Here is a 62,921-nt window from a genome sequence, read left to right as displayed (position 1 = left end):
CAAGGGCAAGACTGGTGATATTTTTTAAAGGTTTATTTATTTGAAAGAGTGACAGAGTGATATAAAGATACACACCACACACTCTTCCATTTGCCGGTTCACTCCCCAAATGTCCATAACGCAGGGCTTGGCAAGCACAAAGTCAGGAACCAGGGCATACACCAGGGCAGGAGCCCCAATATTTGTGCCATCACCTATTGTTTTCCCAGGCTCACAATCAGGAAGTAGAAGAGCCAGGACTTGAACTGATACCTCAATATGAATGCAGGTATCCCAAAGCAGTGGCTTAACCCTCTGTGCCATCCCTCCTGCTCCTTGCCTGGTGAATTTAAGGAAGACATAATGGCATTCACCTGTCCTGCCACATTCTACCCATCCCCTCCACAGCTCTCTGTAGACCAGCTGTTCCTCCATCCCACAGCCACTCATGATGATAACTGGATACAACCAGCTGGCATCTTCATGGAGGGTCCTCCTCTCGCTTTTCAAATCAGAACCTGAACCAGCACTCTAGTGTGTAATGCCAGTGTTGCAAGTGGTGGCTTCATCCACTGTACCACATAGCTAGTCCTCCACCAGGGACTTCTTGTTCCTTGGGTCAAAGGGTGTCCTCCAGGGCCTGCTGTGGGAGGGAGCTGCTTGGCAGATTGCGCAGCTCATTGCAGTATCCATCCCAGTTGCCCACTGCCCTGTCTTCCACAGCAATGTTAGTTTTTCTACTTCACTTACTGTGGCTGCTGCCGTCTTCCACCTTTCCAAGAACCTAGGTATTATCAGCATAGTAGCACCATCTGGGGTCAGCATCAGAATGCTCCCTGGGGCCCTGGCATGATGGCTACTCCTCCCCCTTAAAGAGCCAGGATCCCATATGGGCACCAGTTTGTGTCTTGGCTGCTTCACTTCCCACCCAACTCCTTGCTTGTGACCTAGAAGAGCAGCAGAGGATGGCCCAAGTCCTTGAGACCCTGTACACCCACATGGGAGACCCGACTGAGGCTCCTGGCTTCGGATTGGCTCAGCTTTCACCATTCCAGCCATTTGGAGAGTGAACCAGCGGATGGAAGATCTTTCTGTCTCTCCTCTCTTGTAAATATCCCTTCCACCCCCACCCCCCAAAAGTGGAATGCTTCCAGTTCAGTGAACTTTTCTTCATCCCCCTCACATAGTTAGTTGGTCCTGTACTGCAAGCTGGCTAGGTCCTCTGGCTTCTTTAGGACACTGAATCTGAACTGATAAGGGTACAATCAGAAGGAGAAAAAGCCACGGTGTAGTTTGAACAGGGCAAGCTTGGTGGACAGAGCAACTCAGTCTAATAGGGAAGTCGCATAAAGGACAAGGTAGGGCAAAGTATGGGATGATCACGAGGAGTGTTGTGGGGCAGGCAGCTAGTTCAAGGTCCTAAGTTTGGAAGACACTCCCTCCCACTCCTTACATGGTCCTTCTATCCACCTGTTATGCTCACCTATCATCACTTGGAACCTGAGAGGCAGCGATACTGCATTGTTGCATAACCACTCCCCTCGCAAGCAAGCCCAAGGACAGAGAGGAGCTTGTTTCCATTGCTCTGGCCTCCCCAGTGCCTGCTTGCTCTCTGACTTCCCACAGACTCCATAACAGGGAGCCCCTGAGCATGGTCACTGCCTGTATTCCTCACCCTCTGTTCACTGCTTGGGCATGACAGTAAAGATGTTAACGCTAAGATGCTTTGTATTTCTAATTCCTGTACCTTCAAGTGTTCCAGGACAGGTGAGGTCTAACAGTAATGAAATGTGGGCAGAGAAGCCAGGATGAGGTGAATGTCTGCAGCTTTGTAAGCGTGCCCATGTTGTTCACTGTATGTTTCTTAGGATAGCTTAAATTGTTGGGGAAGCTGGAACATAAGTCTTCAGTTTAATGGATGGACTTCAGGGTAATGAGCATTTGTTTCTCATGAGTTTTCGATTCAGACTGGATTGCCATATGGACTTGTCATTTGCTAATTTCTAGTGGACCGTTTTACCACCAAGCTTGGTTAATAAAGACTTCTTAATACACCTTAGACCTGTCTGGTGTCATCTCGCTCGCATCCTGCAACAGTTCAACCGTGGGAAATGTCAGCAGTCCACATTTTATTCTTTTTTCTTTATTTGAAAGGTAGTTACTGAGTGAGAGGGGAAGAGAAAGATGTTTCATCTACTGGCTCATTTCCACAACGGCTACAACAGCCAGGCCTAGGCCATTCTGAGACCAGGAGCCTAGAATTCCGTTCAGGTCTCCCACATTAGGTGGCTGCTTCCAAGCATTTGGGCTATCCTCTGCTGCTTTTCCAAGCGCATTAGCAGGAAGCTAGATCGGAAGTGGAACATCCAGGACATGGACCAGCATCCATATGGGATAACAGTATTGTTCAAGGGAATTCAACACAAACCATGGTAGCAGCTTTGTTTCTTGTCTCACTTGAAAGAATTTTCATGCAAACAGTTCTAGCTTGCAAGGCACAGTTTATTTAGGAAAGGGAGAAGAGGGTTCCTTCCATAGTGACAGAAGGGGGCTCCAAGGGAGGAAAGACCCAAAGAAGTGGTGGAAATGGTGTCTTTTATGCATCATCTCAGGGGAATCACTCAAAGGTCAAAAAAGAGAAAAACTCATTCACAAGGAGCAGCAATGTAGCACCTTGTCCAGAACCAAAGACATCGGAAGGGCGGGACTAGTGGCTTCCTCCTCCTATTCTGATTATACTGAGAGGGGAATTGATATGTTGATTCTGTCCTTTGGCTCCCTTTCCAGGGGAGAAAATGCCCTTGGAAGGTTAAGAAAGAGAGAAATCCATGATTTTATATTTTACAAGTTAACTTCACTAGGGACCAGAGAACCTAACTGGCTATTTTCCTGACTCCCCACAGTGTCACAGGTGGCAGATGAACTCACCATGCCACTGCACTGGCCTCAGGACAATTTTAAATCCAGTCAAGCCGAGTCCACTAGGGTTCATGACCTAGGATTATACCTCCCCAGCTCTTGACTCACTCCAGAAGGCCTCCTGTCATCCTTCCTTTGCACAAGACAGGGTACATTTTCAGTTATATTTTTCTCAACCTGCATCCTACAAAATGTGGGGGATGCCACAACTTCCACTCTGCAACTCTGTCCTCCATCCAAGTTCACCACATTTCTTCTGGTATAATTTTCTCCTGGACCTTGCGGGCGATCCATGGATTCTGCAGGGACTTGCCCTATTAAACAAATGGCTCTTCTAGGAGCCAGTTGTGGCACAGTGTATTAAGCTACCAGTTGTCACACTGGTATCTCCTATGGGAATTGGTTTGAGGCCTAGCTGTTCCACTTCCCATCCAGCTCCCAGCTATGGCTAATGGGGAAGCAGCAGAGGACAGGCTAACTGCTTGGGTCCCTGTCACCCATTTGGGAGACCCAAATGAAGAAAGAGGCTTCGGGATTCAGCCTGACCCATTCCTGACTGTTGCTGCAGCCACTGGGGGAGTGAACCAGCAGGGGGAAGATCTCTCTCTTCCTCATATAAATAAATAGGCAATCCACTTGGGGCCCTGGGTGGGGGAGAGGCAGGAAGACCAAGCCCATGGAAAATTTTGAAAAGCTACATTCTCTTGGACTCCCAGGGGATCATCCGCTGCCCCGTAACACTTCCCCCTGCCTGGCTCTGACCCTTAGGTCACAGTTGAAGGCAGTGGTTAACAAACTTCCCAGTGCCACCCAGAGGAGAGCAAAGGTTCGGCTCAGCCAGTTGAGAAGCAGCCACGTTTCTCTTTGTTGATTTCCCTCTATAGGATACACAGGGAGGGACCAAGTGTGGCACAACAGGGGAGCTCTTTAGGGTGTCCCTGTCGTCCCCATCCCCCAGCACAGGCATCGGCCTGTGTGTGAGGGGAGGTGAAGAATGAGGATGGCAACTTTGCTGTGGTTGAATGTGGAGAAGAAGAAAACACACAGGTGGGCCTTGGAAGCAGACCGGCATTTGTATATTCAAAGTCTCGCCCCATAACCTGGTTAGGTGGGTCCCAGCCCTCTGCCCGGGGACAGTGGAGGGAAGTTGACCCGCCCTTTGCTGGGGGGGGTCAGTGCAACAATACAGTGCAGGCACAGTCCCTGGAGGAATGACATGAATTCCATGCCTGGAAAGCACCCCCTTCCGCCCAGCAATATCCCAGAGGAAGAGGGAGGGGAGAAGCAGTGGGCCATCCCCGTATCCATAGAAACTGCTGTGAACCCAGCAGGCTCTAGGCATTCCGCTCAGGTGCCTGCTTGACTCACCAGGGGTAGTGTCTTCAGTCCACTTGGTCAGCATGCCAACTGCCTCTGTCTACCTCGGGTCTGAAAGCATCATCTTGCGCAAGGAAAAGAATCTCTGGCCAGCTAACTCCCCCACTGTCCCCTTAGATGCAGGAACCTGGGGGTGGGGTGGGAGACCCAGCCTGTGAGGAACAGGTGTGAAGACCAAGGGGAAAGGAACCCTGACATGGTTGTGTTGTTGGTAACATCTGCAATGGGGGCCCAATGCAATAACCTAGTGCCTTGCATGTACTAGGATGCCATATGGATGCCAGTTTGTGTCCCAGCTGCTTCATTTCCCATCCAGCTCCCTGCTTGTGGCCTGGGAATGTGGTGGAGGATGGTCCAAAGCCTTGGGACCCTGCACCTGTGTGGGAGATCCAGAAGAAGCCTGAAGCTCCTGGCTCCTGGCTTTGGGTTGGCTCAGCTCCAGCCATTGCGGCCACCTGGGGAGTGAAGCAGCAGATGGAAGAACTCTCTTTCTCTCTGCAAAGCTCACTTTCCAATAAAAAATATTAATGAACAAATTTAATATAACAACAAAAAAAAATCTGCGATGGGCCTGTGGAAACCCTCCTTCCTTCGGTTCACAGCTACTCAATCTGGATTGGAATTAGAGGGAGCAGGAACCTAAAAACAAATGAGCAGAAAAATAAAATCTCTTGCACAAGAATAGCTTAGCAACAGCTAAATCTGGGACTGTGCCAAGCTGCTGTGCCACCAAGTTCCCTCCCCCATGTTTCCTTCTGGTGGTCTCACCTCGGTTCCTGCATATGTACGGAGTAGGTGGCTCAGTGGAAGGGCCTGTGATGTCCTCGTGGCTGGTGCCACCATCACTGACGCTTTGAGGCCCTTGTCACCGGGGGGTCTGGCCTGGGCAGCTTTGCCTGGCAGCCAGGTCCCAGAGGAAAGGCAAAAGCTGCGAGGTGTTTGAGGCACAGACACCAGAACTTGCTTATTTTGTTCTGGGTCACATTCTATTGGCCAAGGAAGTCACAGAGTAGCCCATCAAGGAAGTAGAGAATGGCTGGGCCATGACTGACTGGGAACTTGGTGGGAGTCAGGGTGGGGTCACACTACAAAAGGGTGCGGACACAGGAGGTATGACTCATCATGACTCGGGATTATAAGCATTTTCCATGGAAACCTCATAAAGGGAGGTTGTGCTTAACTTGTAGGGAAACAGTTCCAGTTACTACCAAGCTACTCACAGTGGCTTATAGGCCTGGGTCAGACATTGGAATGTTAAGGATTGGAGCAACAGCTCCCCTGCTTAGGAGAGGTTTTCAAACATCCATTAAGGACATACTGGTGAGTCTTAAGTGTAGTGGCACATAGCATTTCCAAAAAGCAAAACAGCAAAGTGCACCACATTCAGGTACTTTTTCTTGAATGTATACATTTATATAAGTAAGCTCATATATGCAAATGGGACAGCAGAGTCCTGGGTGGCACAGTTTCAACGCCACTGGCCGAGCTCACACTGGGAGGCGTGGGGCATCTACTTTGTACTCATCAACAGTGTGTGCTAACTGTGCTAGCGAACGACCATGGTACTTCCGTGAGCAGGGCAGTTTTGTTCATTCTCAGAAGGTCCAAGCAAGGGGAAAGCTGAACAGCGAGCCTGCCTTCCTATAGGGACCTGAGAAGGAGCAACACAAGCTGGGTCTGGGGGCGGGCAAGATGCGGGACAGACACAGGTGCATTCTCCAGTGGCCACGGTCATGGCCGGGAGAGCGGGTATCAGGTCCTCAGGTATAGCACCAGCCACCATCTCAGGACCTGTTTCCAGTTGTCTATGGGGTTCCTCCCACAGGAAAGCACACACTGTGAGGGCAGAGACGCGGCCATACAGTTTCCAGATGGCTGTGGGGCTGGATAGGGCAGTGCGGGACCCCCTACCTGCATCCTGCAGGTGCGGGTCAACAGTCCTGAACACAGCTATCCCATGGAGGTGGGGGGCGCTGAGCCAGGTGACAACAGATACCAATGCCTGGGGCTGGTCCATGGGATGCGACACAGCCACCTCACTAAGCCAGGGGATCCCAAAATCTTGTCAGAGCAGGATGAAGGAGAAATGAAGGAAAGACAACACACAAGGAATATGGCTACTTTTTTTCCTTTTTCCTTTGAACAACAGCATTAGGGTGGTTACGGTACACATCCAAAGGCCCAGCATCTTGGCGGGGAGGGGAGACAAAAACCCAAAACAACCATGAAGTGGCACACCCTGTACCAGAGTCTCACATGAATAAAATATACAATGCTACATTGAGTGGTCAAAAATACACAAAAGAGTAGTTTTAACAATCTATAACTTTTTTATACTTAAAATCATGATTGAGTTGAAAGAAAAAAAAAGTGCATTTCAATTGCTAAAAAAATAATCTTGGTAGAGTTAACCTGGGGCAGGGGGTCAGTACATGGAGGGCTCTGACAGGGCTGGAACCAGATGATAGATGGCCAGGCAGGGTGGGCTCCGATCAGGAGGCCCCGGGGAGAGGCGTGCTCCCGGGGCCAGAGCCTTTCCTCCCTTCCTTGCTGTCCTATCCACCTGTCAGCAACTCCCCTTCCCCAACACTCCTCCACACTTCCTTACAGCCCTACACCGAATCCAACTTGACCTTCAATTGCGTCTCCGCAGAGAGGTAGGAGAGCAACACTGCCCCATTCTGAACTTGACATAAGTAGCCCTGCCACACGGCCTTCCTCCTTATGACCTAGCAGGCAGAACAGGGGCCAAGCAGCTTCTATTTGTCAAACTCCTTTGGACAAAACACTCAACATTCAACGGCAAGCTTCGTAAACCTAACGTAGAAGATTCCTGGCAAGCCGATGGGATATTTTTTAGAAAGGAGAGAAAAGTGCAAGTGATTTCAGTTCTATTAGGAAAACAAAAACAAACAAACAAACATATCGCACTGGGCCACACCTGTTCCCTATACCACTGGCTGTGACACTGCTGTGCTTGTGGGCATCGGAGTTCCAAGCGAATCCTGTGGTCCATGTCTGGCATTGCCTGGAGTCAGACTGGCTGGGTGCACGGACCAGGCACAGGTGGGCACCTCCTGGCTCAGAGGTTTCCCTTTACTGACTCCTGAGGTCAGAGTGAGAGCTGATGGAGGGGGCAGCTGGAAGCCAAGTACTCAAGAGGAGGGCCCAGGGTTGTAGCCTGGAGGAGAGCACCTGAGTGTAATTGATGATGTTACTGATACCAAAATGAAGTGGGGTGCAGGTGGGTGGCGAGCGGTCATTCACACTCCAGATTCCCCTGCTGGTGGTGGCCTCCTGCTATAGTTAGTGCACAATGGTTCCCCAAGAGCTAGGCAGTGCAACGGACTCAGTAAGATGCTGGACATTAATCTTTACTTGCATCACGAGGCTGAGAAACTGCTGGACTGAGTGATGAGGGAAAATGTCTTACACTGTAGTCAAGCACTGAGCCAAGATCGGACATTCAGGCATGGAAAAGTCCATCTTTCTTTAGAAGGCTTAGCAAGAAGTATTTTACTGCCCCCTTGTGGACAAAGCCAACACTGCAGATGGGGCAAAAGAAATGAATACAATGCATATTCAAACTATGGCAGGTGGAAAACTCATTCAATTTTCTGAAACTGCACACATACCTGTGGGGCTAAACTTGAGAAGGAAACGCCACAGTTACACCTATGCCACACCCTTTCTATTTAATGTAAGCAGCGGAATAATCAGGCATGAAAAGATATTTCTACACTTGATCTTCGCCAAAAGACCAAGAAGCGATGGTGAAAAGATATTTCTAGGAGAGTTTGGAGTCCTGGGAGAATAGAGTATTTCTCTTCAACTTCCAAATGCGACACACAGTCTGGAAGCTTATGCAAGATGTGAGTACGTGAGTTAGAATCTCTGTGCTCCTGACCACCTGGCCCCTTTCCACCTGTAAGGCAGGTAGCAAAGAAGCTGTGTTTATGCAGAAACAACTCCATTCTTCGGCCCACCCAAAGCGTCCCACGCAAGCAGCAGATTCCCTTCTGAGGCCAAGCAGAACTCTGCTTCGTCCCTTCCTGTCCTCCTATATCCCACACGTCCCACAGACACCTCGTCACATTCTTGACCTCGCCAGAGAAGCTGAGGCAGTGTCCAAGTGACCTAAGAGCTCCAGAGCTGTGGCATCCCTGCGATCCTGGTGCCCACTGCCTGCAGAAGGCACGCAACCAGCCAGCAGTCTGTGCCAGCACTGACCAGTTTCTGCAGAGAAAAGCGACAGACCAGGAGGAAGCAGTTCCTGGGAGTGAAAGTGGGAAGAAGCCTTGTTCCTGGCTTCTGTCATTGGAAGCCTACCTGTTGCTTTCTGTGCCTGGTGTCTCTCCTTTCAGAACAGCCAGGGACGCCTTTGCTATGGAACCTGGCCAGCTCTCGTGCCTCTGCACGCCCCCACAGGAGAGGACCATTGCTGATGATTAGCTGCGAGTCCGTAAGTACTCAACCCCCTACCTCCTGTGGGAACTAGTTAGCTCTGAAAAACCTGAGTTCTAGGAGGAAAGCTGCAAAAGAGAGAGGCTTGACTGAGGCCCAAACACTCCACTCCACAGCCTTCATTCATCTACAGAAACAATCCACTCCTTCACTGTCCAAAGTTAGCTTGTTTTAGTGGGGGGAGACAGAGAAGGGAATGAGGCTCCTGGGGACAAGCGCTGAATGGTAGTCCAGGCTGCAGAAGAGGAACGAAGCACCGCGGGACCCCTTGGTGAGTGGCTCCTGGCGCTGCGCAGACCCACGGCAACCTCACAGCAGCGTCCTTTTCCCAACATCCTTTGTGTGTTACACAACGCGTTTCAAGTGAATTACAGTTCAACGGGAAAGGACAGGGAATGGAGTGGCCTGAGCCCAGTGTGCCTTGAAACTCCCCTAAGACGAAACGGTGGGTAGACTCCTGTCATGGGCTTCTGCAGCCAGGCGCACGTGGGCACAGGGCCCAGCAAGAGCAGCAGTGGAAACCCTTTAGACAGAGGACAGGCATTTGGGGTGACCTTGGGTGACAGGCACAAGGGGCATACAATATACACCTGGTGACCTTTCATCTGAAAGGATCTCCAGTGCTTGCTGAAAGAAAAAAAAATCAAGTGAGGGGTTAAGGATGAAATTTTTCAATATGAGATTTGTAATATGTGAAGAAAATAAGGTGTAAAAGTGGGAATAGCATCCTAAAAGTGACACAACCAGCCAAAGCAGACACATCCAAAATCCCTGCCATGGGTGGCACCACCAGTTCGCCAGCCAAACCCACTGGAGGGCAAATGCTGCTGCTCTTGGGGAACGAAGTATCAGAGGTAGGACTGAGAGCAGGAAAAGAATGTTCCAGGATGCTGGCTTTTCGAAGGCACTCAAGGACAGAGAGAGAGAGAGAGAGACTGGAGTTTCAGGAAGACAACATAGGGTGAGAAAAGAGAGAGACTCATACAGCTACCACAGGCAAAGGCAGTAACCCCAGGAGCAGGGTGACCACACCTCTGCTACTGAGTAAGGGAGACAGATGCAGAGACCCACTCAACGGGCACTTTGCCACCACAACATGGCTTCTGCTGCGGGAACAAGACAGCCTGTGCAGCCCTGCTATCTCAGTGTGGCAAACGGTGTAGTCATCTGGGACTTGAACCAAAATGACTGAGCAAAGCCAAAGCTTTTAGGTTGGGATGACAACAGTCTCATTTTCCCTTGAGTTTTGCAAAAACCTATCCTCTAAGACTAAAAAGATCTGGTCATAAAGCCTATAAAAAAGTTGAGAGAGTATAAAAGTACGGGACTCAGAGTGGACACACTGATGGCAAGGGCTATGGCTTCCATAGAAAAGTGTGGAGAGGACCCCTGGTTGGTCGTGTCGAGGTAGTGTCCAGGGCGGGAAGGTCCTTGTTACTTATAAAAGCTACAGACGCAAGCAGGTGAGTTAGGGTGCCGTTATTGCATAACCATGCCACTCTCCTCAATGGCTTGTGACTTTTTTCACTCCTGGGGGGGGGTGGGAAACAGATCTTTCAGAAAACTGTTAATCTTATTATAAGTTGGTTTTGGGTAAAGGAAATTTGAACCCAATGTTTTTTTGCTCCATTTTATAGTCTGAAAATTTTGAGTTTTTATAATTTAAATAATATCTGATAAATTTCATAAATGTAAATTTTATCCCCTTTTTCATTAATCAGACTTCCCAGTCTAGAATAGCACTAAAGCATTTATCACATGGATCTGCAATGCAATCAAACATGTCCTGTATGTACAGTAGCCTGAACAGAAGGGTTTCTAGTTTTTCTTCTTTTACATTAAAATCCACCTCCCACGATGTGTTTTACTAATGTAAATTTGTAATGCATTTCTGTCTGCTTCACCTCCTCCAAATTTAAATAAAAATGAAACTAAACATATACATCCACTCAACAAACAACAACAAAAACAAGAAAACAAATTCCAAGCAGTAAAACATCCCAAGTTAGCAAGCACCGTTTAAGAGCTCATTTTGCTTCTCCTGGTTTGTATACTAAGAACAATCAAATGATAGAGACAGTGCTGTCAGTGAAAGGGATGTCCAAAAAACAGTCTGTAAAACAGGATGGGACACCCATGCGAACGCGCTCGCTCACTCATGAATGCAAGTGGCAGGGGACAAAACTCTATCTGCAAGGGTTTATTGGAACCCATTCATTAAGAATGAAATCACAAATGCATATGGGAATGAAGTCACAAAGACCCCCACTGTTGGTCTTCATCACTCAGATTTAAAACTCTAACTCGGCAGAGTCTCCCTGACTCCGTTTCCGAAAAGCAGCAGCCCTTTATTAAGCCTAAGGAAGAGCTGGTGTTTGAGTTGAGAAGTGCGTGGGAGAAGAACAGGAAAACGAAGGGGTCAGAAAATGAAAGGCTGACTCAAGACAATCCTTGGGAATTTCTCCCAAGTCAATCTTAACCCTAGCAATGACACAAGCCCTTCAAGACAGTACAATGAAGTAATGACAGATATCCTCAGTTTGCTATCTAGAAATGCTAAAATATGACCCCTGTTTGAAAGACTTAATCTACAGATAGGGGCAGAGAGCTCAAATTCCTCCTTGCTTCCTTTTTTCATCCACAGGTAACAAGTAGGTAGTAAGTTGGGAAGAATTTACATGCGACAGAGCATGCCCCAGAACACCACTTCCCTCTGAGTGGAAGACCCCAACCTCATTCTTCAGCCCTGAGTTTGGGTCTTACATGCATGTGAAATCTGATGCACACATACGTTTAAGGCTTCAATCTACAGACCTTAATTTTCAGAAGCATTGCTGTGAATGTTCTCGATGCATTTTGCTATCCACTCTCCAGGCATCAGATGGCACTGATCAACAGTCCTTAAAAATTCTAAGTACAAATCCCGAGTCAAGGAAGGTGTAATCGTTGGGGAAAGCTCTGGATTGTTCCACAATACACTTTACTAAGAACTGGACTATGTGACAATGCTAAATTTTGTAAATTCCCTTCCTCCTTCCGCCTGTTATGGATGGTGGTGATTTTGCTTAATATCAGCTTTTCTCTGTAGTGGTACTTATGGCTATAGTTACTTGAATGGAAAAAACAAAACAAAGGTAACTACCTGAATTTTCCAGTGTATAGTTGTAGTACACCTCAGAAAATGGTTGATTCAACAACGGTCTTGAGTCTAGAATTCAGGATTGTTGACCAATACTGTAAATTTACATAGAACATAATAAGGTACAACCAATTAACTATGCTATATTTTTAAACATTTAAAAATATTTTTGCATTATAGTCTTGACCATAAAATAGTGATTCATCTACACAGCAGGGTAGACTGACAAAACCGTCCTGGAATGCAGAGTGGAGTGTGCTGGGCGGGGAGGGGATAGTCACTGGGGACGGAATGGTCCTCAAAAGAATCGGCTTCCCTCGTGGGTTTAGGTAACTGGTTTCTCTAAGGACACACAGAAATACTAAAGTTACCACTCTTTAAAATGCACATTCCCAAACAGCAAGAAAAGTCTGCTTTGAGATACTTTTCTGTCTCACTGCACACTTTTCGTGCTGTTCAGAGAAAAAGGCAAGACCAGAAGGAGACAATTCAAAAAACATCAGGTGAAAAAGTGACTGGAGAATGTTACCTTTAACAGGGACTTAGCCTCAACTCCGAGGGGTCCACCCCCACCCCATCACAGAGCTAAGCAGCCAGAAAAGTGCTTAAAGTATTATCTGCACAATTAGTACTAAAAATAGAAAACAAATAAAAAAACAGGGTTCTAATTCAGGCAACGATTTCAGAGTCTGAGGAGAGAAAAATGAAGAAATTTCAAGAGTGTGAAGTGGAGGAGGGGGCGGCGAGACGAGTGACCTGGCCTGGAAACTCAGCCCTCCGGGAGGAGGAGTTGGATCAGTTACACGTAGCCGACAGGGCAACCCTTCTGTTCAGCCTTTCTCATAGCGAGCTCCTGGATGACAGTGCGCTGCTCAAGTTCCCCAAATCTGAAAATGTCACCTGTCTGCAGGTGTGAGAGGGGCTGTTCTTTGCACCTCAAGAGCACTGGGCAGCCACACTTGGCCTTTTCCCTGCCTACACTTCAAACTGCCAGAACCAGCACAAAGTTGCAGGCACTGCCATGGTTTACCAGCGAGAGATGTAAAAACTCACAATCAATTTGCTTTATCTAGAATGTGGAATCACTGATCTTGCACTTGTGTTTTTATTTACTTGGTAGCTTCTCAAAAAAAAAAAAAAAAAGCAATCTTACAACAAAGAGACTGCCTCTGTCATCCCCTGGAAGTCCAACTTTAACACAGTTTTTAAGAGAAGCCACTAGGCCACAGGACTGGCTGGAGATGGCTCCTGCCACAGAGGAAGGGCAGCCAGGCTCAGGGCCTTCCACAGCTGCACCCGGGAGGGGCGGGGAGGGGCGGGGCAGACGCAGCAGCAGTGTCTGTGTTAAGCACTAAGATTTATCAACTACCCAGCACAGCAGGCAACACCTGGCGTGTGCAGGAACCTGACCTGCGGACCCTCTCTTGCACAGGACTAGTCTCCGAAGCACCTTTGAGTTGTACGGACGTAAGAATAGCTTTGAATTATAGAAGTTATATGCATCTTTTAAGAATCACATTTTGATGATTATAAAATTTTTTTTTCTATTTTACAACATAGGTTCAGCTACACTGAAAAAATTACACCGCTTATTGAAATACATTTCATTTTAGAAACAGGCTACTAAAGAAGTCTATACAAAAACTCTAAAATAATTTTTGTAGTAAAATAAAGGGTGCGTTAGGAGAGCTACACAAAGAAGACAATTTCTGTCTTGCTCTATAATGCTTGATATACGGTGAGGGGCGGCTGAGCTCTGGAGCCAGCACCACCAGCTGAGAATTCATTACCATACACAGTGATACAATTAATGCTCTGGATTAATCTCACAGCCTTCCCGATTAGTATGAAGGAAAACCAGGCCTAGCCCCTCTTTGAGGGGAAGTCCAGGATATAAAAGCAAGCATACCTCATCAGCTGATATGAAATTATAAAATTCCATAAGTCTGCATATCTGAAACCTATAAACGTCATCAGAAAATGCAAGCGAATTGGGCTTCAGTTCGGTGGTTCCCCTGGGACAGCAGAAGGCAGCCTTCTCAATCACTCCCTCGGGCAGAGAGACGCCGGGGAGGCCTGAGAACCGCGCGGGCAGCGGGGCAGCGGAGCACCGGGCTGAAGGAGGCCGACGCTAATGTTGCTGCTGCGGCGGTGGCGGCGGCGGTGGCGGCTGCGGCTGCTGCGCCGCACTGGTCTTCTCCGCCAGGTGCCGCAGAAAGCTGTCCTCGCTCTGGCCTCTGTGATTTAAAGGCTCGCTCTTAAAGAGGGCTGGAGGCGGCGGGAGGTGAGGCACCGGAGGGATGGGAAGGTGGTGTGGGTGGTGTGGGTGTGGGTGGATGTGCAGGTGCGAGAAGGGGTGAGGGATGGGCCGGGGGGGAAGCGCGCTGCCAGGGTTCATGTTGATGGGAGCGGCGGGAGTCGCCGGGGTGTTCACCACCGAGGGCATGGGAGTGGCGGGGGCTGCTGTAAGTGGGGTCTGGACAGCAGGCGGCACGTTCACAGGGCTGGTCACCCGGAAACATTTCTCCTTGTGAGCCTTGAGCATGTTGGAGAAGCGGAAGCGCTGGCCACACACGTCACATGGGTAGGGCTTCTCCCCGGTGTGCGTTCTGCGGTGCCTCTTCATGTTGGGGCGGCTGGTGAAGCTTTTGCCACAGATTTCACAGATAAAAGGTTTCTCTCCTGAGGTGAACACAGAACACTGATTAACACACCGGGCCGTGTACTCCCGCTGTGCCTCTGGGGTTAGGAGGGGTCACCATCTCACTCCCTGACACTGATCACCTTCTCCAAAAGTCAAAGAGCACCCCAAAACAGGGGCTTCAATCTTCAAGGATGATGCCAGTAAACTTATGGCAGCCTAAAAGGGGGGCTCCTTCCAGAAAGAGGGGTGAGGGAGGAGACCCCCCACAGTGGGCACGCTGGGAGCAACGCCCCTCATCCAGGCCTCAGGCTGTTACCCTAGAGTGCTCCCACCCAAAGGAAGATGCAGAAACTGGCTCCTGAGCTGACGGCGGTGCACCAAAGCTGGAGCAAGGAGCCTGCTGCTGGTACCAGACTCGCCCTGTAGCTCAAGCTTCATCTGCCCCTGCCGTGCAGCTATGGGAGCACTCCCACACACATACACAATTCTGCCCCATGGGGGTCTCCCGCACACAGGAGAGCCTTCAGCACCCCTGGGACCTGCCTCTCACATGTCCCTTGGTGGTTCTGAACATCACAATTGTCCTTACACTGTTGTGGTTTTTACCCTCCTTTCTTTCTTCTCGAGTCCCTGACCATGTCTTCCTGCTTCTCCATCCAGGCTTTGAATAGCACACAACTGTGTCTACTCACCCCTTCACAGGAGTGTGAGGTGAGGGGCAGCCCCGTGCACAGGCCTCTGGTAGCCGCATTTACCAGTTTCTGCCTCAGCTCGCAGGGTCTGCAGGAACACCTGCTCCCAGGGCTGCTGTTCCCTGCCCTTCCAGGAGGCGAGCTAGCATCCCTGTGTGGAATTTTACACACACTACACATTGCTACAATCCCTTCACATTCACTAATCTCATGATTTTCATGGCCACAACATGCTATCATCCTTCTTTTGCTGGTAGAGTATTAGGCAACCCACCCAAGGCCATTGGCTGCAGTCCAGCTCTTGAACCTGTGCTTCTGACACCTGAAGCACAGCCCTTCCTTTCCAATTAAAACTGCGTTAGGTTGCAGCTTCTTGCAGTCCTCCTCCACTGTGAAGGGATGCAACTTCTTACTGTCTTCCTTCATTGTGGGACTTCTATCTTAGCTAGCAAACACCTCTTCCTCCACATCAGAACACTATTTCTTCCCTTCTCATTCTAGAAGAAAACTGACACCTCTTCACAGAAGCCAAAACTTGCCTTTACCTCCCTAAGAGATGGGCTACAGGGGTTAGCAAGGATCCGTTTTCTCTGTAACCATCACTACTAGTTCAGAGTACCACACTGCTCTCTCTCTTTACCCTTCACTATTCAAATCCTGCCATTGCTGGGTTCTTCACTGGGACTTGGGCTCGGCTGCCTGCAGGGTTTGGGCTGAATCTGCCACTCTTTTTCTCAATCTGTTTTCTCCAATCACCTTAAAAACTTCAAATTCTATATTAACAGAACTTCATTAAATCAGTTCTGGTGCATCCATGACTGGCAGAGAATGCTCTGACAAGAACTCTGTAAGGTAGTATCTATAACCCATTAAGTAAAATAAGAAAGTTACAAAAATGAATATGTGTGATTATTATCTATTTTTAATGGAGTTACCCAAAGAAATATATAGAAAGAAATATAGCCCATATGATCAGTGATTCTCTCCACGTAACAGGGTCCTGAGTGATGGCTTACTTTGTATGCTAATCTGTATTTCCTGATTTTCTAAAATCCACATGGCTTACTTGTACATGTTGCCATAGCATACCTAACACCCTGCAGACTCCCAACAGCTAGAGGAAACAGAACCACAGAACCCCAACATTTGAAACATTAGCACGTATAAGCAAATATATCCCATCCTGGGATCCTGGTGCATGCGAGGCAAGGACTCTAGCCACTAGGCATTAACATCATTAACTTTTCCTCCTTTGTTCTAATTCCTGTTCCTGATAATCTTCTGACTATAATTCACCTTGCAGTATTTTTCCTTAAATGAATATGCTGACCAAAGAGTGCCACTCAGCCATTTCACTGCAAATTAATAAGTAAGCCATTTTATTTACATATTAATAGGACCATGTGTCACCTACCAGTCTCTCTGACCCTGATCTGCTTGCATATACTGACAAACACTGGAATCTGGAAGTCAGATTCTAGAATGCCAAATTATTACTTTTTAAATTTTATTTGAAAGACAGAGAGAGAGAGAGACACTATCAGACAGGTCTTTCATCGTTAGTTCACTCCCAAAATGTCCCCAGGGCTGGGCTGTTAAGCCAAGAGCTAGAACTCAATCTGGGTCTCCTACGAGGGTGTCAGGGATCTAAACACTTGAGCCATAATGTACTGTTACTCAGGATGCGTGTTAGTAAGAAGGCAGAATCAGAAGAGGAGTCAGGACGTGAATCCTAGCCCTCTGATGTGGGCCTGAGGCATTCTAAGTGGTATCTTGGCCTCATGCAAAGCACCCAGCCTAGAAAAGTGCTTTCTGTCCTTTCCCTTTAGAAATACGTGTGTGTTTTAAATATTTATTTATTTATTATTGCAAAGTCACATATACAGAGAGGAGGAGAGACAGAGAGGAAAATCTTCCATCTGATGATTCACTCTTTAAGCAGCCACAACAGCCGGAGCTGAGCCAATCCAAAGCCAGAAACCTGGAGCATCTTCCGGGTCTCCCACACAAGTGCAGGGTCCCATGGCTTTGGGCTGTCCTCCACTGCTTTCCCAGGCCACAAGCAGGGAGCTGGATAGGAAGTGGGGCTGCCGGGATTAGAAACAGTTCTGATATGGGATCCTGGCACATGCAAGGCAAGGACTTTAGCCGCTAAGCCCAGAAATGTGTGTTTAAGTCAGCTGAGTACAGAAGTGTTTTGTAGGGGCTGGTGTTGTGGCATGGTAGGCTAGGTTCTCCGCCTTTGGTGCCAGCATCCCATGTGGACACTGGTTCATGTCCTGAATGTTTCACTTCTGATCCAGCTGCGTGCCTTGGCCTTGGAGGTCAGCAGAAGATGGCTCAAACCCTTGGGCCCATGTGCAGAACCTGGAGGAGAATCCTGGCTTTGGATCAGCTCAGCTCCAGCCATTGAAACTGTTTTGGGAATCAGCGGGTGACAGAGGATCTCTCTCTGCCTTACCCTCTCTCTGTAAGTCTGCTTTCCAGACAAAAATAAATAAAACTTTCTTTTAAAGTGTTTTGTAGTTAATTCTCAAGACAAATACCCACAGCCCCGCAGCCTTAATGGTACTTCTGGTAACCCACCCATTTTTCCTCATAAGCAGCTAACATCTCAGAATAGATCCTCCAACAGAACTATGTTACTAATAGATTATTTAAGGTGAAAATCTGGAGGAAGCTAACAAGCATGGTTTTTTCTCAGTGAGGTTAATGAAACTTCCTACAATGACAGTAGACTTTCAGCAGACACCACAACAAAGCACCATCACTTGCTGAAAGCTACAAAACAGAAGATGTTTTCAACAGTATTTTATTTTCTATTAGAAAAGTCTTGGGCCCAGCGGCATGGCCTAGTGGCTAAAGTCCTCGCCTTGAATGCACCGGGATCCCATATGGGCGCCAGTTCTAATCCCAGCTGCTCTACTTCTCATCCAGCTCTCTGCTTGTGGCCTGGGAAAGCAGTCAAGGATGGCTCAAAGCTTTGGGACCCTGCACCCATGTGGGAGACCTGGAAGAAGTTACTGGTTCCCGGCTTCGAATCGGCATGGCATCGGCCATTGCGCTCACTTGGGGAGTAAATCATCAGACGGAAGATCTTCCTCTCTGTCTCTCCTCCTCTCTGTGTATCTGACTTTGTAATAAAATAAATCAATCTTTAAAAAAGAAGTCTTTAAATTACATTAAATACGTATCTTTCTCCTAACTAAAGGAAATTTAGTTTTTCCTATGCTGCCTATCAAACAGCAGGATCGCCAACAGTGCAGTATGATGACTGCTACCCTGGACCTCAGCCTGGAACCAAATGCATACACTGCCACACTTCACTGAATGGAGGGACATTTTTTATATTTGTGATGTCCTTCATATCCCGCCATTTTATTACTTGCTATATTAAATTTATATCAGCATCATTTAAGTGTGTGTTTCTTTATCAATATCATCATCTTTATCATACATCAAACTGTAAGCTCTTAGAGGTCAGAAACTTGATCGAACTCATCTGTACGTCCCTGGGCATACTGCACCTGCCTAACACAAGAGAATCAGCCAGAGTTCTACTCTGCATTCACCTGGTATCCCCACATCATCCTAGGAAACCCGGCCTGATGGCTGGTCAGCTTCCCTAGATTAAGACCTGCCTCTTCAAACACAAAGAAATATCCCAATGGGCATCAGTTCCTACAGCAGCCTTTTCTTCTCTGACACCACCTCTTCCTCTTCCTCCTCGGGCACCACGGACTTCTCTAGCATCCGAGAAGCAAACCCCGCCAAGGCTGCGTTGTTCTGCTCGGGAAGGTGAGCTAGGCATCTCCAGCTCTGTCATCCAGCTGCTCTTTCAATCTGAGTATTACACATGATACTAAAAGGTAGCGGACAAACCAGGGGATTACCAATGTCAACCAAGATCCAGTGCATTTAATACACAAAGAGCTGTTATAAACAATAAAGAAAGTCAAACACTTGCAATGGGAAGATGAGCAGAGAAACGGCATAAGCAACTCAGAAAATATACTGATGTCTACTAAGACAATGAAAAAACGTTCAGCTTTGCTTGATCATTGAACACCTGTAAATTATACGGTAAGAAGCTATTTCTGGGACAGCACTGTAGTGCAGTGGGTTTAAGCTGTAGCCTGTGATGCTAGCATCCCATATGGTTGTCAAAGTATCAGCTGCTTTAAAGATTTATCTGATTTATTTGAAAGGTATATAAACAAATAAATAAATGCACTGTTTACCCCCCAAATAAGTAGCATATTGTGCATTACAATGCCTATTATTTACAGTAAAATTACAAAAAGGAAATTTCAATTATACTTTATACCAGTTATACTTCTGATAATTATACTTCTGATAATGATATAGTAAAACACAAATAGGTTATAACACAGAAGACAGACCCAATTTTTATTTTGTTATAATATATGTGAGTAAAGAAACACACATATTCTCTGTCTAGATGTGTTAAGAAACTGAAGGGGGGTAGGGGGGCTAGTTTTGTGGCATGGCTGGTAAAGCTACCACCTCCGAGGTCGGCATCCCAAATGGGCATCAGTTAAAGTTCAGCTGTTCCACTTCTGATCTAGTTCCTTGCTAATGTAATTGAGAAAACAAAGGAAAACAGCCTAAAGGCTTGGACTCCTGGCACCTGTGTATAAGATGTGCATGAAGCTCCAGGGATCTGGCCTTGGTTTGACCCAGAACTGGCAGCTGCAGCCATTTGGAGAGTAAGCCAGCAGACAGACGATCTCTCTCCCTCTCTCTTAACTCAGTCTTTCAAATAAAATAAATCTTAATGAAAGAAACCCAAACAGCAGCTAAGCAGGAACACCTCCTTCAGGGGTTTTCTCCAGCAGACTAATAGAAACCAGGATCTCATGATCAGACTTTATTTGGAAACCTGAATGATGTTTCATGCTGCCTCATTTTGTGCAAGGCAGGCTAACCCCAGAATGTCAAATTCAGGTTGAGATGTTTATGAGGGGAACTGTGGCTTTAACTAGTTTCCTGGAAGTTGGACAATCCCAGGGATGCAGGATTCAAGTTGCTGTCCCTAGAAACACAACAAGGTTACAATATTACTTAACCTCCCTTAATGGATATGGTCCTGCAAAGCAGTGAATTTTGGCAAAGAACACTAATGGAACTTGTAGCCAACTCAAAGAGTCCCCTACTTAGAGCAGGCAGTGCCCTCCACAAGGCTTTCCTTAGAAACAGAAAGACACACACACCATCACCAAGGTTCTCACTATTTCAGAACTAGAAGCTTCCAAGCCACAAGCAGTTAAGCCACTGTCTTATAGGAACCAGAGTCAAGGCACTCATAAATAACGGTTTCTTAAATAGTTACAAAAGTCAAACTTTTAGTATTGTAAATCCCTATCTTTACACACCACACTTCTTGAAAATGGATTTCTATTCGGAAGGCAAATTTAGAGTTGTTTTAAAAAACAAACCCACAGATGGTTACAAGTAGTTGCAACTCAGTGTACCTTTCCCAGGAAATCCTTACCAGTGTGTGTTTTCATGTGTTCGTCAAAGTACTGCTTCATGTTGAAGTCCTTGCCACACCACTGGCACATGAACTGCTTGTGCCCAATGTGGATGCTCATGTGGGAGCGCAGCTGGTACTTGTACTGGAATCGTTCGTCACAGTTCTGCACAGGACACACAGGGAAATTCTTAAATGCCAAGCACAGGAGCTTTACCTGAGCCCACCCTGACACGTCTGCAACATCAAGTTCATTTTTTCACACTCAGAACAGAACATGGTGGGTAAGCTGTTTGGATTTGCTGTATTTCTGGAGCTGAGTTACCAACAAAAGAGAAATGTTCTTGTACAGTGATTGCTAAAAGACTCTCAACGTCTTTGAACCACTGTGAAAGCTAAGTTAGTCTACGCCATTCCTAGGCTAAACTAAGGGAGCTAACAGGCTTAAAACTGATGCTGGTTGATGCGGCCTTGGTGATGCAGCAGTGCCTAGATCCCATACAGTTAGTTCATGTCCCAACTGCTCCACTTCCCATCCAGCTCCCTGCTTGTGGTCTGGGACCCTGCATCCACTTAAAAGACTCAAAAGAAGCTCCTGGCTCCCAGCTTCATATCAGCTTAGTTTTAGCTGTTGTGGCTGTTTGGGGATTGAAGCAGCAGATGAAAGATTCTCTCTGTAAAAAAATGTTTCGAAGGTGGTATGTTGGCTCGACTGGCTGATCCTCCCAATACGGGTGCTGGGTTAGTGTCCTATTTGCTCCACCTCCCAACCAGTTCCCTGCTTCTGTTCTGGGAAAGCAGCATAGGATATCCCAAAGCCTTGGGACCATGAACCCACATGGGAGACCTGGAAAAAATTCCTGGCTCCTGGCTTCAGACTGGCTTAGCTCTGGCCATTGTGGTCACTTGGGGAATGAACCAGTGGATGGAAGGTCTTTGTTTTGTCTCTGTAAATCTGACTTCCCAATGACAATAAATCAAGCTTAAAAAAAAAAATCTGCCTTTCAAATAAATAAAATAAATCTTTAAAAAAGAAAAAGAAAATGTATACAAGGGCTTATACCAGGGTCCTGACACTGCTCCCCTAGCAGACAGATGGCATACAGCGGCTGAGTTGTGGATCTGTGGGACATGTAGAAATATGTAGGTGTGGCAGGCAGCCTGTGCCTGTGCCCCAGCATTGCTCCCACTGCCCCATCATCAGCTTGCTGTGGGCAGCATGCTCTCCTTACCTCACATCGGAACGGCTTCTCTCCAGAATGCTGCAAGGAGTGCACCTTGAGTGACATACTGCGCTTGAATGATTTTCCACAGGTTTCACATGTGAATGGCATGTCTTTCGTGTGTGCTGCAACACAGAATGTACTTGTCCTCAAAATAATTCCACCCAAAGGTTCAAACTAGGAAAGACAGATGTTCTAGTGGTGGGAGGCAATTGGGCAACAGGATTTCTACACTGAGGAGAAAGACAATATGGAAAACAAGCCCAGTGTGGTACACTGTGTCACCCAGTGTGACAACACTTACTGAAGATACACCGTGCTTAGCTTGAACACATTAACACCAGCTTCTAGGAGGGCAGCTCCTACTATGCTGGCCAACTCAGAGTACCCAGCCAGAGCATGACAGAAATTACAGGGATGAGAGGAAAGCAGCAGCAAACTCACCAACCATGTGTTTCCGCACATGAGCCATGGTATAAAATTTCTTCTCACAAATTTCACAGGAAAACTTCTTCTCTGCGTATCCGTGGACAATCTTGATATGCTCATGAAGGGACCACAGCTTCTTGAAGGATTTGTTACAGGACACACACTAGGCAGGACAAACAGAAAATGCTCTTTCAAGTCTGGGCTTGCTGCCAGCCAAGCCACCCCTTCCCCACCTCACTCTCCCTAGCGCGAGGCCGGGATCCAGCCCAGTGCTAGTTCTGCAACAGGGCCGGATTCCAGCACCAACATCTCTGTGTTCTATTCTCCAAGCAGAACCTCTTCGAGATCCTTGGGGAGTGTGGAAACAATGGCAACAACTACAACAAGAGGCAGAAAGTTGCATGCCTACCAGAGACTTGACTATGGTCAAGTTAGCACTGCCTCTCTGAAGCTTCTGGTTTGTTTAACACACAGATTACCAAGTGCAGCTTCCCCCTATCCCACCACACACACACACACACACACACACACACACACACACACACACACACGTAGGAGATGGTTACCACTGACTACAAACTAACTTTAAATCAGCATAAACAAAGACAGGATAAAACTGTATATATATACATATATACACACAAATATATATGTATATATATACACACACAATGATTGCATATATATAAAACAATATATATACACAAATGTTTATATGTAGATCTGTATGAATATAAAAATGTTTTAGAGCTTAGAAAATGCATTTGAGGCTTCATTAACATAGATCACTGTGATTTTATTCAACTTTCCCAAATCTAATGTACTCTATTTAAACATCTGACCCTGGTAGAACTTAACACAACAGAGTTCTGGCAGAACTCAGTCAGCACCATCCACCCATCTCCCTGTACCCCAGCTCCAGGTGTCTTTCATACCCATCTACAGGAAACGCTTGCCAGCTGCCCAGTCCCTTCTGTCATGAATCATCAACAGCCTGAACTATGGACATAAATCACACCAAAATAAGGTATCTCTGGTTAAGCGAAACAAAGCCAGCAAGTTCCAGGTGATCGTCAGACTTTGCGATACTTAAGGGGAAAAGTGAGTATTCACGGCAGAAAGGAGCACCGTGTCACCTCCAGGGGAACAAGTGGGTGAGAAGAGTTAAAGATGAATCTCTGGGTGGGTGGATACCACTCGAGCAGACGACAGACCCCGCCTGCCTATGAGCGACTTGGCAGGGCAGGGTTTGGATTTTTACTTGCTACCAGGCCATCAGGATTATTAGGATCTGTTGTAACAACAAAGAATAAGGTTCTTTAGGAACGGGAAGCAGAATCTACAAAAAACTAAAACACAAGTTTAAACATATTAATGATGAGGAATAGTTAGGAAAGTCACACAAAGGTCCATTAGATGTTTTCTGTAATTAAAAAAAAAAGCAAATTTAAGTTAAAAAACAAACAAAAAACAAAAGAAATCCTCCCTGGGAAGATCAGGAACACCTTTTTGGTAATGCAACAATGTGGAATGGAGGTCTGACCCCTAGGGTGCAGCACTGCACCACGCACCCATGGCCTGAACTGTCTAAGCCAGGACACTGGCAGTTACTGTGTGTGTGTGTGTGTGTGTGTGTGTGTGTGTGTAGGGGGGAGGGCATGAGAACCAGGGTTCAGCCTTATGCTCACCCGACATGTCAGAGATTAGAACACAACTGACAAATCAAAAGCAGCTGGGGTTTTTAGCGAACATAATTTATATATGTTTTGGAAAGTTCTTTAAAGCAATGATCATCTCAGCTGTGGATAAAAGCTGAAGACAAACTTAAAGATAACCACCAATATTTGCAGCACTCAAAAATCAACCAATTTACCGTTTAAGTTTACATTAAATATGATATGAAACATTGTACTTTGCATATTTTACAGACATTAACACACTTACCTTTGGGGAATATTTAATAACGAGAGTCACACAGACACACGGACAGAGCCGTGACCCACTCAACACGATCAGTGCCCCTCTGCACCTACCGCAATATTGTTCTTCAAGACACCAGCCTGGCTCCAACAGCCTACTTTGCTACCTGAACACAGCACTGCACAGTAGCATTATGTAACCCTATCCTCAGGTAGGCACCGATTGCAACAGGTTCAGCCTCGGTTTAAAGTCTGCATATTCCCATGGACTCAGCCTCTTGACCAATTTAGTGTAGTCATCTCTCCATTGCTGAAAGCAAACTCCTTCTGGAGCTCTTCCATTTCCACCGGTCTGAGTCATTAACGGTTTCGGGCCCCATCTGCTCCACTAGAATCTGGCATCCTTTTACATGGAAAGGGATTTTTCTCTGCTTCTGACCTTCACTCAATCATCTCCCACCTTGACAGAGAAGGTGCCAGTATGTGTTTCTACAAGTTCTACAAGAGTGAATCTCAGAGCAAAGTCGCTGTTGACTTTACATCCTGGTCAAGCATCTATGACAGATCCCCGTTCCACAATACCTGTATTCCTACTAGTCAAGTGGATCAGTTAGAAGTTATGCTTTTGTGATAAACTGTTAGGCCTCAGTTTGGAAAGAGACCACAGCGGGAGCTTCTAATAGTGACCGAGTGGTGAGATCTGTCCCTTCAGCCTCTATTGGATATTCTATTGGGCAGTTACCAGATGAATCTCAACAGCCAGGTCCTATGCTGGAAAGTGCGCCCACTCGGTGGTAAAAACCTACCTGGATGTTTTTTTCACAGTCTGTTTGCTGGTGAAGGGACAGCTCACTTTCCAGGACAAACTTCTTGCCACACTTATCACAAATCTGCATGCGCCTATGAGTAACGTTCATGTGCTTCTCCAGGTACCAGCGAGTATTAAACACCCTGGGGCACTTCTCACAGGTCAGAGTCTCTTTCTCTTCACACTGAGCTTTCTGGACTGGTGCTTTGGGCTCCTTTGCGGCCCGCTTCTTACGCTTAGGTGGCTCTACACTCTTCCTACGCCCTCTCGTGGCTCTGGGAGTAGGGGAAGCGGCAGCTGTGGCAGCCGAGGCCGCTCGCCGGGTCCTCCTTTGCGAGACGCTGACCTTCTCCACTATCTTCTCCTTCTTCTTCTGCCTTGCGTTCTCTCCATAGTCATGGCTGTCGTCTGTGGCCTCTTCCTCACTCTCTTCCTCTTCCTCCTCACTGCTTGTCTTAAGAACAGGAGTCTCTTTGGACTGGGAAGAGACACCCTTTTCCCCTTTAGATACATTTAAGGTTTGATTATTAAGGTTTACCTCCACTATGATCTGCTCCCTTTTGTAAGAGACCTCCTCCTCCTCTTCTGTGTCATCAGAATTCTCCCGGTCTTCCTTGACAGCATGCACGTCAGACACGGCTCTTGTCTCCCTGAAATATGGCTGTTCCTCTGTTTCGTGCAGATGGGGTTTGCTCATCTTGGTGTCCACCAGCACAGAATAAGGACTGCCTGATTCCCTTTTGTACACTTTGGTGGACAGGTCAAGTTCTTGGTTGGCACCATGATAAAAGGTGGATGGCACTTGACCACGGCGGCTATCTTCTTGTGCCATCCCTGCTACATGCACAGCACAGTTTTCAACCAGCTCCTGACAAGAACTGGCTGTGTGGCTCATTGGTAGGTGACCTGACTTATTCTAAGCAGTTCAGACTATAGAGAAATTAGCTTTAAAACAAGGTAATTATTAAGACTCTAGTTGTTTTTCCATCCGCAAAGAATCACTCAAATGAAAAATTGATATTCCTGGAACCTGTGTACAATTCTTCCAGTGTTGCAGCACCAAAGCATTAGGTTGAAAGGTTTGGTATCATGGCAAGAGCAGAGCACTAGGGATTTTCCTTCTGAAGAGAGCTGCAAGGACTTGGAGCATCTTATCTACAAAGAAAAGCAAAGTGGGGAAATCAGAAACCACTAGTTCTTTCTTATATTGTTCATTTAAAGCATAACAAATACCGGTTAAAACGATTCAACTATATATGCAATGCTTTATAATGCTTAAATGTTTCAGTATGGGTCACTATTTTACTGGATTGGAATATATGAATTTGCAAACATGTTCTGTCAGAATGTCAATTCTGGGGTTGGCATTTGTGGCAAAGCAGGTAAAACCACCACCTGTGACGCTGGCATTCCACAGGGGGAAGGGGGCAGTTTATGTCCCGGCCGACCGACTCCCAATCAAGCTCTCCGCTAATGGCTTGGGGAAAGCAACAAAGAATGGCCCCAGTGTCTGGGCCCTTGCTACCCAGGTGGAGACTTGGATGGAGTTTTTGTCTCCTGGCTTTGGCCTGGCCAAACCTTGGCCATCATGGACAGCGAACCATGGAGGGAAGATTTCTTTCTCTGTCTCTCCAACTCTGACTTTCAAATAAATTTTAAAAATAGAATGTAAATTCTATTCCAGTAACAGCCACACCTGTCCAATTCACCAAGACCCTCAAAGCTTAGTATAATGCCCAGAATATAGCAAATATTTGATGGCTAAATATACACTATTACAAGCATTTCTTTTTAAAAATTTGTGGGGGCCCAGCACAAGCCTAGTAGCTAAAGTCCTCATCCTGACTGCGCCAGGATCTCATATGGGCACAAGTTCTATTTTTTGTTTTCCCCAAATGTATCAAGTATTTATTGACTTTAAAAAAAAAATAATCTTACATAGTTGATTAGGGTACAAAGGGTCAAGGGCTACAGGAAAGTGATAAGGGTAAGACCATTGTTTCCACACTAATATCATCAATTTTTCTCCCTGTATCTGGGGTCAGGGAAGAAACAAAGGGAGAAGCCCCACCCAGCCACCCACCCGTCCCATGGGCACCAATTCTAATCCTGGCTATTGCACTTTCCATCCAGCTCCCTGCTTGTGGCCTGGGAAAGCGCTTGAGATCCTGCACCCACATGGGAGATCTGGAAGAAGCTGCTGGCTCCTGGCTTCGATCGGCTCAGCATTAGCTGTTGCGGCCACTTGGGGAGTAAATCAGTGGATGGAAGATCTTTCTGTCTTTCCTTCTCTGTAAAATCTGCCTTTCCAATTAAAAAAAAAAATCTTTAAAAAAAAAGTCTTTCAAGTAATGAGAAATAAATCTTACCAAAAAATAAAGAGAAATAAGAACTGAATAACTGATGACAATAAAACACATTGGTGGTATAAAAAAAAGAATTTACGAGCCTGGGGCAATAGCCTAGTGGCTAAATTCTTGCCTTGCATCTATTGGGATCCCATACAGGAGCTGGCTCATATCTCAGCTGCTCCTTTTCCCATCCAGCTCCCTGCTTATGGCTTGGAAAAGCAGTAGAGGATGGCCCAGGGCCTTGGGACCCTGAACCCACATGGGAGACCTGGAAGAAGCTTCTAGCTTCAGCCTGGCTCAGCTTTGGGCCTTGCGGCCACTTGGGGAAAAAATCAGCAAATGGAAGATCTTTCTCTGTCTCTTCTCTCTGCAAATCTGCCTTTCCAATAAAAATGAATAAATCTAAAAAAAAATCATTATAAATTTGTTTGAAAAGCAGAGTAAAAGAGAGAAAGAGACACACAGAGATTTTCTATCTGCTGGTTCACTCCCCAAATAGCCACAATGGCCAGGCTGATACCAGGATCCTGGAACTCCATCTGGGTCTCCCGCATGGGTGCAGGGGCCCAAGCACTTGGGTCATCCCCTACTGTCATTCCATGTGCTTAACAAGAAGCTGGCCTGGAAGCAAAGCAGCTTGAATTCTGATGTGGGATGTCAGCATTGCAAGCAGTAGCCTTACCACTGTGCCACAACATTGCCCCACTGCCTGCCTGCCTTTCTTAGATTCTTATTTTGTTTTAAAGAGTTACAGAGAGATCATCCATCCACTGGTTCACTCACCAGATGGCCACAGCAGCCAGGGTTGGGCCAGCCCAAAGCCATGATCCCAAGCACTTAAGCAATCCTGCTGCATTCCCAGACACGTTAGTGGGTAGGAAGATCAGAAGTGGAACAGCCCAGGACACGATCCAGCATCCATAAGGGATGCTAGCAACACACTACACCACAACATCAGTCACTACACACACCACAGTGAGAGCTTCTCTGAACAAAGGTGGTGAGTGGGGCAAGCACAGACACCATGGAATTAAAGCAGCTAACTGAAAAGCTACAGAAAGAAAATATCCTGGCCTTAGTCTCTAAGCTAGGTGTAGATTTAACTATTTTCAGATTTACTAGAATAATTTAAAAGTTGCTAAGCATTTTGAAATCTGTCCTACATACAGCTTTCTAGACCAAGCAGTAAAGGGGCAATTCCTGGTATGTCAGTTGTATGAAAGTCTAAGATACGAAGAATCGGTAACCATCAGGTTCCAAGAAAAGTGAAACAGACCACTGAAACAAAGATTAGAAGGGCACAATTTGGGTCGGCATGATAGCTTAGTGGCTAAAGTCCTCGCCTTGCATGCGCCAGGATCTCATATGGGCTCTGGTTAGTGTTCTGCCTACTCCATTTCCATCCAGCTCCCTGCTTGTGACTGAAAAAGCAGTCGAAGACGGCCTAAAGCCTTGGGACCCTGCACCCACATGGCAAACCCAGAAGAAGCTCCTGGCTCCTGGCTTCAGACCAGCTCAGCTCTCGCCATTGTGGACACTTGGGGAGTGAGCCAGCAGATAGAAGATTTTTCTTTCTGTCTGTCTGTCTCTCTTTCTCAGGGCATAGCTTGTATCCGGCCCTACCTCACACTGCTTTGTCAGGTGAGCTCCTAAGCTGACAGAGGATTCCTGGCCACTATTACTGTTTAATAACCACTACAAAACTGGGGTTGATTCTGAAATTCTTTTAATCAAAGTAATCATTAAAAAAAAAGTATTCTTAGCTGATCAACTCAAGTGTTATCAGTCCCACTCTAACCCATCTGAGTCCCATTCCCTAAAGAACAACTGTGTTTTTCGGCAGTTTTGTTTCTTGAAAGGCTTTAACTGTTAATTGTTGACAATGTAATGGGCTCTCTCTTTTTTTTTTTTTTAAGATTTATTTTATTTTTATTGCAGAGTCAGATATACATCCTGGGAAGCAGTGGGGATGGCCCATGTATCTGGGCCCCTGTCACCCATGCGAGAGACCTAGACTGAACCCTCAGCTCCCAGCCTCCACTGTGGGCATGTGGTAAATGAGCCAGGGCACGGGAGCTCTGTTTATCTATCTCTGGCTTCCACACAAACACAGCCCTAAGTAACCTAGTACTCGAAAACAGTGCACTTCAGGCTAGTCTTTACAGGCTAGAAGGGCAACCTCATAAGGCCTCTCAATCTGCTACTCTGCTTACTCCGCTTCTTTCAGCTGACCCAGTCTCAGCCATCCTGGCTGCTCTGCTTCCTATCTAACTCCTTGCTAATGTGCCTAGGAAAGCAGAAGATTATAGTCCAAGTGCCTGAGCGCTGCTACCCAGAGGGGAGCCCCAGAGAGAGTTCTGGGCTCCTAGTCAGCTTGGCCCAGTCCTGGCTGCTGTGGCCATTTGGGGAGTAAACCAGTGGATCAAAGTTTGCTTTGTCTCTCTGTTTCTGTACCTGCCTTTCAAAAATAAAAAGTTGAACTATAATGTCTACTAGCTTGAGTGACCCTGAGCAACCTGACCTCTTTATGTCTCATTTTCTGCTGCTGTAAAATGCAGATAATGACAGTATCTACTCCAAAGACTGTTACTGATATAAATGTTTATGAAAGTCTGCAGCCACAGAAAGCACTGTTATTATAACTGTTTAAAAGCACACTCACCAATACGTTATGTTGTACAGGTGATTACATGGTGCATCAAACGGAAGTGAACGTGTCAGTGGAAGCTTCAGATAAGGCAGTCAGATCGGTCCTAAAGGACAAGCACATGACGGACCCGGGGGCTCTTTGCACAGGGGCAGCATTGCACGAAATGGGTGAGGACAAAACCACACCAGTTTATTGATGTAAGCATCACTGCCCACAGTGACTTGGGCTGTGGTTCCTATTTTTACAGCTGAGGCTCAGTTCAGCAGTAACACTGCTGGTAAGAGATGGAGCAAGCACTAAAATTTTGTTTTGTTGTTTAAGATTATTTATTTGAGGGGCAGCGTTGTGGTGCATCAGGTAAACCTTCTGCCTGAAGTGTGTGCCAGCATCCCATACAGGTACCAGTTTAAGTTCCAACTACACCACTTTGGATCAAGCTCCCTGAAAAGGTGCCTGGGAATACAGAAGAGGATGGCTCAGGTCATCAGCCCTGCACCTACATGGGATATTCAGAAGAAGCTCCAGGCTCCAGATCAGCCCAGCTCTAGCCTTGAGGCCATTTGGGTAGTAAACCAACAGATGGAAGATCTCTCTGCATCTCTCCTCTCTGTAATTCTGTCCTTTAAATAAAAGATCTTAAAAATATTTTTTAGGGTCCAGCGCAATAGCGTAGCCTAGCAGCTAAAGTCCTCGCCTTGAACACACCAGGATCCCATATGGCTGCAGGTTCTAATCCCAGCAGCCCTGCTTCCCATCCAGCTTCCTGCTTGTGGCCTGGGAAAGCAGTTGAGTATGGCCCAAATCTTTGAGACCCTGCACCAGCGTGGGAGACCCAGAAGAGGCTACTGGCTCCTGACTGGCTCAGTTCCAGCCATTGTGGCCACTTGGAGAGTGAGCCATCGGACGGAGGATCTTCTCTGTCTCTTCTCCTCTGTCTCTTCTCCTCTCTGTATATCTGCCTTTCCAATAAAAATATATATTTATATCTATATAGATAGATAAAATAAAGACTTATTTTTAAAGTCAGAGTTACACAGACAGAGGAAAGACAGAGATCTTCTATCTGTTGGTTCACTTCCCAAGTTGCCTCAAATGTGGAGCTGGGCTGGTCTGAAGCCAGGAGTCAGGAGCTTCTTTCAGGTCTCCTACGTTCATGCATGAGCCTAAGCAGTTGGGCCATCCTCTACTCCTTTCCTAGGCATGCTAGCAGGGAGCTGGATCAGAAGTGGAGCTGGGGTGTCTCTCTCTTCCTCCTCTTTTGAGAGGCACCCCAGCTCCTGGTTTTCTCTCCGAAGGCGCTTCCCCTTCCCTCCCTTCCCTGCTCCCCTGGTCCCTTCGCAAATAAACTTTTCTGTTTGCAACAGAAAAAAGAAAAAAAAAAGTGGAGCTGCCGGAACACAGACTAGCGTTCATATTGGATGCTGGCAACTGTAGTTTGGCAGCTTTGTTCACTCCGCCATAAGGTCAGCTGCTGGAGTTCTGGTTTTCTAACTCCTAAATCCCAGCCTGCTGCACTGTCTCCTACTGAGTTAATGATAATGACCTCAAAAGAGGAACTTAAGTTCTGAACAACAACAAAATGACATAAAATAATAAAATGACATAAAATAGACTAGTGTGAAGATCTAAATTTTATCCTTAGCTAGTGAAATTCATGCCTTCTTGCAGAATGTCTGCACTGTTGCACTAATCCACATGGACATCTTTTAATGTTCACCTTTGATCATCCTGCAGGGTGTATCTCACTATAACTACTTCTGAAAAACTACTTACAGTCAACATTTAAGTGCCGTTTAATGCACTGTCTTTTAACAAAATGAGTAAGCTCTCAAGTGGATAAAACCTAAATGGATCTGTGGACACTGAACTTGGTATGTAAAGAAGTAGTTACAGAAACAAAATGTATGCCGGAAAGGGCTCTGTCCCCGGGTCGGCAACACCCTTTGAAGTGTCTTTCTGTCCCAGAGAGGGTTGCACTATCAACCTGAACACACTGCAAGGCTTCCAATATCAACTGGCAAAAGTCAACTTTCCAAAGACCAAACACCCCAAATGACATACACCTCTGAGCCATATTTTAGATAAGCATTTATCACTGCATTTCATGTGGCTGCAATATAAAACTAATTTTAATGTTAACTAACAAAAATTTAATGTCAAGCAATTATTTGTAAACAGCCCATCTGTTCCATTCTGTGTGAGATGGAACTAAGACATGCCTGTCACCTTCAATTTCAGATAAAGTTTTTATAAAAATAAAATTTGCTATAGTTTTTCACACATGCATTTGAACCACACTGAGACTGTTCAGCAGTCAGATGGAGAGCAGCTGAGATCTTTCATCAGCAAATGGCCACTATGGCCACAGCTGGACCTGTCCAAAGCTAGGACCCAAGAGTTTTTTCCAGTTCTCCCACATGAGGGCAGGAGTCAAGGCACTTAGGCCACCTTCTGCTGCTTTCCAGGCCCATTAGTAGGAAACTGGATTGGAAGTGGAGTAGCCAGGACAGGAACTGGTAATCATGTGAGATGCTGTGGGCACTGTAGGCAGCATCTTACCCTCTATGCCACAGCACAGGCCCCAAAATAATCTAGTCTTAAATAAACAGTTATACAAACATAGTTTAAAATAAGAATATTTGAGAGAAAGATTTAATACTAAACCACAAATACCCAAAACACAGCCAATGGAAAGACAAATTTGTACCACACCACCTGCCTTGTTTCTTCTTAACATTGATCTTAAAATTTTTGACACCCATTTGAAAACTACAAATCTCTCCCCCAAACGAACACAGAAAATTTTACAGGCAAACTCAAGAGGTCTATTCACCTCCAGAAACTCATCTATGGATTCCCAAGATTTTACCTTCCCTTATTTTTGTATTCAGCCTAAGTATGTACGTTGACATTTTCCACACTGTCTATACACTGTCCCAAATCTTTAGCACATATGTAGTCAAAAATAAACTCACAGTTGAGTCAAAAAACAGCAAGAGTAGCATCCATTCTTATTTTTTTAAAGATTTATTTATTTTTATTGGAAAGGCAGATATTTATAGAGGAGGAGAGACAGAGAGGAAGATCCATCTGACAGTTCACTCCCCAAGTGACCACGATAGCCAAAGCTGTGCCAATCTGAATCCAGGAAACAGGAGCTTCTTCCGGGTCTCCCACGCTGGTGCAGGGTTCCAAGTCCTTGGGCCGTCCTCGACTGCACTCCCAGGCCATAAGCAGGGAGCTGGATGGGAAGCAGAGCTGCTGAGATTAGAACCGGCATCCATATGGGATCCAGACATTTTAAAGGTGAGAACTTAAGCCATTAGGCTACTGCACCAGACCCCCAAAGCAGCCATTTAAGGAGTAAACCATTAGCCGAAACATCTATGTCTCCCTACCTCTCTGTAACTCTGCCTTTGACAAAAATAAGATAAATTTTGGAAGAAAAAAGTTTGTTATCGGGTCATAATTTTTCTTTTTACTAATCAAACATACAGAATAACCCATTGTAATATTTTGTTTAGACCATCAAGAGCAACAACTATGTCCATTTCACTCTTTAAACACACAAAAAAATAGCTTATCAGTCTTAGTCTGGGGACATCTGGATTAAGGGAATAGCCTATTTTTAAAAACAAATATGATGCTTCTTGGGAATTAGGCCAGCCCACACCCTTAACCTTGGAATGGGTAGCATATTTCAAGCCACCACCATACACACTACACTGTCTTGATGTAGAGGCTTGCACCCAGCCTTGGGAAGACTCTAGTCAACCCTTCATCTTTTTCTTTTTTTTTAAGATTTATTTATTTTATTGGAAAGTCAGATATACAGAGAGGAGGAGAGATAGAGAGGAAGATCCTCCATCCAGATGATTCACTCCCCAAGTGAGCACAATGGCCGATGCTATGCTGATTCGAAGCCAGGATCCAGGAACTTCTTCCGGGTATCCCACGCGGGTGCAGGGTCCCAAAGCCTTGGGCCATCCTCAACTGCTTTCCCAGGCCACAAGCAGGGAGCTGGATGGGAAGTAGAGCTGCTGGGATTAGAACCAGCGCCCATATGGGATCCTGGCGCGTTCAAGGCAAGGACTTTAGCTGCTAGGCCATGCCGCCGGGCCCGTCAACCCCTCATCTTAACCAGAAGGTATTCCAGGCAGTATTGCTGAAAAGGCCATAGAAAACCAGGAAACTGTAGATGCCTAACATTTCTGCTTTCACTTACATTTAAAAAAAAAAAAAGTTAAGGCACAGGTTGAGTGAAATAAAGATCCAAGCAAAAATGGAAGGCAAAGATACCCAGCATTCCACAGGCTGCTTGGAGCAACACAGGACTGGGCAGCAGTGGTCTGCTGGACCCTGGCAGACAGAGCCAACAAACGCATCCTTGCTGAGGTTTAGTTAGTGTGGCTGAACATACAGAAGAGAGTGACCACTGGGGTAGGGTTATTGTTCAAATATCATGAACAATTACATCTCATGAACCTCTGTGAGAATTCAGTAAATCACCATCTTAAAAGTAATGGGACTGTGTCATTAAAACTGCTAAGGAGCCTGAACTGTGTATCATAAGAAATTAAGCCATAGCTTACAATGCTGACATTCCAAATAAGCACCAGTTCTAGCCCTGGCTACTCCACTTCTGATCCAGCTCCGTGCTATTAACCTGGGAAGGCAGCGGAAGATGGCCCAAGTACAGTGCCCCTCCACCCACATGGGAGACCTGAAAGAAGGTCCAGCTCCCAGCTTCAGGCCAACCCAGCTCTTGAAGTTGTGGCCACTTACAGAGAGAGTCAGTAGATAAAGATCTCTCTCTCTCTCTCCCTCTGTACAACTCTTTCAATTAAAACAAACAACTATAAAATAAATAAGCAAGCAAATGCTGCAAGGGCTAGTATTATAGTATAGTAGGTTAAACTGCAGCCTGTGACACTGGTATCTCATATAGGCACAAGTTCGAGTCTTAGTTTTTCCAGTTCAAATCCAGCTCCCTGATGATGTACTGGGGAAAGCAGCAGATGGCCAAAGTCCATGGGCCCCTGCACCACATGGAAAATTCAGAGGAAGTTCCTGGCTCCTGGCTTTGGTCTGGCCCAGTCTTCATCAATGCAGCCATTTGGGAAATGTGCCAAACAATGGAGGATTGATCTCTCTCTTAGTAACTTTACATCAAACAAATAAAACAAATTTAAACAACTAGGCAAATAAAACTGTTGCTACTCAAAACAAGTGACTCCTGTGTTCCTTGTTCATGTTCATGTCTCCTACCATCTGCAACAGAGTAACAGCCTTATTTTATCTCTTCTGATCATAAAGGTAAAACGGATTTATGCAGCAACCATTTCTATCAATTCCTACATTTCAGTCTTTCACATGCTTCAACTATCATCTACAGGGAAGGCATTAAGAGTATAATAGGGAAGATATTTACTTATGAGGCCGGCATTGTGGCACACTGAGTTAAGCTGCTAGCAGGAACTCTGGCATCCCAGAGTGCCAACCATGTCCCGGCTGCTTTACTCACAGTCCACCTTCCTAATAATGCACCGAGGTAAGCAAAGCAGGTGGCCTGAGGACTTGGGTTCCTGCTGCCCTGACATGAGAACTCAACAGAGCTCTGAGCTCCTGGCTTTGGCTCAGCCCCATTGCTCCCATTTGAATAAGCCAGCAGATGAAAGACGGAGCTGTATGTCACTCTGCCTTTTAATTTAAACATATATATATATATATATATATGCCTTCAAATAATTACTGCTTGATTTCAACTTTCATAAGCTTAAAATCCGACTGGAGTGTAAGATCCCTGTGTAAAGAGTAAGTCAGGACTGCCAAACAAAACAAATGCTGAGGGCCCTGACTGTGACACAGCACATCCCACAGCACAGTGCTGGTTCTAGGCCAGCTACTGATGTAGCTCCTCACTAATGCATTGGAAAGCAGTGGATGGTGGCTAAGAAAATACTGCTACCCAAGACTTAGATGGAGACTTAGATGGAGCTGCTAGCTCCTGGATGGTTTGCTGGATCTGCTCTGGCCCAGCTTCCATTTCTGCAGGCATCCGGAAAGTGAACTAGAAGGTGCAAGAGGTATACATATCACACTTGATCTTAGCCAAAAGGCCAAGAAGCTATGCAAGAAGTATACATATTTTTTAACTGTAAATTATCTGGGCCTGGCATGACGACCCAGTGGCTAAATCCTTGCCTTGCATGTGCTGGGATCCCATATGGGTGCTGGTTCATGTTCTGGCTGCTCCACTTCCCATCTAGCTCCCTGCTTGTGGCCTGGGAAAGCAGCACACGGCCCAAGGCCCTGGAACCCTGCACCTGTGTGGGAGACCTGGAAGAGGCTCTGGGCTTCGGATCAGCTCAGCTCTGGCCATTACAATCACCTGGGGAGTGAACAGCAGATGGAAGATATTTTTCTCTGTCTCTCCTTCACTCTGTGAATCTGACTTTCCAATAAAAATAAATAAACCTTTAAAAAAAATCACATGAGTTCCAGGCTTCATATCTCATTCTGTTTCTCAATGAACACATACCCTGGGGAGGCTCAAACACCTGTATATCCATCACTCACCTGAGAAGCTCAGTTGAGGTTCCCAGCTCCCAAGCTTGGCTTGGCCCAGCCATGGCTTTTGCAGGCATCTGGGGAACAAACCCATTGATGAAAAACCTCTCTCTCTGCCTTTCAAATATATAAAATGAAAAATAAAATAAATGTAAAAGTGTACAGAAAACAATGAAAATATAAATTTTGGTGAAAAACACTGAAACTAAGAACAGTTTCTTCATAGTATATATTTTCTTTAATTAAAAAAGAAGTTTATTTATTTGTTTGAAAGAGTTATGGAGAAAGGAAAAACAAGCTCTTCCTTCTGCTGGTTCACTCCCTAGATGACTGCAGCAGCTAGACTTGGGCCAGGACACAGCCAAGGGACATGCGCTTCTCCGGGGCTTCCATGTGGGTAGCAGTGGTCCAACACTTGGGCCATCTCCTGCTGCTTTCCCAAGCCATTAGTAGGGAGCGGGATCAGAAGCAGAGCAGCCAGCACCCCCAGCGCCCAAGGGAATGCTGGTGTCATAGGCCATGGTCTTACCCAGCACACTATCACACCAGCTCCTGCACTTCCCATGCATTTGTGGAAAGCCCTTCTTAGATCCACCTTGCCCTTGCCAGTGACTGGAGGTGGACCTTGACCAAGTACTAAGTGGTGGGACTTAAGCGGAGGTTGGTTAAGATGCTTCTGAAAAAGCTTTTCTAACTCTTTCTTTAAAAAGAATTTTTTTTTGAAAGGAAGAGTTCCAGATAAAAGGAGGCAAGACAGAGAGAAAGATCTTCCATCTGATGGTTCACTCTCCAAGTGGTCACAATTGCCAGAGCTATGCCAATCCTAAGCCAGGAGCCAGGATCCTCTTCCAGGACTCCCACACAGGTATAGGGTCCCAAGGCTTTGGGCCATTCTTGACTGCTTTCCCAGGCCACAAGCAGGAACCTGGATGGGAGGTGTAATAGCCAGAACATGAACCAGCACCCATATAGGATCCTGGCACTCGGAGGAGAAGTTGCCAATTGAGCCATTGCAATGCCTCCTTCCCCCTGCCTTTTATTTATTTTTATTGGAAAGGCAGATTTACAGAAACAAAGAGAGACGAAAGATGATTTTCTAGTTCTTAAAAAACATAAAGAAGAGCTCACCACCTGCTGGATGTAACACCCAACACTGTAGCATCCACCTTGCATTCATGGTGGGGGCTGGCTAAAGGACAGCACAAGCACTACAAGCTGCACAGCAGAAGGGGAGCAAGAATGGCTCCCGAGAGACATGTCTAAACTACAAGTTAAGCCAGTCCCACTGGGGCTGGTTTCGTGGTGCAGTGAATTATACATCCTGCATGAGCCCTGGCTTTAGTCCCAGGCTATTCCACTTCCAACCCACTCCCTGCCAATGCACCTGGGAAAGCAGCAGAGGATGGTGCTAGCACTTGGGTCCCTGCCACCCACATGAGAGACCTAGATGAAATTCCAGGCTCTTGGCTTCAGCCTGACCCACACTTTGCTGTTGTGGAATGAACCATTTGGGGAATGAACCAGCAGATGAAAGAGGTATTTCTCTTTAATAACTAAATAAGAAAAAAAATAATAATTGTTTAATTAAACCAGCCGCACTGAGGTATCTTTGTTGCTTGTGAGGGTAAATTTTCTTGATTTTCAAATTATCTTGAATTGATTTTCTATTACACCCTAACTCCTAGTCATGTGTGAGCTACATATGCATTTACAGGGTTATCTACTGGTCAGCTGGATAGAGGAGCCTCCAGTTAGGGAAGACAGGCTGTGGCTAGGGAAAGACGCTCCCCAATTTCCAACACACATTTAGTGGAAACTGCACTTCAGGCTTACAGTACGTAGCATGAGTGACACCGACCATCTCTGATGCTGGGCAGTGGCTCCAAGCCAAGCTCCTAACGAGGCAGCCAGGGGTAGGGCTGTGCAAACCCTAAATCCTCAACAGTGTCCCGTGCAGCTGGGCATGCTGTGCAGTGGGTTAGGGGCACAAGGGCAGGCCTAGTGTGTGATGGTTTCATAGGAGTTTAGCAGGGTGTACGCATCCCCAAATGAGGAGCATCTATGCAAAGGCAGTCGAAAAAGTTCACGGAAAACAGAATTGTAAAACCAGTTTATTTTAGTGGATAAAATATTTCAAATCTACACATAGCTTTTTCACAATGCACATTTTTCATAAGCTTTTTAAAGTACTTTCATGTTCATCAGATAGCAATGTAAAGAAAGAATTCATATTTGTGGACTGCAAAGACAGAACAAAGAGAAAGAGGCTAAACAGTAAGCTCTGGAGCACTCCCAGGATAAAGAGAAGAAATTAACAGTAAGATAAATAAAAGCACTGAAATGCAATCCATAGAAGCTAAGACATTTTAAAAAGAACTGTTTGTTTATTTGAAAGGCAGAGTTGGAGAGGGAGAGGAGAAGGGGAAAAGAGTTTACTCTTCAAATGGCTATGATAGCCAGGATTGAGCCAGGCGTGAGCCAGCCCAAGTGAGGAGCCTGGAATTCCATCAGGGTTTCCCACATGAGTGCAGGGGTCCAAAACTTGATCCATCTTCTGCTGAATTCCCCGTGCATTAGCTGGAGCTGGATATGAAGTGGACCAGCTAGGAGCTAAACTGGTGCCCATGAGATGCTGGCATTGCAGGCAGTGGCTTAACCCATATGCCACCACACTGGCTCCATGAGAAAAAACTTTTTTTTTTTTAAAGATTTATTTTTATTATTTTTTTATTGGAAAGGCGGATATACAGAGAGGAGAGACAGAGAGGAAGATCTTCCGTTCGATGATTCACTCCCCAAGTGAGCGCAACGGGTCGATACTATGCCGGTCCGAAGCCAGGAGCCTCTTCCGGGTCTCCCACACGGGTGCAGGGTCCCAAAGCTTTGGGCCGTTCTCGACTGCCTTCCCAGGCCACAGGCAGGGAGCTGGAAGGGAAGCGGGGCTGCCGGGATTAGAACCGGCGCCCATATGGGATCCCGGGCGTGCAAGGCGAGGACCTTTAACCACTTGCGCCACCACGCCGGGCCCCGAGAAAAAACTTTTAAAGGGGGCCTGGAGCAATAGCCTAGTGGCTAAAGTCCTCACCTTGAATGTGCCGGGATCCCATATGGGCGCCAGTTCTAATCCCAGCCACCCCACTTTCCATCCAGCTCCCCGCTTGTGGCCTGGGAAAGCAACGGAGGAAGGCCCAAAGCCTTGGAATCCTATACCCACGTGGGACACCCACAAGACACTTCTGGCTCCTGGCTTTGGACTGGCTCAGCTCCAGCTGTTGTGGCCACTTGGGAATGAACCATAAGACATAAAGATCTTCCTTTCTGTCTCTCCTCCTCTCTGTATATCTGCCTTTCCAATGAAAACAAATAAATCTTCTTTTTTAAAAATTTAAATGCTTATTTTTACTTAGAGCAAATGAGAGAGGTGGGGGCAGGGAGGGAGAGAAATTTTGTACATGTGGCTTACTCCCCAAATGTCCACAACAGCTGAGGCTGAACCAGTCCAAAGTCAGGAACCTAAAACTCTAGGTATCACACATGGGAAGTAAGGACTCAAGTATTTGAGCCACTCTGCATTAACTCCCAGCAGGCACACTAGCAGGGAGCTGGGAAGCTAGATGGCAGAAACTTTTATTAAATTCTCTAATATAAGGTTGGGAGTACGGGAAAATGGGAGGTTCCAAAGTGGCAGCTTACTCAGTGTGTCATATTGTCTCCTTCCACTTTTCTTTCTTTCTTTCTTTCTTTTTTAAGAAAGAAAAATTAACACCCATGTACATGTAGGAGACTAGATGAAGCTCTTGGCTCCTGGCTGCAGCCCAGCACAACTCCAGCTAGTGTAGTTATTAGGTGAGTGAAGCAGCAGACAGAAGATTCTGTTTGCCTTTCCCTCTCTCTGAAACTGTGCCTTCAAAAATATACACAATACATGCTAAGGAACTCTGCATTACAACAACACAAACCATTGAGAACACCTTCCTAAAACATTTGTCTTTTATAGTTTCTCAAAATCTCAATCTTCTTCCATTTGGTCCCACTGAAGAACTACGCTGTCTTGAGATAAGATTCCTTTAAGCTTGTATAATAAGAAAATATTCAGAGATCTTTATGCTCACTTTGGGAAATTCTAAAATTTAAAACCACTCCAAATTGAAATATGACCACTTCAAAGAAAAGAGGATAATTTCAGAGTTAGGAACAAAACAGCTTTTGATACAAACCACTGCATATTGTAGACACAGTAACCCAGTTTCATTTTGAGTGTAGTGTTTGTTGCCCTCAAGATATCTGCAACTTTCGAGCAAGATTTTTTTTTTTTCATTAAAGTGCCAGATAACAGGTAAGGCTGAGGAAGGAAAAGCAACATATCCTCATGCTGCAATACACCTTGTTTGCTCAGCTTCAGAGAAGCAAAGCATGGTCCCTGTGAACAAACACATATTTACAAACTGCTGCTAGTTACCGGTGACTTAACGCCAACATTTTAACTCAAGGTTAACTTACAGAATGTGTGACAATTCAATGACATGCTCATGAGGAGAAAAATCCTCGGAATACAAAGCTATCCTTGCCTATTTGCTCCATGGCACAACTGCTCAGTAATCATCTGGGCTGCGAAAGGTGATGAAAATGATCAAACACACAAAGTTGGGGTTTTTTTCTTTCTGCAAGGAGTCCCTGATCACCTTTTCCTATAATGATTCTCTGTGCTGAACTGTACCTGACTGTACACTTTTCCCTGCAGTCAGAATCCAACACCCACAGGTCTGAATGAAAAATCTACAGATACTTACGCCCAATGAACTCCAGAAAAACTCCTTTTAGTAAAGAAAAAACTCAGTAGCAATACACACTTGAAACATTTAGATTTTCATTGCTCAAAAAGGTCTAAAAACCCAGCCCGTGAGGTGGCGCCGGGCCAAGAGGCAGCGCAGACACCTAAGCCTGCAGACAAGCGAGTAGGTGGAGGAAATGCTCGTGTGGGGAGATGACTTATACGGGCCTTTTTTTCATCTAGAGAAAACCACAGCTCTCACCAACATGGGTGCTATAAATAGACATAATCTGTCAAAAACTTCACAAACGTTTTGCTTGTTTGCTTTTCTTCTTCTTTTTTTATTTAACTTTTATTATATTCAAATCCAATATGTGGTCAAGTCAACAAGGTGACCAAGTAGGCTATCCAGGTCTGGGAACACAGAACTAAGCCTGATTCCCCTTCATCCATGCATATCAGGGGGAAAAAAAATCTTAGTAATATGTTTTATTTGAATATCTTTATACTTCCCTTTCCAGAATTCAGAAACTATCACACTAGTTCATATCGCACAGTTCCTCCCACTCCCTTTGGTAACGCTGTTAAGGAATGCAACTGGAACAACCAAAGAGGACAGTTTTCATCACAGAAACATTGGCCAAGCAATTGCTCTCTGCCATCTCTCCTTACCCCACCAAGAAACACATTTATCTAAAAAGCACAAAGTCTCTGTCAAATGAGTTCTACTTCCTTGTGTAACAGAAGAAATTAAAACTCACTGCCTAAACTCGGAGCCAGAGCATTTCCAGAGCAACAACGAGCAGAGAGGATGACTATCAGCTTATTTTCTTCCTTAACACAAAATCCAACCAGGGTGCAGAGCGGAGGTGAGGGACGATGGGAGGGCATTACCTAGATTTCCTTTTGCAACAAACATGCATTATTTCTACAGTAGTCAAAACAACTACCTTTACATTTTAAGAACAAATAAATGAAACTGGGGCCAGTAGAAGGGCTCACCTAGCTAATCCTCAGCCTCCAAGTGCCAGCATCCCATGTGGGCACCAGTTCATATTGCAGCTGCTCCACTTTCCATCCAGCTCCCTACTTGTGGAGCATGACCCAAAGTCTTGGGGCCCTGAACCCACATCAGAGACCTGGAAGAGGCTCCTGGCTTCAGCTCAGCTCAGCTCAGCTCAGCCCACTGTGGTCATTTCGGGAGTAAATCAGTGGACATGAGATCTTTCTCTCCGTCTCTCCTTTCCATAAATCTGATTTGCCTTTCTCTCTGTGTATGTGTGTGCGTGTGTGTGTGTGTGCGTGTACATATGTATACATAATTTCATTCATTTTATATATATGAAATGAAATTATCATACCCATTCAGATTTATTACCATATAAATAAATGCAAGGCTAATGAAAGACACTTGAGGAAATCCAAGTATCACTTAAGAATGGACAGTCTGCTAAATAATTGGTTCTCTTCCCGTCAGCGAGACTCTAGGAACATTCATCAGATGTCTGCAGCGCACCTACTCTGAGCCAGATGCCACACACACAGCTTGGGGCGTGAGAACCGAGATCTGTGCGCCAAGGAGGTTGACAGTCGCCACTGGCCCTTGTTTCCTGGGCAAAGTCCTGGTTTTCCAGTTTTTATCTGCTTCTGCCTAATTGTTAATAAGCCTCTCTTATATGTGTCATAGTGTAGACACATGAAAAGACAAACTGCTGTCCCTACAGGGCTATAAGTTTGCAAAATGCATATAATTTCAAGGTTTAGTCTTTAACTTCATTTTTTTTATTACATATGAAAATTTCCCATATTACATACAAAATTTACTTTAGCCATTCATCTGATTTTGATACACTCATTCTGATACTAAAGCTTTGCTTTAATCAAATGAGAAATCAAATCTGATTTTATCACATCAAAATGTATACGAAGCAGGCGTTTGGCCTAGGAGCTGAGACAGACCAGGGGAGCATCTGAGCCCAGTCCAGCCCTGTGCCCAGCTCAGCAGGGGGACATAGAGCAGTTTCTAGGCACTGCCTTGCACAAGGCAGCCAAGCTCTAAGACAAGCCAAAAATATCCCGTCACAATGAAAAGCAAGGAAGCTAGGAAAGGATCCCAAAACTGTGTCCAGTACTCAGAAATTACCCTGATAAGGTCTTAGTGAGCATTAACAAGGATAGAAACACAAGAGATATGCTTAATACTTTGGTCCCCTATAGATGACATTAAGAGAACCAACTGTAGGGCCCGGTGCAATAGCGTAGTGGTTAAAGTCCTCACATTGCACGCCTGGGATCCCAGATGGGTGCCGGTTCTAATCCCAGCAGCTCTGTTTCCCATCCAGCTCCCTGTTTGTAGTCTGGGAAAGTAGTCGAGGATGGCCCAAAACCTTGGGACCCTGCAACCGTGTGGGAGACCTGGAAGAAGTTCCTGGCTCCTGGCTTCAGAATGGCTCAGCTTGGGCTGTTTGGGGAGTGAATCATCGGATGTAAGATCTTCCTCTCTGTATATCTGACTTCCAATAAAAATAAAATAAATATTAAAAAAAGAGAGAACTCTAGAAAATTGTCAAGAACCAAACACCTAGTTGGCCATTCCTATCAGATCTGCATCTTAAGGAAACCAGATCACTGAAGTTTCTTTTGTGGCAGTATTCTGGCCAACAACTGAAGAAATGATAGAGAGAGTTCTGAATCCTCAGTGAATAAACAGCTCTAGACAAAGTTATCAATGACTGACAACACAGCAAGCATAAAACAACCAGCACTGCTCCTGGTGGAGTTACACACCATCACCTGTGAGCATCTCCCCAAGCTTGCAAAAAACAAACAAAACCACTTCATCTTACCAAGCCTGCAGAACTATAACTAACAGGAAATAAAAGGAATTGAGGAATATATCAAACGACACCTCATGGATGTAATGAGCAATCATCAGACTATGGGAAACTACGTATCAAATGACTTCGATTTAAAAAGCAAAGTTGCAGGACACATTGATCCCACCTGGGTGCCGGTTCCTGTTCCAGCTGTTTCGCTTCCCATCCAGCTCCCTGCTTGTGGCCTGGGAAAGCAGTAAATGATGGCCAAAAGCCTTAGGACCCTGTACCCGTGTGGGAGACCTAGAGGAGCTTCCTGGCTTCGGAATGGCTCAGCTCTGGTCACTGGGGCCACTTGGGGAGTGAACCAGTAGACAGAAGATCTTTCTGTACTTCCTTCTCTCTTTAAGTCTGCCTTTCCAATAAAAATAAACAAATCCTTAACATTTTACTGTAATTTTAAAAGATTATTTGTTTTTAATTTGAAAAGCAAGCTTAAAGACAGTGAGGGAAACAGAAAAAGAGAGAGAGATGTTCACCCTCCAAATGGCTGCAGTAGCCAGAGCCAGCAAAGGCCAAAGACAGGAGCCAGGAACTATCTGGATCTTCGACATGGCTGGTAAGGCCCCGAGTTTCGGGTCATCATCCACTGCATCTCAGGTGTATTAGTAGGAAGATGGATCAGAAGCTCAGACTGGGGTTGGCCTTGTACAGCAAGTTAAAATGCCACCCACATCCCAAACAAGTGCCAGTTCATGTCCTAGCTCCTCAATTTCTGACCCAGTTACCTACTGCTGCACTCAGAACAGCAGCCAAAGATGGCCCGAATGTTTGGCTTTCTGCCACCCCCAATGGGAGACCCAGATGAACTCTCAGCTTCTACCTGGCCCAGCCCTAATAGCTATTGTAGCTATTTGGCAAGTAAACCAGTAGATGGAAGATTTATTTTACTTTCTCTCTCTTTCCCCCTTCCTTTCCATCTAACTCTAACTCTGCTTTTCAAACAAATAAATCTTTAAAATAAACAAGCTCAGAGTAACCAGTATGCAAAACAAACACTCAGATATGGAATTCAGGCGTTCCAAGTGGCAGTTTAACCCGCCATGCCACACCTGTCCCCAACTCCATTTGCTGATTACTTTCATACAATTTTTTCAAAGTTATTGTTTTACTTGAAAGAGCAAAAATGTCAAAATTTAGAAACCTAAGAGCCACTATGAGACAGGCATTGTGGCACAGCAAGTTAAGCTGTCACTTGGGATTCCAACATCCCATATTAGAGTGTCTTCATAAATATCATGAAATCTATAGTAATCTTCTGACATGCCTAAGGTATTTCAAAGGAAATCTCAACTATGGCTCAAATCACAGCTTCCTATTAATGGACACTCTGAGAGCAGATGATGGCTTAAGCACCTGGGTCACAGCCATCTACACGGGAGATGCAGATTGAGTTCTGGCTCCCAGCTTCAGCCTGGCCCAGTTCCAACAGGATTGCTCTCTCTCTCCTCCCGTCACTCCCTCCCAAGATGGCAGAAAATGGTATGTAGTACATCAGCAGAAGCAATGTTAAACTACTTATTACCAAACTCCTGGTGGTAAAACACCGGTTGTATACTTGAGTAATATGGGTCTAAAACCTTATCAGTATTCACATCAACTTGGTTCCACTTAAAAGGCTGGTTCAATCTATTCTATCTTAAAAATTTTTTTAAATATTGCTCGGTATGTAGCAGCAGTTAGTATCCACAAGGTCGAAACTTAATCCTGAGTGCTAACTTTACCAGTCAAGTTGTTTTACTATTAATATGATTCATTCATATTCTCTGCCTTTCAAATGAAATGGAAATTTTTTTTTAAACTCAGAGGTGGGCCTGGTGCCATTGCCTAGCGACTAAAGTCCTCACCTTACATGTGCCAGGCTCCCATATGGGCACCAGTTCTAATCCCAGCAGTCCCACTTCCCATCTAGCTCCCTGCTTGTGGCCTGGAAAAGCAGTTGAGAATGGCCCAAAACCTTGGGACTCCGCACTGGCATAGGAGACCTGGAAGAAATTCCTGGCTCCTGGCTTCAGATCGGTTCAGTACCCGCCATTGTGGTCACTTGGGGAGTGAATCATTGGACAGAAGATCTTCCTCTCTGTCTCTCCTCCTCTCTGTATTTGACTTTCAAATAAAAATAAATAAATCTTAAAAAAAAAAAAAACACCTCAGAGGTAAGAGGACTGGCTAACATTACAGTGTGGTGGATTAAGCTGCCACCTGCAATCCTCACATGTCAATTGGATTCATGTCTTGGCTGCTTCACTTCCAATCTAGCTCCTTAATCACAGCCTGGGAGAAGTGGAGGAGGATAGTCCAAGTGCCTGGGTCCCTACACCCAATTGGGAAACTCAGATGAAGCTCTTGACCCCTGTTTTCAGCCTGGTTCATCACCAGTCCTTGTAACCATCTGGAGAATGAATCAGCAGAGAGAAGACCTCTCTCTCTCTCGCTCTGTCTCTCCTTCTTCCTATCTCTGTAATAACTCTACCTTTCATGTAAACAAATAGATAAATATTCCAAGTAAATAAATTGCAATTTCATTGACTCCAAAATAAGAATGTAGCATACTTTCACTCCATTTTAAGATGTTACTCGTGGGGCCAGCACTGTGGCATGGCAGATAAAGCCACTGCCTGCAATGCCAGCATCCCATCTGGGTGCCAGTCTGAGTCCTGGTTGTCACACTTCCAATCCAGCTCTCTGCTAATGCACCTGGAAAGGGAACAGAAGATGGCCCACACACTTAGGCCCCTGCCAACCACAGGGGAGAGACCCAGATGAAGCTCCTGCTTTGTCTTGGACCAGACCCGGCTGTTGAGACCATCTGGGCAATGAACCAGCAGGTAGAAGATCTTTTTGTCTCTGTCTCTCCCTCTTTATTTATTTATTTGAAAGAGCTACAAACAGACAGATGCTACTGGTTTGGTCAAGTCTATGGGAGATACAAACGAAGCAGCTAAACTTTTGAGTGGCTCATCCTTGGCCACTCTCTCTGCCTTTCCCCAATCCATATTGAACCAGTAAGTTCCCTTACTTGAAGCTGTCCTGTCTATTCCAACTGCTCACACAACACCCTGGCTTAGGACCTAATCTCCTCATAGACTGTTACAATAGACTTTTTGTCTCTTTCAAACACCGTACAGAGATCTTCTAAAATAAATTTTCCTAAAGAATTTGGATTATGTAACTCCCTAACTACAAAACTTTCACTGGTTTCAGCAGCCTTGGTTAAAAAAAAAAAAACACCACTTGTCCAAAAAGAATGCAAAAGCCCTCTGCCAAGGATGAAAGCCCAGGGGGCTTTTCCACTCACGGCCCCTTCCCCTACCCTGAACTAGCATCCTCATGCTAATCATCAAACTCATCTAGACTTTTACCATCTCCTCTCTCCTGATCAGAACACTCCTCTTCACCCTCCAACACTATAATAAAATCTTGGTCATCTTCCAAGTCCTTGCTTAAATTCCCCCTTGAAGCTTTTCCTGGCATCTGGTCAGAAGGCCTTTCTCCTTCTCCTATCCATAACAGAGGACAGCTCACCTAAGGTGCATCATCTTGGCTGTAACTGTCTACCTATAAATAAATTTTATCTGTGCCCACTACCAGTTCCTGGAGGAAAATAAATCTACCCTACCCTGTGGCACCTAATGTGATTCTCTTCACATTGGGCTCCCTAGACACACACAAGTTCAGGACAGGTTTAATTGGCCCATTAGTTCAAGCGATGCAGGTGAAGAAGCAATTAACTCCTCCTCCTTCGCCTCTGTGAAAGGAAGATGCACTTGCAATTCACTGTGTTTTTCATGGAATGCCAAGTTACTCAACACACTTTTGTTTACTAGCATGCTTAACAGTACTTTTTCAGGCCAGTGCAGTTGCCTAGCGGCTGAAGTCCTCGCCTTGAACAGAAAAAGGATCCCATATGGGCGCCGGTTCTAACCCCAGCAACCCCACTTCCCATCCAGCTCCCTGCTTGTGCCCTGGAAAAGCAGTCGAGGACGGTCCAAAGCCTTGGGACCCTGCACCTGCGTGGGAGACCTGGAAGAGCTCCTGGCTCCGGATCGGCACAGCACCAGCCGTTGTGGTCACTTAGGGAGGGAATCATCGGATGGAAGATATTTCTCTCTGTCTCTCTTCCTCTCTATATATATCTAACTTTGCAATAAAAATAAATAAATCTTTTTAAAAAATAGTACTTTGTCCTCTTTTAAAAAAATTTTTAAAGATTTATTTGTTTTTATTGGAAAGGCAGATGTACAGATAGGTGGAGAGACAGAGGTGAAGATCTTCAGTCAGATGATTCACAAGGAGCCACAACAGCCGTAGCTGAGCTAATCCAAAGCCAGGATCCCGGAGCCTCTCCCAGATCTACCACACAGGTGCAGGGTTCCAAGGCTTCGGGCTACCTTCAACTGCTTTCCCAGGCCACAAGCAGGGAGCTGGGTAGGAAGTAGAGCTGCTGGAATTAGAACCAACGTTCATATGAGATCCTGACGCGTTCAAGGCGAGGACTTCAGCTGCTAGGTTACCACATTAGGCCCCTAAAATTATGGTATACTAATGAAAGGAATGTCTAAGTTCCCCTAAGTTGGGAGGAAAACTAAATTTTTTAAAAGATTTTTATTTATTTATTTATTTTTAAAAAAAGATTTATCTTTACTGGAATTGGAGTCAGATTTTACAGAGAAAAGAGACAAAGATCTTCCATCTGCTGGTTCACACCTCAAATGGCCACAACAGCTAGAACTGAGTTTGATCCAAAGCCAGGAGCCAGGAGCTCTTCCAGGTCTCCCACGTGGGTACATGGTCCTAAGGGTTTGGGCGATCCTCGACTGCTTTCCCAGGTCACAAGCAGGGAACTGGATAGCAAGTGGAACAGCCAAGACACAAACTGGTGACTATATGGGATCCTGACACTTGTAAGGTGAGGATTTAGCCATTGAGCCATCACACCAAGCCCAAAATTATTTTTTTTTCTTAATTTGATAAGGTAAATTGTAGAGAATGGAGCAAAGACAGAGACAGAGATCTACCATCCGCTGGTTCATTCCCAAATTGGCTGCAATGTCCAGACTCAGAATAGTCCTAGGAGTGAGGGCCAGGAATTTTATCTGAGTCTCTCGCACTGGTGCAGGGGCCAAGAACTTGAGCTATCTGCTGTTGCTTTTCCAGGTACACTGGCGAGAAGCTGTATCAGAAGAGCAGCAGACAGAAATCAAACCAGTGCCCATACGGGGTGATACCATCACAGAGGCTTAAGCCATTAAGCCATATGCTGCTCTGGAAAGCTGGTTTCTCCAAAGCCCCATCTACATGATTCTGCCAATCCCTTCCTCCATTACCATAAACTAAACTGTTGCAAGAAATGGTTTAAATCAATATAGGGAGGGACTGGCACTGTGGCACAGAGAGCTAAACTGCTGCCTGAAATGATGGCATTCTACATGAGCACTTTCTTGAGCCCTGTCAACTGCACTTCCAATCCAGCTCCCAACTAATGTGCCTGGAAGGCAGCACAAGAAGGTTCAGGACGTGGGCTCTTGCCACTCACGGGAGACAGACCCAGTTGAAATTCCTGGCTCTCACAATGTCATTGTTGTGTGGGAGTACTGCTGGGACCATCCTTCTGCCTTCCCCTTTTCTATTGTATATAAGCTTGCAAGTTAGTCCCAATAAATGGACATCCCTCTCTAAAAAAAAAAAAAAAAAGAAAGAAAGAAATTCCTGGCTCTCAGCTTAGGACCATCCTGGCTCTGGGCACTGTAGCCATCTTGGGAATGAACTAGCAGGTGGAAGATCCTCTGGATGAAGCTACCAGCCATTCAAGCCACCTGGGGTGTCAACTGGCAGGCAGAAAGTCTCTCCAACTCCTTACCATAATACCTTTCAAATAAATAAATGCATCTTTTAAAAAATCAATTAATTGGGCCTGGCGCGGTGGCGCAAGTAGTTAAGTCCTCGCCTTGCACGCCCGGGATCCCATATGGGCGCCGGTTCTAATCCCGGCAGCCCCACTTCCCTTCCAGCTCCCTACCTGTGGCACGGGAAAGCAGTTGAGGACAGCCCAAAGCTTTGGGACCCTGCACCCGTGTGGGAGACCCAGAAGAGGCTCCTGGCTTCGGATCGGCATAGTATCGGCCGTTGCGCTCACTTGGGGAGTGAATCATCGGATGGAAGATCTTCCTCTCTGTATCTCCTCTCCGTATATCCGCCTTTCCAATAAAAAATAATAAAAATAAATCTTAAAAAAAATCAATTAATTAATGGTCAGAATCGTGATTAAAGGCACCACCTTCCCCAATGAGGGTTCATTAATGTCCCCCTGCTCCACTTCCAAGCCATCTCCCTGCTAATGGCCTCAGAAAAGCAGAGGCAGACTTGGCCCAAGTGGAGCAATCAGGACTTGAACTGGTGCCCATAAGGGGTGTCAATGGCACAGGCAGTGGCTTTATCTAACATCCCATACCATCAGCCCCATACTTCAAGTTCTTAATAGTCAAATCATCACATGTAGGAGACTCCTGGCTACCAGTCTCCATGAACAGTTTCTTTCTTAATCAAATGAAACTGGCTATTGTCCACGTGCTCCTGGACACAGAGACTCACCATCATCCTGAAGAGGATCCCACTACTGTGCAAGCACTGCTCACATCTGTACAAAACACAAGAAGGCTAAGGGAAAGTTCCTCAGCAAGTCCCACCTGAAAATGGCCCGTGCAGATTGCCTGCATGTCTGAAGATAACCTTCTACAGCATTAATGTCAAAGGAAACATTCACTTCAATACAAAGACGAGACACATTATACACAGCACACATACATATGTACAACACACGCTTTGATGAAAATTAACATATCTATGAACAGATAGTCAAACTGAAGTATAGATTTTTTTCCAAACAGGAAATGAATTATCTGTGGAAAAACTAGTGAAATCTCAATTGCAGTTTAGCTGGTAATAATAAACTAATGATAGATTCTTGGTCTTGAAAAATATATCATGGTTATGTAAGACTTAATAATGAAGCGAGAGATATACAAGTACTCTTTGCAACTTATCAATGCCACAAATGCCAGCCCCTCAAGGTAATTTTTTTTTAAAGATTTATTTATTTTTATTGGAAAGGCAGATTTACAGAGAGAAGGAGAGACAAAGAGAAGGATCTTCCTTCCACTGGTTCATGCTCCAAGTGGCCAGAGCTGAGCTGATCTGAGCCGTTCCAGAGCCAGGAGACTGGAGCTTCTTCAGGGTCTCCCATGCACATGCAGTGTCCCAAGGCTTTGGGCTGTCCTCAACTGTTATCCCAGGCCACAGGCAGGGAGCTCAATGGGAAGTGGAGCAGCCAGGATTACAACCAGTGTCCATATGGGATCTCAGTACGTGTAAGGCAAGGACTTTAGCTACTATGCTACCACAGGCCGGATCTAAGGTATTTTTGCTATAATAAATAAATGTGATGTCCTTGCATACACATCTTTCAATACTTACAGCATCATCATCAAGTGAAATCTTTCATGCTTAGGTCCAAAAATATGTGTATCTTAGAAGAGTGCTGAACTGCTTGCAGATGCTTTTACCATATTCCCATAGTGCTTTGAGCTAAGTCAGCCTCAGCAGTTAATGTCAAAAGTCAGTTAGGTTATCTGCGCATTAGCCAGCTGGAGACTTATGCCAGAAAACATATTTACACAAGTTCATATGTAGATTCTGGTGGAAAAAAAAATCAAGCCCATTTTTAATTGATAGTCTTTATCAAGCAAACCTGAAAAAGCTTAAAAATATCAAATTCAAAAATACAAAAATAGCTCTAAAAAGAATCTCACTGGACCTGGCGCAATAGCTCAATGGCTAAATCCTTGCAAGCATCAGGATCCCAAAGGAACTCCAGTTTGTGTCCCGGCAGCCCCGGTCTCATCCAGCTCCCTGCTTGTGGCCTAGGAAAGCAGTCTAGAAAGCCTTGGGACCCTGAACCCGTGTGGGAGACTTGGAAGAAGTTCCTGGCTACTGGCTTCGGATTTGCTCAGCTATGGCTGTTGTGGGCACTTTGGGCATGAACTAGCAGATGGAAGATCTAGCAAGGTCCCAAATCTGGGTCTCCTGTTTGGGTGTCAGGGACCCAAGTGGTTGACCTGCTGCCTCAAGGTGCATATAACAGGAAGCTGATGGGAAGCAGAGGAGCTGGCATTCATACCTGACCCTCTGATAGGCCACATGGGCACACCAACCAGCACTGAAACTCCTGTGCCAAAGCTCACTCCAAACCAGTTTTAAAATAGATAGATATGTTTTGAAAAAATAGGAAAGTTAATTCTTCTTTGATGCTATCTTAGAAACAATCTCACTCAAATAAGGAAAGGACAGCAACAAAATGAATATTTTTTTAAATGGCATTCATTCATGACAAATGGCTAAATGTTTGCTATGTTGGGACTTCATAAAGTTTATAGAAAATGCAATTAAAAGATGTAAGTTTATATTGGAATAAAAATTTTAGAAATTCATGCATAGGCTTTTCAAGATTTATTTATTTTTACAAAAAAAGGCAGATTTACAGAGAGAAGGAAAGACAGAGAGAAAGATCTTCCATCTGCTGGTTCACTCCCTAAATGGCTGCAATGGCTGGAGCTGAGCTGATCCAAAGCCAGAAGTCAGGAGCTTGTCTCAGTCCTCCCACGTGGGTGCAGAGTCCCAAGACTTTGGGCCATCCTCCACTGCTTTCCCAGGCTAGAAGCACAGAGATGGATGAAAAGTAAAGCAGCCAGGACACAAACTGGCACCCATATAGAATGCAAGTGCCAAGAAGTAGATTAGCCAGTTGAACCACTAAGATGGCCTCCATATATTCTTAAAAAGGACACAAAACAATACACCCACTCTAGACAATGGCTTGGGAGTTTTTTTTTCATTGCAATTTTTTGATAGATTTATTTATTTTTATTTAAAAGGTAGATTTTACAGAGAGAAGGAGAGACAAAGAAGTCTTCAATCTGCTGGTTCACTTCCCAAGTGGCCACATAATCCAAGGCTGAGCAGATCCAAAGCCTGGAGCTAGGAGCTTCTTCCAGGTATCCCAAGTGGGTGCAGGACCTATGCTCTCCTCTGCTGCCTTCCCAGGCCATAAGCAGGGAGCTGGAACAGAGGAGGAGCAGCTGGGACACTGGGACACGAACTCTATGTGGTGCCGGCACTACAGGAAGTATTAGCATACTGCATCACCGTGCCCTCCCCAGAAGGTGTTTCTTCCGAAGTTAAACATCCATACCAAGTTACCCAGCAATCTCGCTTCTAAATATTTACCCTCAAGAAACAGAAATTTATACTCACTCAGAAACCTGCCCAACAATGTTGACAGCCACTCTGTCATAACCCCCAATAATGGAAAGTAATCAAAACAGCCAGTGTGCATCTGTACTGGGGAGTGTATTACTTGGCAACAAAAAGCAACAAACTGTTGACACCCACAAAAACCAGCACTATTCTGAGTGACAGAAGCCTGTCTCCAAAAGTTGCACACTATACAGCCCCAGTTACGTATATCTCCAAAAGACCAAACCACAGTTGACAGACAATAGACCCATGGGGTGGGAGGTGGAGGCAGGGCAGGAGGGATGGCAAGAATGCAAAGGGACAGGGGGACAGCAGGAGGAGGCTTTTGGGGTGTGGAACTGTTCTGGATCCTGATTGTGATGGTGGCTACACAGCTCTAAACACGGACAGACAGCCACAGACTTGCTAGTACATCAAAACACCAATCTTACTGTACAGTAATTTTAAGGTTCTTGTTTCTACAAGCCAGAAGACACTTAAGATTCTTAATTCTTTTTAAAATTAATTTTCCAATTAGTCAAATAAAATAGTTTAAAGTGTCTTTTCTTTAAAAAAAAAAATCTTCATGCCAAGAAAAGAACACATTCAACTTGGTCTCAGTTTTCCTGCTGGCAAAATGAGGATGATAACATCTACTCAAAGGGTTATGGCATGAGTAAGTGGCAAAGACTTGCTATGTGATACAGGCGTGTACACACGGTACACTCAACTCCAGGTGCAGAAAGGAAAAGCAATTCCAGCCAGCAACCAGGAGGCTGGGCCTTCCAGGGGACCCGGTTTTGATCTCTGCTTTTCAAATCTCTCTGAAAGGCAGTCCAAGGCCACACTTTCACCCCGAGGTAAACATCCACCCTGAGTTCCTGCAGCATTTTTCTTCTGTAACTGCTCTATACATATAAATTATTTTTTATACATATAAATTATTGTTTTAACCAGGCCCTAGGCGAGAAGATCACACTACTGAGTTACCCCCCAAAAATTTCGTTCTACATTCATTAGCCCTCTCCATTTTACCTAACATAATGAACAGTTAACTGTTTGCAGACGTGTGTTAAGCAGTAGTAGGTATCCTACCTCTTGGAAGATTACAGCTTTAAATGCCAGGCAAAACGAGACCCAACCCTCACCCCTTCTAGCTGTTCGCTGGTTTAAGAATGAACCAACTGAGGGTGACAAACACAACCATCTTCTTTACACTTGTCAGCAGTCTCCTTCACATCCCTACCCCTGAGCACTGCCTTCATCACTCCCCTCCACTCCATTTGATCCACACAGCTTATTTACAGCAATATAGCCCAAGAAACTGCCTGCTTTAACTCAGTGCTTCTAAATCGAGTAGAACTCAGAATAAAAACGAACAGACTACAGTAAAGGCGGCTGCTGCTTCATGCAGCTTTTGCTTCAGGTGTGGGTGCGGACAGGAGCGGATAGGTGTGAGCACGCAGGTACTGCTCCTCACCGGGGATCACGGTCAGAAGGTTTGAGAAATACCGCTGGAGGGAATTAAATCAACAACCCTTCTCAACTGAGAACAGTGCAACTCTGCAGCAGTTGGTGTCCGTGGCAGGACTCCTAGAGCCCCGTGGAGCACTCCTAAAAAGTTATCTCACTTCTTTGCCAGGAGCCAGGAGTTCTTCCAGGTCTCCCACGTGGGTGCAGGGTCCCAAGGCTTTGGGCCGTCCTCGACCGCCTTCCCAGGCAACAAGCAGGGAGCTGGATGGGAAGCAGGGCTGCCAGGATTAGAACCAGCACCCATATGGGATTCTGGTGCATTCAAGGTGAGGACTTTAGCTGCTAGGCCACTGCACTGGGCCCAAAAGTATCTAACTTCTTATGAGAGGTAAGGAAAGCATTCAGAGGAGACTGGAAGGCAGAGCAAACGAGCTTATGGACCCTGACTTTAGCATCTGACAAGATGAAATAGATGCATGCGTGTTTACTTCTATGCTGCAGCCTAACAGGAAGAAACTTGCCACCTGAAATTAGATAAGTTTATTTTTTTTTCCTGCTATGCATGACTACATAATCCATAATTTTCTCACTTGGGAATAATATTTTTTTCCAATTTACCAAACTATATAAGACTTTTGAAAAATTATATGTCAAATAACCACATATTTTTCTCCAGGAGCAAAGCAAGATAGAGATTAGAAACAGAAACAAAATTTGCTGTTCTTGAAGAAATTAGAGCTCTACACCTTTGCTATGTAGAGCTATGCATAGAGACTTTTTTCTTTGCAAATAACCTTTTGAATCACAGTTGTATTTCAAAAGAATCTGGCTTATATACCAGGAGATTATAAATAGCCTATTTAAAAAAATAAAGATACTCAGCTGTATAAGGATTTAGAAAACTACTAATTTATTTCTTCTCAGAAGCAGCTCAGGAAATGTCACTAATGCTAACAAAATCAGGGCAGCCCTGTTACGTGGCAGTAACACTGCCAGTCGCTACTGCTTCAGCTCAGCACTGGAGACCTTTCACATACCCCCTTGTGGCGGGGCTGTCCTGGGCACTGCAGGCTGCCCCCTGGACACCAGCAGCACACTCCCATCTCCCGCCAGCCAAAAATCTCCAGGCACTGCCACACACCCTCCAGAGGCAAGAGGGCCTGTGGCTGACAGCCACTGCTTTATAGATTTATACATTAAATGTTATCTCCATGTTTGGGCAACAGGAAGTATGGGATGGGTTGCATTACTACCAATAAAGCGAAACTTTTGATCAAATGCAGATTTTACTGGAGACAATGAGGTTTGTGCAGTGAGCAGAGGGAATGTCTCTACCGCATTCTATTAATCAACTAGCTGACAAGTCTACCAAATTCCAAAGTATTCAAGACAAGTTTAACTAAATTTTTCATGTTAATATTTATTTTTTTTCAAATCTTGGGGTTCCAAAAGATTGAAATACATGGCATTTGTAAAACTTGCATTAAATATTTTTAACACTTAGAAATGAAGAAAAGATAAGAATAAAAAACCTATTCAACAGTTATAAAAAAAACACTTATATTTATAATAGTTTTTTTTTAATTAAAGATTTATTTTTATTATTTTTTATTGGAAAGGCGGATATACGGAGAGGAGAGACAGAGAGGAAGATCTTCCATCCGATGATTCACTCCCCAAGTGAGCGCAACGGCCGATGCCATGCCGATCCGAACCCAGGAGCCTCTTCCAGGTCTCCCACGCGGGTGCAGGGTCCCAAAGCTTTGGGCCGTCCTTGACTGCTCTCCCGGGCTCGGGCCCAGCGCGGTGGTGCAAATGGTTAAGGTCCTCGCCTTGCATGCCCGGGATCCCACATGGGCACCGGTTCTAATCCCGGCAGCCCCACTTCCCTTCCAGCTCCCTGCCTGTGGCACGGGAGAGCAGTCGAGGATGGCCCAAAGCTTTGGGACCCTGCACCCGCGTGGGAGACCCGGAAGAGGCTCCTGGCTTCGGATCGGCATGGCATCGGCCGTTGCGCTCACTTGGGGAGTGAATCATCGGATGGAAGATCTTCCTCTCTGTCTCTCCTCTCCGTATATCCGCCTTTCCAATAAAAAATAATAAAAATAAATCTTAAAAAAAAAGAAATTTTCTTTATTATTGTTTTCAAAGATTTTATTTTTATGGGAAAATTAGATATACAGAGAGATAGAGAAGAAGATCCTCCATTCACTGACTCACTCCCCAAGTGGTCTTAGTGGCTGGAGCTGTGCCGATCCAAAGCCAGGAGCCCAGAGCCTCCTCCAGGTCTCCCATGTGGGTACAAGGTCCCAAGGCTTTGGGCCATCCTCGACTACTTTCCCAGGCCACAAGCAGGAAGCTGGATGGGAAGCAGGGCCGCCGGGATTAGAAACAGAGACCATATGGAATCCCAGAGTCTGCAAGGCAAGGACTCTAACCACTATACTATCGCGCCGGGCCCAAAACACTAATTTTTTAAATTAGTAGATATATGCTCACATTTGTCAAGTTTTTAAGAATATATGTGATTATAGCGATATTATCCATAGCCAAAAATTAGAAATAGGCCCAACTTCCATAAATGGCAGAATGGGCACATCAAAAGTAAAAATTACAAAACATGCATATGAATGGTTTTGTGAAAAACTACCAATGTTGTTTGTGTAGGAGAATAAACTACACAGACGCACAACAGGGGGGAATCTGACAGACATACTTCTGAGCTTATAAGGCCAGATACAAACAAATACATACAGCAATTCACTTCTATGAAGTTCCATGGAGCAGAAAAAACTACTCTGTGATGGCAGAACTCAGGCCAGCGGAACCCTCTGGCAGAGCAGTTAACAGAGAAAGGAGCTGAGAAGCTTCTGGGAGGTTAAGAAATCTCTTTCCTGTGCTAGGTGCTGATGACAAGAATTCACTGACCTGCTCACCCAGGACTTCCCTATGTTTCTATTTGTGTATTAATCAGAAACTTACTTTAAAAAATCCATATATATATGTATATTGTCCAGCTTCCCAGTCGTTCAGTTCAGCCCTCAAGAAACAACCTACATTACAAGTTTCTCATGGAGCTAATAACCTCGTAGTCATAGCCACTCTCCTACCACACAGAGAGCAGCACATTCTGAACACTGTCCTGCCCCTTCTTCATCAACACCACAGATTAGATTTCTTTCCATAGCAATATATATTTCCTCTTTCTTTTTGGCAGCTACATAATATTTACTCTGCTGTAGGAATATACATCAGTGTAACTACTATTTCCAAAGTTCTGCTAAGTTAATTTTAATCTTAGGAACCTGTGCTAGGGCACAACAGGTTAAGCTGCCTTCTGCAATGCAAGCGTCCCAGTATGGACTGAGTCCCAGTTATTCCACTTCCTCTCCAACTGCTTACTAACATGCGTAGGAAAGCAGCGGGGGCTGACTCTTGTGCACCCACGTGGAGACCTGGCTGGAGATCCTGGCTCCTGGCACTGATCTGGCGCACCATGGGCCACTGAAGCCATTTGGGGAGTGATCCAGTATAAGGAAGCCCTCTCCTTCTCTTTACTTACAAAATATGTGTGTGTGTGTGTGTGTGTGTGTTTATTTATTTGACTATATACTAAAAGGAAAAATGTTGGACTCCCTAGCATGAAGCGCTTTCAGGGAGTTAACACTCAACTCCAACTCTAACAATATTTTAACACAGGCAAATTCCCTGACTGTCCCTGTCACAGTGTTAAAAAGATTTTCTCAGAAAACTGAAATCACAAACTCGCCTCCCTGAAACACAACTTCTTTACATTTCAGTGTTCAAAGGCCACTAATAAAATAATTCATCGCGGCCTTGTTACGCTGGCTAAGTCTGCTCATTTTGTAGGTCACACAATGTAAGAAGCTCTGTCCCACTGAATCCCAAAAACAGAATCCAAGTTTCAAAGCTGAAAAGCATAAACGTATTAAAGACAAAATCAGCCGACACTGTGTCTCCTTGTTTAACCTGGCAAGAGTCATGCCCTCTGCTGGTGCACAAACAGCCGAGACCAAGCAGCCGGAATACAGAGACATTCTTTTCCACCTCTGTTCTCCATCAACAGCCCCTTCTCACCACATACTCATTGGTTTTGTCAAAAAAAAACTGGTGAGCCAACGGGCTCTCTGCCAGGGGTGGGGAACAGTTTTACTGCCAAGGGCCATTTGGATATTTATAACACCATTCACAGGCCATGCTAAATTATCAACTTAAAAATTCACCTACTATAGATGTACTGAATTTCCAGTCCTGCTTAGGACTGCCGTGGTAGGGACAGACCAAATGCTTTCACGGCCACAAAAAGACCCAGTCGTCCCCCACCTGTCACTAGGCCATGTGACTTTCGTAACCCAGGAAAAACAATAAAAGTTTACTCAGAAAAATGCATGATTGTTGGGAACAAAATATTAATTTAAATTACTTAAATTTTTGTTTGTTACATACATCAGAACCTTTACTATTGCACATTGTGGTCGATTAAACTTTTTCAGATATACTGCAGAATCTATGGCAAGCCAATCTCTTATCAACAATCCAACATTAGCTACTGATTACCTGATGGGTAAGCTCTCCTAACTCAGGGCCAGCACCATGGCATCATGGATAAGGCCATTGCCTGCCCTACAGGCACCCCATTAGGGCACCAGTAGGTGTCCTGGCTACTTCACTTGCAACCCAGCTCCCTGCTAGCGTGCTTGGGAAAGCAGCAGATTGGCCCAAGTACCCACAGAGGAGATCAGGAGGAGACTCCAGGTTTCAGCCTGGCCCAGTCCCAGTAGTTGCAGCCATTTGGGGAATGAACCAGTGCATGGAAGATGGCTCTCTTTCTCTCTGTGTCTTCTCTCTCTTTTTATCTGTAATTCTACCTTTCAAATAAATGAATAAATCTGACAGAAGGAAAATAGCAAGGAAAGGAAGGAAGAGAAAGGATTAGCAGATTGTCTTTAAGCCAACCCTAAGGCATCACTGACACAGCTATCCTGCCTGAAAAACAGGATAGCTCTCCAGGTAACTCTCGTGGATTCAGATCTATCCAATATTACCCTGCAAAAATAATAGTTAATTCTTTTCCTTAATTTATTTGTGAGGGAGAAGGGGGGCCCTGGGGGAAGGGAGCAGGTCAATGGAGCCCATCTGCTGGTTCACTCCTCACGTGCCTGCAAGGCCAGCAGCTCCCACATCAGTCAATCCAAGTCTCCCAGGCAGTAGGAGGAACTCCATTATCTGACCCACCACTGCCTCCTCCACACCGAATTTACTTTTCAAAAACAAGTATTCAATTTCTTAGATTTCATTTTGAAAATGAAAAAAGGATGCATTTTACCAAACTGTTCTTGGCTAAAAATAAATAACTATATACACTATCTATAGGCCTAAAGCAGAGAGTTAATAACACCTGACTAGATTAAAAGATCTTCTTTATCTTTCCTCTCCCCTCCAAAGTAAAAAAAAAAAAAAAAGCAAAAGGTCCTAAGCTCACAGTTCTAATAACAGTTTATGATCGAAGTCTCAGAAAAGCAATGGGAAGAAAATGTCCATAAGCAGTTTTAAAAAAATCAAACATATCTACTGTGTAAACAAACAGATTAACTAAAATAAGCAACTGATGTCTCCACTGATTCTACCAAGCGCTTTATGGCTTGCATTAACCATGAAAATTTACACAAGGCTTTGCATGTGATTCAACGCTGGACACAGACTCATTGAGATACGTTCATGTCCTAAACCATGCCTTTCACCACATAAGCTCTGAATAGGCTTAAAACAAGCACAGACCGTGGGGAACATTTGTAGCATTTGGAGCTAGGTTTTATTGTCTCCAGCAAGTTCAACCAGCCACAGGGCAACAAATCAAAGTTCCAATAAGCACATTGCACCTGCAAGACCTAAGCAGGTTCCAAGTCAAATATTTGCAATTTTTTTTTTCATCTCAAATCTGCCCAAATGAAAGAATGCAGACTGCAGTACCTGACCTCTCAATCCTGTCTTAAGCCAAATGATCTGCAGTTTCATTCCAACAGGCCCTGTCTCCTGCCATTTACTGAGTCCTTAATAGGAACATAGGCCAACACTGGCCTTGGGAGCTTGCCTACGTGATTGTTAATCCTCCTAGCAAATCTCATTCTGCCAATGAGAAAACTTAGGCCAGGGAGCTCAAGGTGCCCTGCTCAACATCACAGAAGCCACAATATGGTGGCGCTGGGATTTAAACCTCGCTCTGCTTGGTTCCAAAGAGCCATCTCCCATTAGCAAAAGTCATGAACCAAAACACTAGTTCATCTCAAGCAGAGTACAATCAAGTTCCAACTGTCTGAGAGGAAGCAGCAGAGAAAAATGCCATGCCTAAAAACGGGGTACAAGCCCCAATCGCTCCCAACAAGGAGGTCCAGTTACCTCCTTTACAATAACTATTCCAAAAGGCTACGGTACAAAATAGAAGACAATCTTTTTTTTTTTTTTTTTTTTGGCTGTCTCTCAACTGTTGTTTTAGAACAAGGGAAACGAAACTCAAGAGCACTCAGTTTTAGTAAAATTATCTAAAACCCCTGAGAAAAAAAAGGGCGACTCCTTTTTCTAAACAGCTCACGTTGCCGTTGTCGTCTTCTTCGATAGGCTTCAAGAACTTCAAAATCACATCAGTAGCATTACTGACTCCACTCCCCCATCCCACCCCACCCCATCGGCTTCAAAAGTATTTTCTTACCGCATTACAAGATTACTTCCCATACTCGTAGCAGACATGGAAACAACGCTAGGTGCCATGAATCAGATCTCCAGGGCACGGCTACCAGAACGGAGGTGCTGCTTCCCCTGGGTGGGAGGGAGCTGAGGATCTGAAACCTTGGGGAAGTGTGTGTGTGTGTGTGTGAAGCAGAGCGTCGGGAGGAACCGCAGGAGCTACTGGTCTTAAGGAGGGGGAGCTGCTGGCCTTCCTCGTGCTCCACCACTGTGTAATGGTTTCCCAGCTCCAACCCTCTCAATCTGTCCAGGAGGGACAGGGCTGCTCCCACAGCCATGTGTGGTTACAGGACCAGCTGCTCCACAGGGTGTGGGCGGGTGGGTGAGTGACTGGTTCCACAACACTAAGCCGAGGAGGCGCACTGTGCCCTCAGGTGGGAATGGTCTGTCACCATTCCATGTTGACAAAAAGTAGCACATATGCAACTTTGAAATGGTTCGGGGTTTAAGTATAGGCAAGTAATTTCTGATAGTAAAACTTCAAGTGTGACATGAATAAAAATGAAAGCCTATAATACAAGCCACTTCAAGCATGTATATTAGGTAATAAAAATGTGATATTTGCAATCTCAGCACACTTTCAGATTTCTCGGGGTATGCTGCCCAATTATTAGAATACTATTCTTCAGGTATGTGAAACAGGTTCTATGCAAGATTCCAAAGCTTCCTTACCTCCCAAAGTATAAGTTTAACACAAATTCTTTGACCTTTTACGACCCTCTGCCACCAAAATGTGGGAAAAAAAATTCTCAAAAGATTTTCTTTTAAATAAATTTTTTTAAAAAATTCTTTAGAACTACAGGCTCCTAAAGAGCTTATTTCTGTGCGGATTTAACATCCCTGCCCACAACACCATCACAAACTGGAATAAGCGCCTCCTTGTTTGAAAGATGATCAAAAGCAAAAGCTAGAATAATTTAAACAAACACACACTATATATATATATATAGCTGACCATTCAGCACCTGCTTACTGATGGAACGATTGCAAAGGTCAGGCAGGGCTCTAGATTCCAAACGTGGAGACCAAATTCCCTAAGGACAATACAAATTCCTCAGTGAAGCCAGGCTTCTTAAGTGGGCGAGCTGGA

General features: G+C 45.2%; 1 protein-coding gene across 3 annotated transcripts; it reads right to left on the bottom strand.

Moving 5' to 3' along the window:
- Positions 1-12,336: 12,336 nt before the first annotated feature.
- Positions 12,337-48,096, bottom strand: ZNF652 (zinc finger protein 652). 3 transcript variants are annotated; one of them, XM_041001765.1, is made up of 7 exons: positions 48,084-48,096; positions 39,259-39,261; positions 25,086-26,242; positions 22,376-22,523; positions 21,941-22,056; positions 20,730-20,874; positions 12,337-14,560 (listed from the first exon to the last, which is right to left on the bottom strand). In XM_041001765.1, exons 3-7 carry the CDS (start codon positions 25,980-25,982, stop codon positions 14,010-14,012), a joined length of 1,857 nt encoding a protein of 618 aa, XP_040857699.1. In that variant the 5' UTR covers positions 25,983-26,242; positions 39,259-39,261; positions 48,084-48,096; the 3' UTR covers positions 12,337-14,009. The 3 variants fall into 3 exon arrangements, with proteins under 3 accessions (XP_040857699.1, XP_040857700.1, XP_040857697.1); XM_041001766.1 differs by lacking the exons at positions 39,259-39,261; positions 48,084-48,096 and adding an exon at positions 36,668-36,773 and having other exon boundaries at positions 25,086-25,541; positions 25,626-26,242; XM_041001763.1 differs by lacking the exons at positions 39,259-39,261; positions 48,084-48,096 and adding an exon at positions 36,668-36,773.
- Between the last annotated feature and the right edge of the window lie 14,825 nt (positions 48,097-62,921).

The sequence above is a fragment of the Ochotona curzoniae genome, unplaced genomic scaffold (assembly GCF_017591425.1).
Source record: "Ochotona curzoniae isolate NIBS_2020 unplaced genomic scaffold, NIBS_Ocur_1.0 scaffold_2453, whole genome shotgun sequence".
In the NCBI taxonomy this organism is placed as follows: Eukaryota; Metazoa; Chordata; class Mammalia; order Lagomorpha; family Ochotonidae; genus Ochotona; species Ochotona curzoniae.
The sequence above is the reverse complement of the archived record's forward strand: the minus strand, read 5'-3'. Positions and strand labels throughout refer to the sequence as shown.

Coding starts and splice junctions, on each gene's coding strand:
- ZNF652 (XM_041001765.1), bottom strand. CDS start 25,982: ATGAGCCACACAGCCAGTTCTTGTCAGGAGCTGGTTGAAAACTGTGCT. Junction 22,057..22,375: donor TGTGCGGAAACACATGGTTG/GTGAGTTTGCTG, acceptor TCTGTGTTGCAG/CACACACGAAAGACATGCCA. Junction 14,561..20,729: donor ACACATGAAAACACACACTG/GTAAGGATTTCC, acceptor TGTTCACCTCAG/GAGAGAAACCTTTTATCTGT.